The sequence below is a fragment of the Oncorhynchus kisutch genome, linkage group LG2 (genome assembly GCF_002021735.2).
Source record: "Oncorhynchus kisutch isolate 150728-3 linkage group LG2, Okis_V2, whole genome shotgun sequence".
Lineage (NCBI taxonomy): Eukaryota > Metazoa > Chordata > Actinopteri > Salmoniformes > Salmonidae > Oncorhynchus > Oncorhynchus kisutch.
The window spans coordinates 60055287-60127375 of NC_034175.2; the positions used below are offsets into that span (position 1 = coordinate 60055287).

Consider the following 72089-nt stretch of genomic DNA (forward strand, 5'->3'; position numbering starts at 1 on the left):
GACTTCAATTGGGTTATTGGTCTGTGGAGAGACCAGCGCGGCAGAGAGAGGAGATGTCTTTGAACTTAATTAAACACTAATATGAAGCAGTCAGCAACTCTCCCTTTGTTCTGGAAGGGCTTTGAGAAGAGGTGGGTGGAAATCTTCTCCTCTGTGAATCCTGGTGTCCTGCGTGGGGTGGGGGGTGGGGGGGGGGGGTAGCAGAGGTGTTATTAGTGAGTGAGACGAGGATTAAACCGTATGTTTTGGTGGTATGTGTGAGTGTGTGCATGTATGCCCAAGCTGGTGTTGGCTACCCTGTCCAGCTAGAGGGCTGGCCACTGACAGAGGGATTACCCTGAGCTCAGAGCCCAAGCCTGCCTGCTGACAGATGACTGGGGCCTCAGAGTCAAGACACACCCTGGGGACACACACTCTGCACCCTCATCTGACCTCTAGGTATGAGTGTGTCTGTGTGTGCATCGTGTATGTGTGTTTGTTTGGATCAGCGATCGTAGTGAGCGGGCAATAATCCAACAGGCTGGCAGCCAGTCTAACTGTACAGGGGGATAAATATTAGCTACTCAGCTCTGAAATAGGGCAAGAGTGAATATACTAGCTTTATTGTTCCCTCTATGTGCAATCTGCCTACATTAACCATTGCTGACAGTAGAGCTACTAGAGCAGGGCTCTCCAGCCCTATACCTGGAGAGCTAGCCTCCTGTCGGTTTTCACTTCAACCCCTGTTGTAACTAACATGATTAATCTTATAAACCAGCTAATTATTAGAAGAAGGTGCGCTAGATTAGGGTTGGAGCGAAAACCTACAGGACGGTAGCTCTCCAACAACAGGGTTGGAGAGAGAGTGTGAATCTATAACATAAGACAGATGAAGAACAACTATGGCCGGGTTTCTCGATTTGATCGGTCTTATGGATACATTGTTACTAGAGTGCTTTAATACAAAGTGGCTCATATGAGTCTCACTAGCTCATGAAAATATCTGTTAACTTTACCTAATATTAAACTAATACGTTGATATTCACAGATAATTACTATATTGTATTTATCAGTGTCGAGATGGTGATAAAAGACTATAGAGCGTGTTAATTCATGGTTGATTGACAGTTTGACCCTCTTTCTGGGTGGTCTGAGGGATTCTTTGACAGGCGGTCCTGACCCTTCTTTCAGACAAATAAAACATCTTTAAAGGGAATAGCCGTGCCCACATCAAGCTTAAATTTCTCATCTCCAAATTCTGTCCTGTCATGTTAGACACAGATTCCACGTTCCCCTTTAAAAGAGACACTCTTCCCCTTTAAAGATTCAACCTTTTCTCCCTTTTGGGGTATTTTGACACATTTTGATATGGTTCATGCTGCACTCATTACAGACCCAGGGACTGACTTGGGGTTCTGGATGTTGTTTTTTTTTCCACCCACAAGACTTAACAGGCATTTTTGGAATAGCTTCTGATTCCGCCTGATTATTCAATGTTTCCTAGACTTTGGAGCTAGTTTTGATACCTTGAGTCAATGGTAGGTCAAAGAGAGACATGCCCACTGCAAAAGAGCATCCATGTGGTCTCACTCTTCCCTACAGGATGTTTGGGTTGGACATCCTCTTTGTGTGTTAATTGACTGTGTGGCTAGGGGTAGACTCAGATAAGTGGCTGTGTGCTGGTTTTAATTGGCTGGTCTACTGTGTCGACTCAGAGTAGACCAACTGAAATGGCTTTGGATCCTTGCACATATCAAAGACTGGAACACCAATTATCTCTCCAGTCCTCCTATGCTGCTAAAATAAACTGATATGGGTAGTTATCTTCTCCTTAGTCCATGTTCCACACATCTACAGATAAATAAGATGCCTTATAACTTAAAACATCAATTGTCCAAATGAAGGCAAGGCAAGAACTACGTACATGTACTGTATATAGAAACAATCCACTATTCAGTCTGACTCATTCATGCAGCTCAAAATGAAACTTTAAGGTCAGCAAAGTGTACTGTGTTTGTGAGTTTGTACAGTACAATATTTATGCTGTGGGTACAGGTATTTGGGATTCTTTAATGTTTTTAAACATTATTTAACTAGGCAAGTCAGTTAAGAACAAATTCTAATTTAGAATGACGGCCTACACCGGCCAAACCCAGACAACGCTGGGCCAATTGTGCGCCGCCCTACGGGACTCGCAGTCACAGCCGTGATACAGTCTGGATTCAAACCAGAGTGTCTGTAGTGACGTCTGTAGCGCTGATATGCAGTGCCTTAGACCACTACGCTACTCAGGAGCCCACATAAAGTAACTCTACATAAACCTATATGTCATCGATGCTATGGATTTGGGTTATGCTCCTGTATGTATTGGTTTCTGTGTTCCTGGCGGGCAGCGTTTAATAGATCCAGTAAGGCCTTTATAAGACATGAAATTGGCTGTCTGTCTGGGGGATTGTGGGCCCTCCGTCCAGTCTTGTATGTGATCACTCCCATGGAGACTGTAGGTACTTCATCACAATGGCAGACTTTACTCTCCACTCCCCAGCAAAACATCCCCCAAATTTGTTGCAGCGTTTTTAGAGCTTAGATTGGTTATTTGTGTAAAAATTCTGTCATTTCTAGCACAGGAAGTTGTTTGCTTTATTTTCTACATAGTTCTAAGTAGAAAATACATATTTTGTTGTGACCATTTACTTTTAAATTAGTATAATTTCTGAGAAATATGTGCCCTCCAAATGTTTGCTTTAATGATGCTCTTTGCAATGCATGCTCTGTGTATTTAGGCCACTTCATGGTCTGTAGCATAACACGCTCTACTATATACTTGTATCCAGTTGACTAAGATATTGTGCTCAGTAGCTACTTTGTGAAAGTGTTTGTATTAGTTTCCACAGGCTGTCGTCATTGCTTGTGTGTAATCCAGATTTATGTCACAGTATATTTAGATAATAACATAGATTAAACCTTCGACAACAAATCTCCCTCCATGTCATTTCGTCCGTCAGTCCTGCTGCTTTCAAACATACTCCATAAATCCTCAGGCAGAGTGCCGTTGTTCAAGTGTTTTTGGAACAAATCTGACCAGAGCGAGTCTAATAGATTTGTATTTATTTTCAGTGTTTAATTGGACAAGTGAACAGCATTCGAGCAGGGACCAATAGTGTCATTATTGTTCTAGAGAATAAACACTGAGAGGTCCTGCATGGACTATAAAACCTTAGGATAAACATGGCTCTCAAAGGAAAGTATTGAATGTCTGTTTATGGGTAGTAATATGAAGTGCAGGGCTCAAAAATGACTAATTACATCAGCTGCGTGGATTTCTGGGGAAAGCTCTTAAAAGAGGAAAGTAAGCAGTTTGTGTGTTGGTGTGTGTTTGTCTGTGTGTGTGTTGCTTCATAAGGGCCCAGGAAGGGTTGACCCCAGTGTGGGGCAGGGGGGAGAAATGGTTTCCTCTCTCCTGATCTCTCCAAACTCGCGTTATTAAAACATGTTCCTCTCTTCTGCGCAGATGAGTGGAGGCGTGCTGCTGACCCACTCAACATGTGTGACTGACTGACGCTGTGGAGGGAGCACCTCCACTTTCAGCTCCTGGGGCTGCAATACAACAGCCACCATGACTCTTGATGGAACACACTGCTGGAATGGATAACGAGGAAATTAGAATGTTTTTATAAAATGTTTCTATCTACTTTTTCTAATGTTGAAAGTTGAGATGAGAATGGAGGGTTAGCCTAGAAATAATGACATGAAAATAAAAATCATGGTTTATCCTCACGACTGCTGTAGCTTTATGAATGTGGTGGGAGGTATAGCAGAAATATGCAGGGAATACTAACCATATTCACATAAATAATGCCACAGTGAATTTAAAATTCAAATATGAAGAAAATAAAAACGCAAGAAGGAAAGAAAAGAAGAAGAAGGTTAGACAGACAGAGTTGAAAGGCAGATGCAGATAAAGGGAGCGTTCACAAGGTAAGTACTCCAGAGAGAGATGGTCAGCACTGGGAATGACTGAGTGTTCTGTCACCTCATCACTCAGACCCTGACTGGAAGACCACCAATCTCTAGCCGTCTCTTGCCCCATTCTCATAGAAGCCAGGTTACGACTCAGGGTCTTCTCAGACCGATCCGCCATATCTTACTCAGGTAGTTACAGGCTTATTTACTCCGAGTGGTGCAGTGGTCTAAGACACTGCATCTCAGTGCAAGAGGCGTCATTGCAGTACCTGCTTTGAATCCAGGCTGCATCCCATCTGGCTGTGATTGGGAGTCCCATAGGAAGGTGCATAATTGGCCCAGCGTTGTCTAGGTTTGGCCGGGGTAGGCCATCATTGTAAATAAGAATTTGTTCTGAACTGATTTGCCTAGTCAAATAAAGGTTACATTTAAACGTTTTAAAAAATAGAGTGCTGAAGGCAGATTTAACACATGGCCCACTGAAAGAATGACTGGTGGACTGACTCACTGACTAATTGTTAACTTCCTGTTTATTTGTTCACGTTCTCAAGTTTCAATCCGTTCGGGAAGTTGAACATAATTTGTTTGGAAAGTCCTCTAGTTCAGCAAGAATGACTTGTGGACCGGTTCACTCACTGACTAACTAACTGACTCACTGACTAATTGTTAATTTACTGTTTACTGTCTACTTTTAGCAGGTGTTTCTCATCCCTCATCTGAACAACTTCTCAGACTTCTTTGCAATTGTTTGTGGTTGCTAGGCAAAAGCCTCCCAAAAGAGCCAAATAAATACCACAATGAAACTGTAATACAAGAAGTAATATTAATCTATGTGAAAGATATAGGTCATGAACTGTTTGAACTTGGAAATGATAGACAATGGATTATTTGCAGTGTCACCTCCATGCTGTGGTATGCCACTAATGTGATGGCGATTCTGTATTGATGGGCAGTTGGGATCAGTGGTCTGTCAGTGTCGGACGGTTTCCATTTGCATCCACAGCCACAAAGTCAGATTCCACAGCCACAAAGTCAAAAATGGCAACAAAAAAAAGAGCTTTTTCGTCTTAATTTAATGTTAGGGTTAGGCATAAGGTTAGCAGTGTGGTTAAGGTTAGGGTTAAAAAAGAATGTAAGAAGATACATTGTAGAAATGGTTGGGTTTATGACTTTGAGGGTATAGAAGCTAGTGACAACCGTGTTGGACCCAGTCCTAACCTTAACCATTATGAGCTAAACAACAGAACAGGTGCTAGGGCTGTAATCTACTGACACAGGCTTGGATAGGGGGCTTTGGATTCACATGGACTCCGCAGGTGACTACTGCCAAGAGTTTTGGGAAAGGTAAGACTGCAACCCAGTGGTCATGTTCAGTAGTGTACTGTCTAAGCCCCTTCTTTTTCTCTCTATCTCTTCAATCCTTCAGTGGGTCACAGCTGACTGTTTTGGAAAACACTCATATTCTCTATACAGATTCTTAAGACTTGTGTAGATATAGGAGAGGTCCTCTGCATGAATGCAGCAAATACAATGGATACATATCTTTTCTAGAGAGTTTTTCCTATCCACCATGCTTCTGCATCTGCATTGCTTGCTGTTTGGGGTTTTAGTCTGGGTTTCTGTATAAGCACTTTGTGACATCTGCTAATGTAAAAATGGATTTATAAATACATTTGATTGATTTGATTATAACACTGTCTGTATAGTCTTGAAACAGGGCACATGAGATTCATGTCAATCCATTGAAATCTATCCAGTTACACCCACATATAACTGCTACGGATAAGCGCCTATTCTACAATTCTCTCAGTTTATTCATCTGAAGAGCCAAGAGTCAGTATGAGAAAGTAGTGGGTCATTTTTCTGGATCACAGCTATGGAACCAACCATTGAGCCCCATTTTTCCTCCCAGGTACACTGGCCTGTTGTATGAAAAAGCCCTAAAGCTGAAATTAATAATAAACTTGGGGTCCTTGTGTAGCTGTAGCCACAATACATATGAGTGAGATGGAGGGAGGAAACCTCAAACATTTTACTCACACTCTGTGTGCCATTGCTGTTATGAGTGTTCTGTAACAGTGCAGAATATAACAGGTTGACAAAAACATCAGGAAAAACATTTCTCACTTTTAGATATTGTTTGAGGCAGAGAACGAGATTACACATGTAAAACTGGAAAAGTGTGCTATATTGAATAAGACAAGGTTAAAGGGCAACTGCACTTCCTGATTTGGACTTGTTTTAGATTTGGTTCTTTAAGAAATGCTAGCGGCCATGACTGAATTCAAACGCAAGTTGATTTCGGTGTCATGGTTTAATGTGTTCGCAAGTGGGAAGAGTTAGCCAAATTGTTTCACCAATTAGCTTCACTGGCTGGTCTGCAAATGTGGCAAAATGTATTTCACTTTGGATAGCCTAGCTCAGGGGCTAGTTAGGGGCCGTCAATAAATTACACCGTTTAAATGAGATAATATTTACATATGGCACACCTTTTAAATTTCTCATTAAATTCCCCAAAATGTATTTCTACAATTTATAGTTCGTTGAAATTGAAATTTTGAATTATAGGAATTTGAACATATTGTCCCATTTACATTGTGTAATTTACCAATGGTCCCTAACTAACCCCATAGGGATAACCAAAGTTAACAAAAATGTACCATAGGCATTACGATTGGGTCCCATGAAGTTGTGTTCCAAACTGAGGATTACTTGTGTGTTGCCAGCTGTGGGCAGGATTGAAACATACTCAACATTCATTTATGTTGTGATACAGTCATGAACCCAAGCCTCACAAAACGATGCCACGTAAACAGTTTTCTAAATGAGAAGTTCGTTTTTAGGGGCAGCTGCTTTTTAAATTGAGTTCATAGTTTTACTGAAAGGTAACTTAAATGTTGGGGGTAATATTCAGGTCAAACTTTGTTTGCTACATAGGCTATCTGAAAATGTTTCACACTGTTTTGAAAATAAATGATGCATTCTAATACAATTTTGAGTTGAGATTAGTCTGTAATCCATTGCTGGTGTGTTGTAACATTGTGTGTGTGTTTCAGTTTTTTTTTGAAGAATTTTTAATTTAGGTAGATGTGACATTTATAGCTTAAAGAGCCAAATTCAGCCTCATAAAGAGTTTCTGGCCCTTTTCACAGCCTTATAAATACAGAGTTAATTAGATTTTTGTCTGCTACAAGATTAAAAAGCGAACAGGGGGAAAAGGTGTTTTAAGGTGTCCGTTTCATTAATTCACAGCGCCCTGCGGTCAGGATATAAACACACTTGTGGAACATTACGTGTTTGATGTGGGTGAAACATTGCCAATGTTAAGTGATTAAAGTTCAGGGTTGTGGAAAAAATGAAAGCAGCCATATTTCAGCAAAATATGGTACTGAAAACTGAAATGAGAGAGATGTGGATCCTATACTTTACTCTTGTGTGAATTATGTTGTCAACATACATAAGGTATAGTCACCATAAATTCAGCCTGGGTTACAAGAGCAGTAAAGTCAAGCTGAATCTGCCTCCCACTGATGGCAGTATGGAATAACTGTGGTGAGAGGAGAGGGCAACCTGGTCTCAGAGCATTTCATATTATTCTGCACGTAAATCTGAGACGCTCCATTTAGTATATGTTATGTTTCGTATGGTATGTATTCATTTGTGAATGTCCATCACCCATTCATATGACATGTTATGAATTTGCAAAACACAAAATATGTTAGGAACTACTCTACTTTTGTTTTTGCATTAAGTAATCATCGGTCTTATCTAACTGTACCAAACGTATCATTGTAATTTGAGTGTGCTGGATTTATACTATGTTACATCTAGTCTATGAGACCAGGCTGGAGAGGTAGGAGGGGCTCCCCTGTAGCTGACTGAATCTGGTTCTGTATTGTGAGCTCTTTGGGAGTGGCAGTCTTGGTGGTCTGAGAGACTGGTGGTCTGTGACAAATCGGACACCGCTCTTTATCCCCCTGAAGCCCACTTCGGTTTGGCCCTGATCCAGCCCTGAATCACTCCCCTAAGCTGTGATACAGGAAAACCCAGAGAAACAGGCCTAAATCATACCTGTCAAACCCCCATGTGACAGGAAACTAAGACCGGCCAGGGAGGGAAAAGTCCAACATGAATTGTATCTATTTAAGATGGAGTTTTATGTGTTTTATACGAGACTGTGGTTGCATAGGGATCTGCTGTGTATACATACACTACTTCCTTTTGACTTGAGTTAGGGCACAGTGGATTTATTAATTCACAGGCGTTCTGTAAAACCTGAGGAAGCGAGGCTTGACATGAGTGACTCAGACACAGTTTATTTAGGAAATGAAGCATGTCATTGAACAACAGTGTTATGTCCTATCAGGATCCTATAACAGTTGAAATATAAAACTAACAGTGTAAATCTCTGCTAAAGGCCTTGCCTGCAGTAGCCTACTAGTCATGATGTGGGGTAGATATCAGAAGAAGCTGGTGCGAGGAGCTATAGAAGGACGGACTCATTGTCATGGCTGGAATGGAATAAACGGAACAGTATCAAACAAACATATGGAAATTACATGTTTGACTCCGTTCCATTAATTCCATTCCAGCAGTTACAATGAACCCGTCCTCCTATAGGTCATCCTACCAGCCTCTAGAGAGAGAGTGATTCAGGCGATGATGAGTAGAGCTCTCTTCTCTCTCTTGCTTCTCATCGAGGCGGCGTCGACAAAGAACATGATGTCCTCTTTCCTCTCGACCTCCACCTAGGGAAACTGGAGACCAGCACTGTTGAACCCCAGAACATCCAGTAGCAGAAGGCGAGAAACAGTTTGATAAGACTTGTGGATCATCGGCCTTTAGAGTAAATGTTTCTATAATCTTTGATTGGACTTACCCTGAACTCTCAGACTTTAAAGAGGGTGTTGCTTCTTAGCTGATCTATGACGGTTGGCAGCATCTGGTTACTGGAGATTTGGCCAAAGTGGACCCTGGAGAGATAAGGACCAACCAGCACAGTGAGGACAGACACAGACAGACATGAGGCTCATCTACTCGCAAGTACCACAGAGACATCAGACACACACACCTGTGTGAGGTTATTTGCATATTGTTGTGTCTGATGTAAACCTCTTATCTCCACAACAAAAACTTTTCAGGAAATTGAACAAATTACCATATTCTCCCCATTAACAAACATACAATTATGAAACTTCAGAAGCTATTGTGAATACATTGTCTTGGTCTTAGTCATGAAATGTTCAGAGTTCATAGCTTTTTATATATATATATATATATCCATAAAAGAAAAATAGGAAAATTAGCAAAAATCGAGTTACAAGGTTTTCATCAGAAATTATGTGAGAGAAATGCACAAACAACTGACTGACAAACACTTATGATTAGTGTAATGTTGTTTGTTAGCATGTCCATCGTCTCGAGACGTCATCCTTTCAAATATAGTGTCGTTGACTCGACTAGTGGAAGTCTGGAAAACTATAGTATTGGATTGTGCGTTTCAATGGAAGCGCCGGCTGTTAACGTTCGCATTTTATTGGCCGTAAGTAGAAATGTAATTTTCCTCCAGGAGAAGCATTTCCTTGTTTTTCCCATTTTGTTTTTCCTTGTTTTGTCCATGCCTCTTTTCCTACTGTGTGTCGGACAATGTTTTAGCAGCTTATGCAGCATTATCTTATGATACCTAACTTGTTTGAAGTCAGAATTATTTTTCGGAAACACCACCTCTGTTTGGAGCTCCACCCATGCAAAATAGCAACACATAACTAGTTTGAATCTAGACTCCATCCCTTTATATAATCATCCTAAAGGGAGAACTTCCCCAGGTTATCGCACTACTTGAGAAGCCTGTGTTGGAGGCTAGCATACCTGAGCAGAAAGAAGCGGCACACTAGCTCGACCTCCAGGCCATCCTGGACATAGCTGTTGAAGAGAGACAGCAGGTTTGGGACGTAGGGGAACGGCAGGACCAGCAGAGACACCTCCGGCTCACTGGAATGGGCCTTCTTCATCACGTGCCATGACATAGTGAGACGGCTGCAAGGAAGGCAGAAGAGGATATAGTTACAATGGTTACATGATCGATTTGTGAGGAACGGAGCTAGTACCCTGGGCTATGCACGTATCATAATTTCAGGTGGGATTAAAAATTTACAGAAACGTTTCCAAAGGCCACAAAGATAAGATTGACTTTAGTTGGAGGCAACTGTTTGCCGGCTGACTGGCAGGCTGATGCTCCTACATTTTCCTTATCTCTGATCTGTACAGCTCCAGAGCCTCCATGACAAGCTCAGCCTGAAGAGAGACACATATACTGTATACACACACACACACACCATTACAGATTACACACATACAACCTCTCCATCTCTGCAGTCTAGTTACTTGACGTGGAGACGCTGTCATGACTGTCCTGTGAGGATCACAATGGGACAGATCAGCTTGGAAATGGCTGAAAATAACAGACCTTCTCTCACCTGCAGAGTGGAAGAGGGATCTGGTGTGGGGGTTTTGACACCTCCACACCCTGTCGTAAATTTAAGGAGAAGACTTTCTTTATTCCCCTCCAGTATGAACAAAGGAATCTGTTTCACAGACTTTTCCCGACAAAACTCTAACTCGGTCAAACGTGAATACTGGAACAATATTTGTAACATAATGTGGCGTGGGGAGTGGTCAGTGGGGAGCTATGGAAAACTAATGTGATATTGCTTTTCGTTTTGTGATGTCATTAAAAACTGTATGGACGAAATACTGTAACGTGGAAAGTATATCCCCTTTATCTGTCAAGTTTCCATCCAATACGTGCATGTAGTATGAAAAATGTTTAAAGTATTGTTGTTAAGATAAGAATGTGATTTTAGGAGGTATAAGAGAATCTATCTCCTATAAACTGTGGATACGTATGTAGCCATGCCCCAAGTGAGGTCGGAGAGCGTGTCAGACAGACGGAGCTGTCCCCTTCGAGCCTTGTTAACAAAATTAACATTAGACCAGGGAACGTGAGGCGGGTAGCTACACGTTTGAAATGGTTGGTACTTTGAACCTCAACACGAGGTGAAGAAATAAACTCACCTTCCTTTAGGCCAGAGAAACAGCAAGCTGCAGCTCATGTTCATTGTGGGTCAAATCTTGACTATCAACACGAGGAGGAAGAGGAAAACAAACCCTCTCAGACAATCACTGGTACAGCTGATTAGCTGTCCCGAGTAAAATATCTTGAACTCTTCAAACCATCCTACTACCCTTGACAAAACATTGTAGTACGCTACTCTCATCACCTGACTGGAACCATCGGCACAGCTGGCTTATCTTCAAATAAGCAGCTTCAGGATCGAATGGAACAGAGTGAACTCTGTAGTTCTGTTCAGGACTACAAGCCGGACAAAGACATCCACACGTAAATACATTCATGATTTCTTATTCCAAACGGGTGGCGGTTCGTGTGAAAACTATATGATTCATGTGAGAAAAGTCCTGAAATGTATCGACGATAAGTGTCTTTTTCTCTCTTTCTCCATGTTGTTGGATAAAAAGCCATATTGTGAAAGTCCGCTAGGGACCTTTGTCTCATGTAGTAAGTGTGTATGTTTCTTCTGTGTTATTTTTTAGGTAGCTAGTAAATAAATAATTAAACCAATTTGTGTAGCACTGAATCATTAGCAAGGCTGTTTTTTTTGCAGATGCTTGAGTTTACGACTGTTCAGAATGATGATATGAGGTAATGATTAATAAGAGCTCCAGCTGTTTATTGATGTAATAGATATATACCTTATAGAGTTTAATTCCGGAGATGGTAACTCTTAAAACAACCTCTTCTGTGGTGCCCCAAATCCTAATTAGTTAATTGTTACATGATTAATTTAAATTGGGTAACAATTAAACATAGTTAGATGATTAAATAAATAACAATAATCAGATTAATGAAAGTAAAGTCATGACACAGCTTTGACTGTCTCTATGTTCTTCTTCGCCACTTCTACTGCTTTTGGTCTCTCCAGGAACCTGTGAGACACACGAGACGTCAGTGAGAGAGAAACAACACAGAGAAAACACACCTTTATACTTCCACTGTTTGAAATAAATAATAATAAATTAAGTCCCTCCGATGGGAAAGGGCGCATTTAGGTCACATAATTGCTTGCCAATCATCAATATTCAACACATTTTTAATAATGGAACTCGAGGCCTCATCTCCATATGGGAAATGTAACAGCATGGGAGTGAATGTCACCTCTAGAGTCTGGATGTGCTCAAACTTTACTGCATCCCATTGTTGTATCTTCTTTTCCTTCCCCGCTGTGAAGAACATATGGTTTTGGGAACAAACTGAAGGTACATGATGCTGAGAAATGAAAGAAGGAGAAGGAAAGCAGATGAGAAATGACAAAACGGCGACATGAAAGAGCAGGTGGGGTGATGTCATCAGTCAGAGGTGGCTAACTAGGACAGTGTTTCTGAAACTGGAGATTAAATTAAATATTTTACTGGAAATGGGGAGAGTGAAGTCAATGTATATTAAATGATATAATTTGAGACCGTTGGTAAAGCATCCACATTAAGCCATTTACACTGTCCATATGTCTGACGGCTTAGGACGATGTGTTCTGGCAGTATATTATATATTCATATTAACATTAGGTTATACATTTTCTGTACCTGTCATCGTGGGCAAACATAGATCGGTGACAGTCCCCAAAATTAAGACCCCAGATCTTGACGTTTCTGTCTGCAGAACTGGTTGCTATCATGGCACTGTCCTGACAGGCGGAGAAGAAGTAACATTCAGAGTCAAGATAGATTAGACACACATAACACACAGCAACTTTAACCATGCACATTCTATATTCATCTACCGTCACACATTACATTAGTTTTTAGTTTAGATTGGTTTGCCAGATTGAGTACTGGTACGCACATGAGAGATGTCCAGGCAGAACACAGGGAGCTTGTGTCCATACAGAGAGAAGAAGAACTTGAGTGTGTCAGTGTAGAAGACCTTGACGGTACAGTGCAGCAGGGAGAATATTTCACACATGCAACACATCCTCATCCAGCTGCAGTGTACGCATGCGTTTCATTGTCAGCCTCCTGCAACACACACACACACAAACTCCATAGAAGCTCACCTGAATAACACCACGCAGCCTGGGATCACTAGTACCTGCCTGGACAACAGAACTTCTTTGCCTCTAGTATAAAACAGCATTACTGTGTTATTGACAGTATGTGAAACAGAAGGAATACATCTTGGTTTACTTCTGTGCAGCCTCTCCATCCTTAATCAGCTGAAACTCTGACATCACTATCCCCCTCTGAGGAAATAACATAATCACAGTCAAATAAACAGTCAGAGCAAATGGGAATGATTGTATTGTATGGGGGCAATCCCACGATAAAGGAGTGATGCTGAGACTTAAAAATGTATGTCAAACAAAGTGCAGATGCAAAGTTTGGTAATGTCATTTTGTTACCAAACGTTGCATCTGCATACTGTTCTTCAAGTAAATGTGCTTTTTAAAAAAAAAAAATGTGGAAATTGTTCAAAGTAATCATTGTGCATAGAGTTGTATGGTTTGTTTAACTTTTAAAACATTGGTTTTTGTTTGACATACTGTAGATTTTAAAGTGAGTCTCAGCATCACTCTGTAAACGTGGACTTGTCCATGGGCTTTTATCTACAGATAAGGGAAACTTTGGAGTTGTAATGGAGATTGGCACTTTAGAAGATGAGATCCATGAACGCTCTACATGTATTGTGGATGATGTTGAACATGGACAGGTAGATCCTGACAGACAGACAGTACCTGATCAGGAGACGGACAGATGGTCCACAGAGCTCCGTTATGGGCATCGACAGTCTCCAGGAGGGTTCCTGATGCCAAGTCAAATATCTGAATCTTACCACTCTGACAGGAGAGGAGAGAGACAGACTTGGTTAGCCCATAGACATTACATCATTGTATCTGTCCCACTATGGCGTCTGTGAGAGCATGGGCAGCGCCAACATGGCAAAAGTCCTCAATGGCACTGCTCATAATAAAACAGGCATGGGGACTAGAGTCCTCTCTCGGTAAGCCTGAGTTCCACACAATAGTCCAATACTGGATAATACACATCTGCAGAAGTTTGGTGTATGTTAGTGTGTGCATGCATGTGTGTTACCTTGGTTCCTAGGATGATCTGCCTTTCTCCAGGGACGAACAGGGAGCAGAGGGCATACTCATACACCATGGTGCGAATCACCTGCAGGGTAGACCTGTCACAGAGAGGAATTTCCTGTTACGACAGAATTAAGAAAACTTCTTATAATATGTGTCTAGGTGTCATAATATATGTAAACTTTTAAAGATGCTGGAAAGCCTAAAGCTTTAATTAACTAGATTTAACTTATACAGTGAAACCCCATGGTCAGGTCAATCCTAGCGCTGTGTGACCTGATGTTTCCACCTGTTCCAGACTTTGACAGTGTCCCCGGAGAGGCGGAAGGGGCAGCAATGTTGTCTGTCTGAGCTGAAGGCCAATGTGCGGGCACCCGGGTCCCCCAGGGCGAGCCTGGAGGTCTTAGTGCCCGTGGGGTTCTTATCAGACGTCTTGAGGCTGTAAGTCTCCACTGTGTTGTTCTGGAGCAGCATGGCTACCTTCAACTCCCCACCCGCAAACAGCAGGCAGTCCACCCATCTAGGATATAGAGTGACACAAAATGTTGGTTGGTTGATTGAGTGTGTGAGAGTATGCATGCATGCATGCGTGTGTGTGTGTGTGTGTGTGTGTGTGTGTACCTAATCTTGGCAGAGGCCTTGATGTTGGTCAGTCTCACAATCTCATAAGTCAGTTTCCTCACCACCACAGGCTCTGGGGCGTCCTCCTCCTCTGCACCCTGCACATCCCTACACGAGGGGGCAGCAGCACCTCATCTTTATATTTCACAAATGTAATCATCATAACTGTATATATAAACATTTGAAGTATTTAGTTTGATTGGAATTAGATTCCACACATGTTTGACGAATGTCCCAACTTGAACTACATCTGCAGACTGGTTTTTGCCATGGCTGTAGTGACAGTGTGATCTCTACTCTGTCTGCGACTTACCTGGCCTTCTTCTTGGCTCTCTTCAGCTTCTTGGCCATCACCCTCTCCACCTCGTCCTGGCAGCACACTGAACACCTCCAGCACCGCGTCAGAGCCCTGATGAAAGAGAGGGATGGGGAAAAGTAGGAAAGATCAGAGAAGGGAAAAATACACATCATGTTAGCGATCCGAGAAATGTATGACAATAAACCAAACACCGAACATGTGAAACCATACTTTCTGCACTGTTGTTCAAATAAATCGTCTATTTAGTATAGTATCGCTTATGTCTTAAGCGTCCGAAATAATGCCATAGATTCGGTTTTAGAAAAATGGTAATCCTGAAAGCAAAACATGGAAGCATTATGTAAACCTGCTGGTGTTCCAACTGGCCCTACTAAAGTCAACGAGCCACGGAGTTTTGATGAAAACAGTAAAGAGAAAACATGTATATTTGATAATCATACGTTGCTGTTTATTGTTGACCAGCATATGTCCACTGTGATCCACTGTCCAATGTGCACTGGGAACCGAGAATGAAGCTCCAATGAATTCACCGTTTTTTAGCAGAATTTTGTGAAAGCTCTGAAGCATTCAGGAAGCTTAACCCTAACCTTAAGTAAAGACCAAAAAGCTTATTTTTGTTTTCATTAATTTTTACGATATAACCATATATTTTTTTGGGGGGGGGCTATGGTAACTAGTGGAAACCCGTTTTCTGGGCACACGAGGAAGACCCTACTAATCAAACACATATGTAGTCGAACACAAACTATAAACTGATTTTTTTAAATGTTTAAATACAGAAACACATAAACACAAATAAGCAGAAAATACGTATATTTTAAATATGTTGTTATGATTATTGTACTTATAATCTTGTTAAATTGCAATTGAATTATCGATCAGTCACAGTAACTAGTTTTTGTATTTATTACATTAGTCTGTTTTATGGGGTTGCTTCTTGTGTTGTTGTTTATTTTATTACAAAATATCTCTGCTCTATGCCATATATTTGACCGTATATCTAAATGCATACATTTACCTGCAATATAGAAAATGCTCTCGAGGATTTACTTACCGGTAGCTGCAATTCTAATAGGTCCTCTGAATGCTGTACTATGCGTTTTACACAAATGTTGGGATTTATTGTACATCCCTGGGCATTATTCCGGAAGGGATTGTTATGCGTGTTTGGGTTCTTTGTAGTGAATCAGCTGATCAGGTACACACCTAACTATAGTAAACGTGACTGTGCGATGGGAATTGGCTTGATCAAATCAAGTTTTGCCATGTTTGTGATCATAACAAAATCATGAAGACTCCCTGCATTCGATGCTTTTTGTAATTCAGTCCTGCTCGGAGTAGACAACATATTCGTGGACGAAGGAAAACGGGTAGGTGTAAATGTTTCTTCTGATTACCTAACGTTAGCTAGATAAATACATATTTGATTTCCTTCCCTTTTTCGACATGCTACTATTTGCTGCCGTGCTAGCAGGTTATTTGCGAATCAAAGTAAAATGAAAGCAAACGCTGCACTGGTAATGTATGTGATGGTCAGCTGAGCTCGAACTCCATGGTTGGTGATGACGACACATTTGATGTTCTCATTTGATGTTTTCCCCATAAATAGGGCCTATTTAACCGTTCAAATGGTAATAACATAATATGAGTAATGGCACAAGCTAAAACACTAGGAAATGTTTGACCATGCTTCAGTAAACACAAATGTATACTTTTTTTTTCAAGTTATGAAAATTAGCTAGTATATATTTTATCTTCATTCTGCATTTCATCGAGTCCTTATGGTCCATTCAAATTCCCTGTCTGTTTAGGTGCACTAATGTAACAGTAATGAGTCGGACCTAGTCAGACCTTGCTTGCCATATTCACCCAATTTGATCTAACTGCCACTTAACCTCCTAAAAATGCAATCAGAATATTCCAAACATAATAAAATGTCTACTGACAAATTTGGCTTCTGCTATTTAGGTGATAGGCTTTATTTGGCAGGTTGTAGACTAGAAGTTACAGAAGTCCTGAAATTGGTTAAGTTATTACTGTCTAGAACTACACTAAACAAAAATGTAAATGCAACACGTAACGTGTTGGTTCCATGAGCTGAAATAAAAGATCCAGCAACTTAGCACAGCCATTGAAGAGGAGTGGGACAACATTCCACAGGCCACAATCAACAGCCTGATAAAGCACGGCATGAGGCAAATGGTGATCACATCAGATACTGACTGGTTTTCTGATACACACCTAGGGTTGCAAAGGGTCAGAAGCTTTCCAGTAAATTAAGTTACGTCCCTGGAATTTGGGGAATTTAGCTTAAATTCATTTTAAAAAAGTTAGCTTATAACAGTTAACCTTTTTTTGTGGGATACATGTAAGGCAATTCTAGGGCTTGTGGCATATTTTGGTTAACTATCCCCAATTCAATAGAATTGCAACCCTCTACATGTGCATTCTTCCATCACATGTACAACTGATTCTGAAGATCTTGCACTCTAATGAGATGCTATTGAGCCCACACTACAAGAGCACAGTCACAAGGGACAACAGACACACCGGTCTCTACATTTTCAGAAGAGCTGAAGGCAGTCATCAATGCCCTTGGACCACAGACGGTATTTGCACTGGTGACAGACAATGCTGCTAACATGAAGTCTGCTTGGTCTAAAGTGGAGGGGTCCTACACTCGCATCACACCCATTTGCTGTGCTGCTCATGCATTGAATCTGCTCCTCAAGGCCATCATGGCACTGAACAATTGGTTGGATACACTCTACAAAAGAGCCAAGGAAATTGTTAGGTATGTGAAGGGTCATCAAGTTATAGCAGCAATCTACGTCACCAAGCAAAGTGAGAAGAATAAGAGCACTACATTGAAGCTACCCAGCAACAACTGTTGGGGTGGTGATGTCATCATGTTTGACAGTCTCCTGGAGGGGAAGGAGTCTCTCCAAGAAATGGCCATATCACAGTCTGTCGATATGGATAGCCCCATCAAGAGGATCTTCCTGGATGATGTATTTTGGAAGAGAGTGATAAGCAGCCTGAAACCCCTGAAACCTATAGCAGTAGCCATTGCATGGATTGGGGGAGACAATGCCATCCTATCTGATGTTCAGACTCTGCTTGCAGATGTAAGAGAAGACATTCGTACTGCCCTGCCCACTTCACTGTTGCTCCAAGCAGTTCTGAAATGCATCAAAAAGCGTGAAGACTTCTGCCTGAAGCCCATACATGCCGCAGCGTACATGTTGGACCCCAAGTATGCTGGCAAGAGCATCCTGTCTGGTGCAGAGAACAACAAGGCCTATGGTGTCATCACTACCGTGTCTCGCCACCTTGGCCTGGATGAGGGCAAGGTTATTGTCAGTCTGGCCAAGTACACTTCCAAGCAAGGACTTTGGGATGGAGATAAAATATGACAGTCGTGCCAACATATCTTATCAGCCACCTGGTGGAAGGGACTTTGTGGATCTGAGAATATTTCCCCTGTTGCCTACATCATCCTCCAAATCCCACCAACATCAGCCGCCTCAGAGCGCAACTGGTCCTTGTTTGGGAACACACACACCAAAGCACACAACAGGCTGACCAATACAAGGGTTGACAAATTGGTGGCAAACCGGGCAAATTTGAGGTTTTTAGAGCCTGACAACAAGCCATCCTTAACAAGGTTGGAAAGTGACAGTGAAGATGAGGCCTTAGTCTGATGTTCAAGAGGTGGACATTGAAGAGGTCCAGGGAGAAGACATGGAAGCCTGAGAGGAAGACAACCAATTTCAATTTGAAACTAAATCGTTTTATTTATTTATTTTGGAAGGATTTAATCATTTGCAATTTTGTCTACTTATAAGGTTGAACGGTTTATGTTTCTGTCTCCATATGATATGGTAAATATATCCAATGCAAAAAACATTTACATTTAAATGGTATTAATATTAATTCTGATATATTCCTATGGAAAGTTTCCACCTCTGAATGTTCCCCAAAATGTGCAACCCTATCCACTCCCCTACTTCTGTGACCAACAGACGCATAACTGTATTCCAAGTCATGTGAAATCCATAGATTAGAGCCTGATGAATTTATTGAAATAAACTGATTTCCTTATGAACTGTAACTCAGTAAAATCTTTGAAAATGTTGCATTTTATTTTTGTTCAGTGTAATTTTAATCTGTCCGAACAAAGCCTTTCTTGGATTGTGTTAAAATCCTTTTGCTCTACAAAATGGGTTGTTATTTCTACTTTTAACCTACTGAATGATGAACACTGAAACCACCAGACCATTTGTAAACACCAATGTATTCACCACTTGTGACTGTCTGCTGGTCCTTGTCATAACTCCTTGCTGTCCCCAGTCCACCTGGCCATGCTGCTGCTCCAGTTTCAACTTCCACCTGACTGTGCTGCTGCTCCAGTTTCAACTGTTCTGCCTTATTATTATTCGACCATGCTGGTCATTTATGAACATTTGAACATCTTGGCCATGTTCTGTTATAATCTCCACCCGGCACAGCCAGAAGAGGACTGGCCACCCCACATAGCCTGGTTCCTCTCTAGGTTTCTTCCTAGGTATTGGCCTTTCTAGGGAGTTTTTCCTAGCCACCGTGCTTCTACACCTGCATTGCTTGCTGTTTGGGGTTTTAGGCTGGGTTTCTGTACAGCACTTTGAGATATCAGCTGATGTACGAAGGGCTATATAAATAAATTTGATTTGATTTGATAACTGCTCCTATTTGGCTCCTGGACAGTGGACACTGATATATGCACTTTGTCTTTCTCTGGCTTTGTTTACAGTGGGGAGCATTGAGGTGTAGGCCAGCGAAGTGCAGGAATGGATCCTCTGGGAGCACGCTCTCAGTTTGTGGAGGTACAGACTCTGTCCACCTGGGAGCGGCAGCCAGACCTTGAGGGAGAAGAGACAGAGAAGGAGTATACCGACAGCCTGGTCAGCCAGGAGGCCTTCCCCTCCCCTTTTCCCTACAGAGAGGACATCAACAGGAAGATAGTGCTCTAGTGAGTATGCACACTGACTGGACCTCTATCTCTAATACCACTTCCCTATCATTTGGTCTCTCTTTTGCTCTCTCGCATTCTCTCTTTTTTTCTTTATCTCGGGGGTCTCTCATTTTCTCATATGTTCATAATCGTCAAACTCTTATCAAATGCCTTTGTTGACAGCAATAAGGTCTCTCAAGTTGAATCCCTGGCTTCTTGTGCTTTGTGATTCTGTTATTGCTCCATGCACCACTCTCTCTCTCTCTCTCTCTTTCCACATGAGCATTCTAGACCCTACCTCATAGATCCTCTTTGTGGAGCGAGGCTGAGCACATGATGTGTCCAGAAGTTCCACTAGTAGGAGTCTCTCAGTAAGACCTTTGTACCCAGGTGGCCTCAAGCCCTCTTCACATTCCTGCTGTTGTTAAAGGAACAGACTGGACTAAGGCCTTTTTACACAGGTCTGAGGAAAATCACTTTTCTGTTCCTGATTTGTCCGCATTTTCAGGACTTGACACAGTGTCTTGATTGACTTGCACTCCCTTTGCACAAGGATCAACAACGATCACCCCAAGTGCAGGGGTTAAAGTTCTCCGTCACTGCGCTGGATTTTCATCATATGGATTTTTTGTGAAGATTTTTTTTTGTTAGGATCTATGTATTTTTTTCAATTGAGAAGGACTGGGATTGGTCAAACTCTGTTTAATACATGTACAAAATGATCCTTTTTCCCTAAAGGTATGATGGTCATTACTTTTTTTTTACATGAAAGGGGTGCTTAACTTGGCCCCGCAGACAATCGATCTGAGCTCAACTTAAGTTTCATTCATGGGGTTTATTTTTGCTTTAACCCCTCCAGGTGTGTACAACAAGGCTTGTTCACAGCCAACCCTTTTGAGGTCGTACTGCTGTGATTATGCCGATGTAGTGAGGAATAAATCATTATGACCTGTCCATTGGCTGTTTGCAAGCGCCAGCGTTTAAGTGAAGTGAAACATCACTGTAAACCTGATCGTGCGTCTTCTTTTCTGTTTCAGTAGCTCGGCTGTCTGTTGATCTGCACTCCAGTGTCAAGGTTGTCATAGGCTTATTTCTCAGTGACTGAAGACTAAGGATGTCATGACTCAGTACCAACTTAACTGCTTGAGTAGTTCCCCTTTTAGAGTTTGACAAAGCAGGGCTATTTTACAAGGAGCACGTGTGCACCTAAGTTGAAAAATGTAAGCGCACACAAAGCAATTTAGGAGCAAAGTGACAAATATTTGAGGTGTTATAGCTAGAATCCTTCATTTTTCTAGGCACACCGGTGCTCCTAAATACAAATTCCAGGTCGCACAGTAAAATATTTAGGCGCATAAGCGAGTAAAATGGTCGCACTGTAGAGCCCTGCAAAACCCTGTGGGCAGGATCTTAACTCAGTAAACACACCTGTAGTCAAACTTAAACTGTTGTGTAAATCGTCCATGGATGTCAAAGGGAGATACGCAAGCTCCAACCTCATACTGTACGACCAATACAGAGTTAAAATATCTAACCCTCTTTCTTTCTGCTGTCTCCTCTCAAGTAATGGCGACGTGGCCCTGCTGAACTGCACAGCGATTGTCAACACGAGTAATGAGACTCTGACGGACAAAAACCCCATCTCTGAGAGCATCCTCTTACACGCTGGGCCTGAGCTTCGAGATGAGCTGCTCAAACTGAACGGTAGGGGGCACCACTGAGTTTTCAGGTCAAGGACGACGTACAAAACAAGAGAAAATATTTTGACATGGATGAGGTACTATATCAACTTGATCAATCAGAATGCTTATTTTCGTTGTCCAACTTCTATTGGTTTGTGTCTACTGAAAATGACCTTGTGTTATGCTGTCAAAATTAATGTAATGTGTTAACATCATGTGAGCACTGGAGACAAACACATTACTGCCAGCTTTTTATACCACTTGCTAATATTCAAACGGGGGGGAAAAGTGTTAGATTGGGTCTTGTTGCTGTGTGTGTTGCTATGCAAATCCCTTTCAAGGCTGTGTTCATGGTGAAGAATGTTATATTTGTGTGTTCTGTGTGGGATATACTCTTGTATTACCTGTATGTGTGTATTCATGTGTATGTGTTTATCCACAGGATGTCGGACAGGCGAGGCGAAAATGACCAAAGGCTTTAACCTGGCGGCACGCTTTATTATCCACACGGTGGGCCCCAAGTACAAAGCCAAGTACAGGACGGCTGCTGAGAGCTCACTGTACAGCTGCTATAGGAACGTAATGCAGCTCGCCAAGTAAGACATTAACTCATCATTAGTTGACATGAAGTTGACTGTATTGCATAAGTACAACACATTGTTCTATGTGTTCCACCTCGTGTTCATTTGGCATTCCGCTAGGTGTGACTGGGACAGCAGGCCTGCTGATTACATCACAGCTTGTTCACACACACACACGTGTTTACTCCCCACATAACACGTCTGTGTGGAGCGCCAGGTGCTCCCTTACTGCCCATTAACCTCATGTTTTTTGTAAAAACAATTTACTGTGTTTGTGGTGTGTACTGTACTGTCAATTGAATGGGGTTTGTGGTGTGTACTGTTAGTATGTGGAGTTGTGTGAGAGCTGATGTTTGTGTCTTTGCAGAGAGCAGGCCATGGCATCTGTGGCCTTCTGTGTGGTAAGCACAACTAAGAGAGGATACGCACTAGAGGACGCCACACACATCGCCTTCAGTAAGACACGCACACATTCACTAATAATGATCTCTCATACAGTAGCGTACCCTACACCATGTCACATCATATTAAGTAGCTCATATGTGGCTTTGAACTATTATTTATTTGTTAGAAATTTTGCAGGATGAAATCTCTTGAGATGCAACATCTTGTTTTCAAGAATATCCCAATGAAATAAACTAAAACAAACAAACAATACTTAGAAAAAATAATAATATGGCAACTACTAACAATAACAATTAACTAATAATATTTTATTAAACTTATATTAACAGCAAATTAAAAGTTGTAGATCTACAAATACAACTACTGCTACAAATATCAATTCAACATGCAACATCAATATGCAATTATACTAATTTTTTCATGGGGTGGAGAGAAAAATATACTGGGTACATATATTTATTTTTGTCTTTCGGAAATTGGCTGCCAGTTTCCCATCCCTGACATGTGTGTATATATGCATGCATGCATACAAATACCGACCCCCAAAAAATCCGCAACATGTAAAGTGTGGGTCCCATATTTCATGAGCTGAAGTAAAAGATCCCATAAATGTTCCATATGCACAAAAAGTTTTTCTCTCAAATGTTGTGCACAAATGTGTTTAAATACCTGTTAGCGAGCATTTCTCCTTTGCCAAAATACTCCGTCCATCTGATAGGTGTGGCATATCAAGAATCTGATTAAACAGCATGATCATCACACAGGTGCACGTTGTGCTGGGGACAATAAAAAGGCCACTCTAAAATGTGCAGTTTTGTCACACAACACAATGCAACAGCTGTCTCACGTTTTGAGGGTGTGTGCAATTGGCATGCTGACTGCAGGAATGTCCACCAGAGCTGTTGCCAGAGAATTTAATGTTCATTTCTCTACCATAAGCTGCCTACAGCATCGTTTTTAAGAGAATTTGGCATTATGTCCAACCGGCTCACATCCGCAGACCACATGTAACCACGCCAGCCCAGGACCTCCACATCCGGCTTCTTTACCTGTGGGATCATCTGATACCAGCCTCCCGGACAGCTAATGAAACTGAGGCGTATTTCTGTTTATTTAAATGGACTGGTTTCCTTATATGAACTTGTTGAAAAAATTGTTGCATGTTGCGTTTTACATTTTTGGTGTGTGTGTGTGTGTGTGTGTGTGTGTGTATACACACACAAATCTCCACATGGTGATGTTTTTGTTAGTTAAAAACAGTTTGTTCTTCGCATTTAAAAAAGGGCTTTCTTATATTAATTCAGTAATTATTAATGTACTGATTTCTATAGGTAAATTATTCTAGTCAGTTTGTATCTGAAAGATCTTATGCCAATCTCATGAAGTACCCTTAGCATTTGTAAATGCTGCCGTTGTCGAAAGCAGTACTGTGAGTCTTGTATCGTTAGGTGTTCCTTAATATATAAACAGGGACATTTTTTAAGTTGATAGATTTCAAAATAAATTGGTACCAATGCAGTTGTCTTCTGTTTGAATAAGTGATTCATACATTGTTTAATGATGTGTCTTATAATTGCATCCAATAATGAATCGGCAAAGATATGTTATAAATTAAATCTAATTCGCAAAGTAAGGTCTTGGTTGTGTTTTGGTAGATGATGTCACCATAGTCTATGATAGGATGCAGCATTCCGGTTACTAAGGTCTTTTAAATGGATATATTAATACAATTAATAGATCTGTATAGTAAACAAAGCTTATAGTTAACTGTTTTTCTAATATAATCAATATGCTTTCCAAAAGATTCAGAATCAATACTTAATCCCAGATATTTCAAACAATCAACACTTTCCAGCCTTGCAACTATTCATACTGGCATGATGTTTCATAACTCATCCATGACCCCTGACCTATGTGAAACATATGACTGTGTCTCTGGAGTGTGTAACTGTTGTTTTTTTGCAGGAACGGTCCGCAGGTTTCTCGAGAACCATGGAAAGAGCATAGAGATGGTGGTGTTCGCTGTGACGGATATGGAAGAGGTGTGTTCTTATATTCTTCTCTGCACATACCTTCAATGTTTTACACATTCCTAGGTTTATGTGCACATAAATGTACTGGCTTATTCTTAGGGCAACCAACATTTTCTGTAGTGTAACTGAACTCAAGGTAATGTTTGGAGCTGTGTTTCGAAGGCCATGTTTCCATGGTTTATTGTGATTATTCACTAATTTGTTATTCATAGAGAACGTAAAATATTTCAAAGATGTCATGAGTGTTCCAGTATGAGGTAATTATTCATGTCAAAAGAAGGCAGACACAACAGACCAACTATTTTATTGATAAGGAGTACGTGTATTATTTTTATATCAGTCTGGGGATTTGTGTTAGACTGCTTGTGTTGTCTATTTTATGGCATCATTTATTTATGTTTGTATATCATTTGTTTTTGTATATGTGTCTTAGCCTACATACAGAAAGCTGCTTCCTCTCTACTACCCTCGTTCTGAGGAAGAGGAGCGCGCCAGCCTGCCCCTAATCCCTGCCGACATTGGCAACTCGGAGGGGGAGCCTGTCGTCCCAGAGAGACAGATCCGCATCACTGAGAAACCAGGCAGTCTGGAAGGTAAGACTACATTTACCACAACCCACTAGGTGCGACTCATCTCCTAGCTGCAAAACTGAACATGGTTTCAATGTTTATCATAGTACGTAGTATCAACTTCCATTCCATGTACAATATCAGTCAAAAGTTTGGACTCACCTACTTATTCAAGGGTTTTTCTTTATTTTACTATTTTCTACATTGTAGAATAATAGTGAAGACATCAAAACTATGAAATAACACATTTGGAATCATGTAGTTACCAAAAAAGTGTTGTTTCTGAGCACTTGCTTTTCCTTCACTCTGCGGTCCACCTCATCCCAAACGATCTCAATTGGGTTGAGATCGGGTGATTGTGGAGTCCAGGTCATCTGATGCAGCACTCCATCACTCTCCTTCTTTGTCACATAGCCCTTATACAGCCTGGATGTGTGTTGGGTCATTGTCCTGTTGAAAAACAAATGATAGTCCCACTAAGCGCAAACCATATGGGAGGCGTATCGCTGCAGAATGCTGTGGTCGACATGCTGGTAAAGTGTACCTTGAATTCTAAATGTATCACCGACAGTGTCACCAGCAAAGCACTCCCACACAATCACAACTCCTCCATGCTTCACGGTGGGAACCACACAAGTGGAGATCATCTGTTCACCTACTCTGCGTCTCACAAAGACATGACAATTGGAACATAAAATCTAAAATTTGGACTCATCAGACCAAAGGACAGATTTCCACCGGTGTAATGTCTATTGCTCGTGTTTCTTGGCCCAAGCAAGTCTCAAATTCTTAATGGTGTCCTTTAGTATTGGTTTCTTTGAAGGAATTTGACCATGAAGGCCTGATTCACGCAGCCTCTGAACAGTTGATATTGAGATGTGTCTGTTACTTGAACTCTGAAACATTTTATTTGGGGCTGGTAACTCTAAGGAACTTATCCTCTGCAGCAGAGGATAACTCGGTCTTCCTTTCCTATGGCGGTCCTGATGAGACCCAGTTCCATCATAGTGCTTGATGATTTTTGCGACAGCACTTGAACAAACATTCAAAGTTCTTGACATTTTCTGGATTGACTGACCTTCATGTCTTAACGTAATGATGGGCTGTCGTTTCTCTTTGCTTGTTGGAGCTGTTCTTGACATAATATGGACTTAGCCCTATTTGGTAAAAGACCATCTTCTGTATACTACCCACTAACTTGTCACAACACAACTGATTGGCTCAAATGTCTCCCAGTCAGATTTGGTTTGGTTTAAATAATGGTTTAAATCATTTCAATTTGGTTTAAATAATGCAAAAACAAAGTGTTGGAGAAGAAAGTAAAAGAGCTTTTTTACATGGCATATAATGCAAACGTTTAAGTTCCTTGCTCAGAACATGAGAACTGGTGGTTCCTTTTAACATGAGTCTTCAATATTCCCAGGTAAGAAGTTTTAGGTTGAGGTTATTATAGGAATTATAGGACTATTTCTCCCTATACCATTTGTATTTCATATACCTTTGACAATTGGATGTTCTTATAGGCACTTTAGTATTGCCAGTGTAACAGTATAGCTTCCGTCCCTCTCCTCGCCCCTACCTGGGCTCGAACCAGGAACACATCGACAACATCCACCCTTGAAGCATCATAACCCATCGCTCCACAAAAGCCGCGGCCCTTGCAGAGCAAGGGGAACAACTACTCCGTCTCAGAGCGAGTGACGTTTGAAACGCTATTAGCGCACACTCCGCTAACTAGCTAGCACCCCGCTAACTAGCTAGCCATTTCACATCGGTTACACCAGCCTAATCTCGGGAGTTGATATGCTTGACGTCATAAACAGCTCAATGCTTAAGCACAGCGAAGACCTGCTGGCAAATGCACGAAAGTGCTGTTTGAATGAATGCTTACGAGCCTGCTGCTGCCTACCACCGCTCAGTCAAACTGCTCTATCAAATCATAGACTTAATTATAACATAACACACAGAAATATGAGCCTTTGGTCATTAATTTGGTTGAATCCGGAAACTATCTTTTCGAAAACAGAACGTTTATTCTTTCAGTGAAATACGGAACCGTTCTGTATTTTATCTAACGGGTGGCATCCCTAAGTCTAAATATTGCTGTTACATTTTACAACCTTCAATGTTATGTCATAATTATGTACAATTCTGGCAAATTAATTACGATCTTTGTTAGGAATAAATAGACTTCACACAGTTCGCAATGAGCCAGGCGGCCCAAACTGCTGCATATACCCGACTGCTTGCACGGAACGCAAGAGAAGTGACACAATTTCCCTAGTTATAAGAAATTCATGTTAGCAGGCAATACTAACTAAATATGCAGGTTTAAAAATATATACTTGTGTATTGATTTTAAAGAAAGGTATTTATGGTTAGGTACACATTGGTGTAACGATAGTGCTTTTACCGCGAATGCGCTTGTTAAATCATCACCCGTTTGGCGAAGTAGGCTGTGATTCGATGAGAAATTAATTAACAGGCACCGCATCAATTATATGCAACGCAGGACATGCTAGATAACTACACATGGTTGACGATATTACTAGTTTAACTAGTGATTATGTTAAGATTGATTGATTGTTTTTTATAAGATAAGTTTAATGCTAGCTAGCAACTTACCTTGGCTTCTTGCTGCCCTCACGTAACAGGTAGTCAGCCTGCCCCTGAACAAGGCAGTTAACCCACCGTTCCTAGGCCGTCATTGAAAATAAGAATGTGTTCTTAAGCTTTATTTTGGTGTATTGCACTTGTGATTTTATGAAAGTTAAATATTTCTAATAATTTAATTTGAATTTCACGCTCTGCAATTTCACCGGATGTTGTCGAGTGGAACGTCTAGCCGTAACAGGTTTTAACTGACATGCCTAGTTAAATAAAGGTGTAAAAAAATATATATATTTTAAAGCGGCCACAAAATACAGATTTTTTCCAATTGATATGAAAACTTGAAATCGGCCCTAATTAATCTGCCATTCCGATTTTGGCCGACCTCTACTGGAGAGACCTGAAAATAGCTGTGCAGCAACGCTCCCCATCCAATCTGACAGAGCTTGAGAGTATCTGCAGAGAAGAATGGGAGAAACTCCACAAATACAGGTGTTTATAAATTTAGCAAAACATTTTTTAAACTGTTTTTTGCTTTGTCACTATGGGGTATTGTGTGTAGATTGATGAGGCGGGGAAAACAATACATTTTAGAATAAGGCTGGACATAACATAACAAAAGGCACTGTATGTCTTCAATAAAGGAATCCAAGATGGCCTCCCTCTTGTTTTTTGGGGTGTTGAATATGTTTCTCTTTCAGTAAGGGTGTTTTTTTTGTTTTGTTTATGTGTTTGTGTACTGAACTATAGTGCTGAACTGGTGCTGAGCTAAATGTTTGTTAGTTTCAAGATTGTGTGTGTACCTCTTTTTTTGATGACTGTTGTCCATATGGGGCTCCAGACCCAGAGGTGTTGATCCAAGACAAACAGGCTGTGTGTGGCTCAGGCCCAATGACAAACACTGGAATCAACACACACATATTCTGCCTAATCCAGTGAGGCCATGGATGAGCTGCTTCTCTTGCCTTGGGCTGGATGGCTCAGGACTGGGAGGACAGCCCAAGGTCTAGATACTAGACAATTGAAATAAACACACCGGAGAGACCGGCCCGGTTTCACAAGCAGTGAACATGTGAAGTGTGATGTTTCATGCTTATTTTGTGTGTTTGTGTGGCTTTTCACAGCAGTGCTTTGAAAGATTATATTTGTTGATACAACATTGAGGGAGAGTATTTATGTATTTTAGAGTTGGAAGTAGTTTCATAGAATGATGTGTCTGTGTGTACTGGGTAGATGACTGTGAGGAGGAGACTCTGGACTCAGACCTGGGCCAGGTGGGGAATCATGCGTTTGCCCGGATGGAGGGAGATGTGGACAAACAGCGCAAACTCATCCTGCAGGGCCAGCTGTCTGACGCAACCATCCACAAACAGCACCAGAGAAAGTGAGTCTAACACAACTTGTAAACAGATGGGCAGTATTTCTGTTACATGTATTTGAAATACGTATTTTAATTACTTCTGAGTGTTTTGTATGTTGTATTTCACTGAGCTGAACTACACTCCAATGTATTATGTAACAAGATGGTTTCGAAAGCTGTAATTGGTATTTTCGAAATACAATTCTATAGCATTTATTTTATAGCGGTTCACAATTGTATGGCCCCCTTTCTCCCTACATTGGTAACAAAAGTCTGATGGCACTGGTGTAATACAAGTGTCTGCTAAATTAACTAAATGTATATGTAAAAATGAACAATTGCCAAGTATGCTGAGTAGAATTCTAATGAGCTACCCCCGAAACAAGGCCAATGGCAATACCCAGTGTGCTTTGCAGTTGTTCATTTTCACATTTACATTTTGGTCATTTGGCAGACACTCTTCTCCAGAGTGACAGTGCATTCAGCGAAGGTAGACTAACGACAACGTTTCAGTCATAGCACGTAAGATGTTTCTGTAACCGTAACTGAGAACGTTGTTTCTGTTCAGACAGCTACTTGCAAATGTATTTTTTGTATTTTAAAATACAAAACACATGTATTTTAATTAAATACAATACTTTTATTTTGATACATTGGTCTTTAGGGTATGCATCCTATACCCTAGTTTTACCAACATTTTACAGTACACCCTTAGCCAGTACAATACTGAGTGTTGACATAATGTGTTATAACCTCTCCTTTTGTTGCAGTTATAACCGTTGGTTATGTCGAGCCAGGGCAGAGGACTTGTCTGACATAGCAGCACTGAAAGCCTTATATCAAACTGGTGAGTTGGGAGAGTGAGTTTGTGTGTGGTATTCTCTGTGTTTGATCTCTAGTTTGTTGGATGGAAATCTTTTTACCAGCTCATCAAGGAGGAGATGATCCGTTTTCAAATTTTTCCTTATCAGGATTACAAATGGCCTCCGTGGTCATGGCAGGATGTCTTACTTTCACTCCCTCTCCTTTTTATATTTATTTTATTTAACCTTTATTTAACTAGGCAAGTCAGTTAAGAACACATTCTTATTTACAATGACGGCCTACCCTGGCCAAACCCAAACCCTGATGACACTGGGCCAATTGTGCGTCGCTGTATGGCACTCCCAATCCCGGCCGGTTGTGATACAGCCTGGGATCGAACCAGGGTCTGTAGTGACGCCTCTAGCACTGAGATTTTTTTTTTACCATTATTTTACCAGGTAAGTTGACTGAGAACACGTTCTCATTTACAGCAACGACCTGGGGAATAGTTACAGGGGAGAGGAGGGGGATGAATGAGCCAATTGTAAGCTGGGGATGATTAAGTGACCGTGATGGTATGAGGGACAACTTGGGAATTTAGCCAGGACACCGGGGTTAACACCCCTACTCTTACGATAAGTGCTATGGGATCTTTAATGACCTCAGTCAGGACACCCGTTTAAAGTCCCATCCGAAAGACGGCACCCTACACAGGGAAGTGTCCCCAAGGGCATTGGGATATTTTTTAGACCAGAGGAAAGAGTGCCACCTACTGGCCCTCCAACACCACATCCAGCAGCTTCTGGTCTCCCATCCAGGGACTGACCAGGACCAACCCTATGCATTTCCTTAGCCCACTGCACCACTCAGGATCTCCTGCTCTCCCTCGTTCTCTTACTGTCTCTTGCCTCATTCTCTCTGTTCCCACGCTTTAATTTGGTTTCATTTAGTTCTTTGGTTCATTCATTTGTATTTATTTTTCAGCGATGGCGATTTATAAAGAGGGGCTCATAACACCCTCCTGTTTCAGTGAGTGTAATTGTTCCATGTATCCTCTAGGAGGCAGTGTAGTAACACTGGCAGGCCACTGGTCTGTGTGTGTGTGTTCCCACAGGTGTTGACATGTGTGGCAGGACGGTGATGGTTCTTGTTGGCAGAAATATTCCTGTGACCCTCATCGACATGGAAAAGGTACCAGGCCTCATTCGCAGGCAAGATCATGAACGTTACAGTTTTAGTGGTGCAATAGAATACAGATGAATGTTGTTGCTCTGTGTGAAAGCCTTGACCGCTCCACCACGTGTGTCTCCACTGCAGGCCCTGCTGTACTTCATCCATGTCATGGACCACATCACAGTGAAGGAGTATGCAATGGTTTACTTCCACACTCTGACCGGAGAACACAACCATCTGGACTCTGAATTCCTTAAGAAGCTCTACGAGATTGTAGATGCCAAGTAAGACACGTACACCATGCGTTTTATTGATTTAGTGAGGCGAGAGAGAGCTAGATTAACTGAAGGCTATAGAGACAATTAGACTGTTTGTTACCAGATACGATGTGCGAATCAAATCTGAACGCGTGAGATGAAACTGGTCTTCAGCAAGTCCTTTCCATGAATGAGGTTTTACCATGAAATTGTTATGGGCTCTATGAGCTGTCAGTTGTAGTTTGTTCTTTAGAGAGTACAGTTGGCTCATCCTCCAGTAAGACCGGAGTTTTGTTTCATTGACCAGTGCTGGTTTATCACCTTTTTGTATAGCATTCAAGTTTATTGTTCACACTGCCAAGGAGCTCGGAGAAGGTTCCCAGAAAGCGTTGGCAGTAATGGCAGTGAGGCGCCCAAAACCTGAGACGCTAACATTACGAAAGCATTAGCATTTCCTGCCAGCGCTACAACCTTCACTGAACAAACAGCCTGTTGCAGACAACAATCAGCCATGAGTGAACTTTATGTGCAATTGAAGAAAACGGCATCAGGTTCTGTGTGACTTAAAATAAATGTCCCTTCCTCTGTGTCAAGACTAAGAAAAGCACCATACACTGAGCAGTACCAATGTCAACACTATACAACCCTGACCTTATGTGCCTCCTATTTGAGTCAACCATGAAACAATTTTTCTTTTCTACTCGCACCATCGCACTGGACTGGAGCTGAAAACTACATACTGCCAATGAATACTAGATGGCTTCTCACCCTCAACACTATAGCCGTAGATAAGGCAGCACCACTCACACCCACAGTATCTCCTCAGCAGTGGGCAGTTTCACCCAGTCATTCTGAGAAATCTAGAGGGAGATATAGACTGTCAGCCTCTGGACATACCACATAACTTATTTTGTGACAACGGAGATTCCAGTCTTTGAAGCTAGTTTTTGTCGTCAATGAAAAATCTGTTGGGGGTTTTATCTAGTGTTCCTATGATCTAACGGAAAGTCATCTCACTTATTAGTAGATCAACCGAGTTTATCAAATCAAATGTATTTATATAGCCCTTCGTACATCAGCTTATATCTCAAAGTGCTGTACAGAAACTCAGCCTAAAACCCCAAACAGCAAGCAATGCAGGTGTAGAAGCACAGTGGCTAGGAAAAACTCCCTAGACAGGCCAAAACCTAGGAAGAAACCTAGAGAGGAACCAGGCTATGTGGGGTGGCCAGTCCTCTTCTGGCTGTGCCGGGTGGAGATTATAACAGAACATGGCCAAGATGTTCAAATGTTCATAAATGACCAGCATGGTCAAATAATAATAATCACAGGCAGAACAGTTGAAACTGGAGCAGCAGCACAGCCAGGTGGACTGGGGACAGCAAGGAGTCATCATGTCAGGTAGTCCTGAGGCATGGTCCTAGGGCTCAGGTCCTCCGAGAGAGAGAAGGAAAGAGAGAATTAGAGAGAGCATAATTAAATTCACACAGGACACCAGATAGGACAGGAGAAGAACTCCAGATATAACAAACTGACCCTAGCCCCCCGACACAAACTACTGCAGCATAAATACTGGAGGCTGAGACAGGAGGGGTCAGGAGACACTGTGGCCCCATCCGATGACACCCCCGGACAGGGCCAAACAGGAAGGATTATAACCCCACCTACTTTGCCAAAGCACAGCCCCCACACCACTAGAGTGATATCTTCAACCACCAACTTACCATCCTGAGACAAGGCCGAGTATAGCCCACAAAGATCTCCGCCACGGCACAACCCAATTGGGGGTGCCAACCCAGACAGGAAGATCACATCAGTGACTCAACCCACTCAAGTGACGCACCCCTCCTGGGGATGTTTACACCAATAATAACATGTTTGTTAGCTCTTGGCACCGCTGACTTCTTTTCCCAAGCATTGTGATGAGCAAGCTGTGATCCCCATGAGAGAAACCTTGTGATCCCCATGAGAGAAGCCTTGTGATCCCCATGAGAGAAGCCTTGTGATCCCCATGAGAGAAGCCTTGTGATCCCCATGAGAGAAGCCTTGTGATCCCCATGAGAGAAGCCTTGTGATCCCCATGAGAGAAACCTTGTGATCCCCATGAGAGAATCCCTGCGGCCCCATGAGAGAATCCCTGCGGCTCCTGTAAGAGAATGCTCTAGACCAGGGTTTCCCAAACTTTGTCCTGGGGCCCCCCCTGGGTGCAAGTTTTGGTTTTGTCCTATCACTACACAGCTGATTGAAATAATCAAAGCTTGATGATGAGTTGGTCATTTGAATCAGCTGTGTAGTGTTAGGGCAAAAAACTAAATGTGCACCCAGGGGGGGACCCCAGGACCGGGTTTGGGAAACCCTGGTCTAGACCAATAAAAAGGACAGACTACAATAGGAACTCTGTTTTGGTCATCTCTTTAGAGTTGGCTTTTGGACTTAGCAGAGATCTGTTTTCGAAATGACTATTCTTTCCCTAGGCCTAGACCCAAGAAGAGAACCTCAAGAACCTGTCTGGCAGGGGGATGAGGGAGTGAGAGGCTGTTCCACTATGGGGACAGATGGGTCAAACAAGGCCATAGTCTACCTTCCTGTGGTGTCTTCTAGGTCTCTCAGAACACTGAGGAAACTGGGTAAATGGTTATTTGCTTGGGGCGGGTTTCTGCCCTATAAGCCCGTACTGGCTGTGGGGGGTTACTGTGAACACTGTACTTCCAAAATATGGGTATGTTCCACATTATATGAAATGGGACTAAAACCATGTAATTACATGGTACTTTACATAGGCAGGTTTAGTGTATTGATATTGCAAGTACATCGGTAGTCCATGGCGTGGGAAAGGGTAGAGGGTTGTGTGTATGTGTTTCTGTGCTCTTGGATGGCCTTGCAGCATTTTTTTGGGGGGGGGGGGGGACAGTACCATATGCCTTGGTCTGGGAGAACTGCTTCATTTGGAACAGTTTCATCGACGTTTGTCTGTTTTGTAAAAATGCACTCTTTTCTTTCCGGACATATTTACATTTTTTATGTTGCTGTTTTTTTTCTCTCAATAAGCACAAATATAAGTATGTTAGAATAATAATGACAACTATGTAACATGCTAGCCAATAGTGATGTGTCAGTGAATTAATTCTGTAGTTCCGGGCAGCCTCTGAGAATAACATCAATTTTTACGCTAATTCGGTGAGTGAGTTTATAAGGAAGCGCTTTGGATATGTTGTACCCACTGTGACAATTAAAACCTACCTTAACCAGAAACAGTGGATAGATGGCGGCATTCGCGCAAAACTGAAAGCACGTACCACTGCGTTTAACCATGGAAAGATGGCTGAATATAAACAGTGTAGTTATTCCCTCCACAAGGCAATCGAACAAGCAAAATGTCAGTATAAGGACAAAGTGGAGTCGCAATTCAAGGGCTCAGACACGAGATGTAGGTGGCAGGGTCTACAGACAATGTTTTATGTTATTTTTATTTAACCAGGTAGGCAAGTTGAGAACAAGTTCTCATTTACAATTGCGACCTGGCCAAGATAAAGCAAAGCAGTTCGACAGATACAACGACACAGAGTTACACATGGAGTAAGACAAACATACAGTCAATAATACAGTATAAACAAGTCTATATTCACAAGTTCTATCTTGTCTGAAAATGTTGTAGTGTGGGATGAAAATTTCAGAATTTTTGTTGGTCTTCCTAAGCCAGGATTCAGACACAGCTAGAACATCCGGGTTGGCAGAGTGTGCTAAAGCAGTGAATAAAACAAACTTAGGGAGGAGGCTTCTAATGTTAACATGCATGAAACCAAGGCTATTACGGTTACAGAGGTCATCAAAAGAGAGCGCCTGGGGAATAGGAGTGGAGCTAGGCACTGCAGGGCCTGGATTCACCTCTACATCGCCAGAGGAACAGAGGAGGAGTAGGATAAGGGTACGGCTAAAAGCAATAAGAATTGGTCGTCTAGAACGTCTGGAACAGAGAGTAAAAAGAGGTTTCTGGGGGCGATAAAATAGCTTCAAGGTATAATGTACAGACAAAGGTATGGTAGGATGTGAATACAGTGGAGGTAAACCTAGGTATTGAGTGATGATGAGAGAGATATTGTCTCTAGAAACATTGAAACCAGGAGATGTCATCGCATGTGTGGGTGGTGGAACTAATAGGTTGGATAAGGTATAGTGAGCAGGACTAGATGCTCTACAGTGAAATAAGCCAATAAACACTAACCAGAACAGCAATGGACAAGGCATATTGACTTTCAGTAAAGGCATGCTTAGTCGAGTGATCAAAAGGTTCCAGTGAGTAGTGAGGTTGGTTGGGGTCACGGCGATTTAGACAGCTAGCCGGGCCATCGGTAGCAAGCTAGCATAGGATGGAGGTCCGTTATTAGCCACCTCGTGCGTTTCCGTCGGTAGGATTAGTGGGGTTCCGTGTGGTAGAGGGGATGAATTCAATTCGCAAAAAAAACCAATAGATATAGTTATAGAGGCCCAAGAAAAAAAGAAAAAATTAATTGTCCGATAGGTCTATTCAGATAGCAGCCGATAAGACAGCTAACGGTTAGCGGACCGCAGATAGGCGTTCAGGTAACGCCGCGACGGAGGAGCCAGCCAGATAACTCCCTCAGGTAGATAACGTCGGTAGTCCAGTTGTGAAGGCCCGGTGGGGCTCTGCGTTGGCAGTAAAACGGGTCCGGATAGGTGATTGTAGCCCAGGAGTGACTGATGGAACTCTTCAGCTGGCTAGCTCCCGAATATTTGATGTTTGCTCCGGAATCGATGAAAGCCGATAGTCACACAGATAGCAGCTAGCTAGCTGCGAGATCCAGAGTTAGCGGTTGAAATCCGGGGACATGGAGAGAAAAATAGGTCAGGTATGTTCCGGTCCGAGCCGCGCCGTACAAAACTGGCGATAGATTTTTGAGCTAAAGGATAGCTGATGACCACGAACCGTGGTTAGCTGAATACTAACGATTAGCCAGTAAAGAAGCTAACTAGCTTCTGATTAGCTTCAGGCTAGCTTCTGGATTAGCTTCTGGCTAGCTTCTGGTTAGATTCTGGTTAGATTCTATGGAGGATTACAGATTTGAGGTAAATAATACTTTCTTTAAAAAAAATATATAAATTGGTGAGGTGGGTTGCAGGAGAGTGTTTTGAAGATGAGTTTATGGAAAATAAAAAATATATATGCGAAGAAAGTTGTAAATATATACGGGACAAGACGAGGACAAAAGATGTCTGAACTGCTATGCCATCTTGGAGCGATGGCATAGCAGTGAAGGACTACAAAAAGAAACCCAGCCACGTTACGGACACCGACGTCTTGCTTCCAGTCAAACTAAACACCTTCTTTGCCCGCTTTGAGGATAATACAGTGCCACCAACGCGGCCTGCTAGCAAGGACTGCGGACCATCCCTCTCCGTGGCCGACTTAAGTATGACGTGTTAACCCTCGCAAGGCTGCCGGCCCAGACGGCATTCCTAGCTGCGTCCTCGGGGGCATGCGCAGACCAGCTGGCTGGTGTGTTTACGGACAAATTCAATCTCTCCCTATCCCAGTCTGCTGTCCCCACATGCTTCAAGATGGCCACCATTGTTCCTGTACCCAAGAAGGCATAGCTAACTGAACTAAATGACTATCGCCCCGTAGCACTCACTTCTGTCACCATGAAGTGCTTTGAGAGACTAATCAAGGATCATATCACCTCCACCTTACCTGCCACCCGATGTTCATCGACTACAGGTCAGCATTCAACACCATAGTACCCTCCAAGCTCATTAAGCTTGAGGCCCTGGGTCTCAACCCCGCCCTGTGCAATTGGGTCCTGAACTTTCTGACTGGTGGCCCCCAGGTGGTGAAGGTCGGAAACATCACCTCCACTTCGCTGATCCTCAACACTGGGGCCCCACAAGGGTGCATGTTCAGCCCCCTCCTGTACTCCCTGTTCACCCATGACTGCATGGTCATGCACACCTCCAACTCAATCATCAAGTTTGCAGGTGACACAACAGTAGTGGGCTTGATTACCAACAACGACGACGAGACGGCCTACGGGGAGGAGGTGAGGGCACTCGGAGTGTGGTGTCAGGAAAACAACCTCTCGCTCCTCAATGTCAACAAAACAAAGGAGATGATCGTGTACTTCAGGAAACAGCAGAGGGAGCACCCCCCTGTCTACATCGACGGGACAGTAGTGGAGAAGGTTCCTCGGCGTACACATCACTGACAAACTGAAATGGTCCACCCACACACAATGTGATGAAGAAGGCACAATAGCGCCTCTTCAATCGCAGGAGGCTAAAGAAATTTGGCTTGTCACCGAAAACACTCACAAACTTTTACAGAACCACAATCGAGAGCATCCTGTCGGGCTGTATCACCGTCTGGTACAGCAACTACCCCGCCCACAACCGTAAGGCTCTTCAGAGGGTTGTGAGGTCTTTACAACGCATCACCGTGGGCAAACTACCTGCCCTCCAGGACACCTACAGCAGTCAATGTCACAGGAAGGCCAAAAAGATCGAGGACAACAACCACCCGAGCCACTGCCTGTTCACCACGCTACCATCCAGAATTAGAGGTCAATACATGTGCATCAAAGCTGGGACCGAGAGACTGGAAAAACAGCTTCTGTCTCAAGACCATCAGACTGTTAAACAGCCATCACTAACACCGAGGGGCTGCTGCCTATATACAGACTTGAAATCATTGGCCACTATTGGCCATTATTGAATGGATCATGAGTCACTTTAATAATGCCACTTGAGTAATGCAAGATATGTAAACATTATTAATCTCATATGTATATACTATATTCTATTGCATCTTGCCTATGCCCATCGGTCGTCGCTCATCCATATATGTTCATATTCTTACTCCATCCCTTTACTTAGATATTATTTCACTGTCGGAACTAGACGCACAAGCATTTTGCTACACTCGCATTAACGTCTGCTAACCATGTCTATGTGAAAATAAAATTGGATTTGATGTAGTTGATGTTTTTTGCTTTGTTTTATATTCTAGGTTTAAGAAGAACTTGAGGGCTTTCTACTTTGTACACCCCTCGTTTCGCTCCAAGGTAAAGTACAGTACCTCTCTTTTTCTGCTTCCCCAAACTCTGTATGTTGTATATTGTATACTACTGTGTGTAAAAGGCATTGCTGTAAAATTATTTCCAGTGCATTCGGAAAGTATTCAGACCCCTTGACTTTTTCCACATTTTGTTACGTTACAACCTTATTCTAAAATATATTAAATCATTTTTTTCCCTCATCAATCTACACACAATGCCCCATAATGACAAAGCAAAATAGGTTTTTAGACATTTTTGCTAATGTATAACAAGTCTAATTGAAATATCACATTTGCTTAAGTATTCAGACCCTATATTCAGTCATTTGTTGAAGCACTGTTGGCAGTGATTACAGCCTCAAGTCTTTTTGGGTGTGACGCTACAAGCTTGGCACACCTGTATTTGGGGAGTTTCTCCCATTCCTCTCTGCTGATCCTCTCAAGCTCTGCCAGGTTAGATGGGGTGAGTCACTGCACAGTTATTTTCAGGTCTCCAGGGATGTTCGATCTGGTTCAAGTCCGGGCTTTGGCTGGGCCACTCAAGGACATTCAGAGACTTGTCCCGAAGTAACTCCTGCGTTGTCTTGGCTGTATGCTTAGGGTTGTTGTCCTGTTGGGAGGTGAACCTTTGCCCCAGGCTGAGGTCCTGAGCACTCTGGAGCAGGTTTTCATCATGGATCTCTCTGTACTTTGCTTTTTTCATCTATCCCTCGACCCTGACTAGTCTCCCAATCCCTGTTGCTGAAAACATCCCCACAGCTTGATGCTGCAACCACTGTGCTTCATCGTAGGGATGGTCCCAGGTTTCTTCCAGATGTGACGCTTGGCATTAAGGCCAAAGAGTTCAATCTATGTTTCATCAGACCAGAGAATCTTGCTTCTCATGGTCTGAGAGTCCTTTAGGTGCCTTTTGGCAAAGTCCAAGTGGGCTGTCATGTGCCTTACTGAGGAGTGGCTTCCGTCTTGCCACTCTACCATAAAGGCCTGATTGGTGGAGTGCTGCAGAGATGGTTGTCCTTCTGGAAGGTTCTCTCATCTTCACAAAGGAACTCTAGAACTCTGTCAGAGTGACCATCGGGTTCATGGTCACCTCCCTGACCAAGGCCCTTCTCCTCCAATTTCTCAGTTTGGCCAGGCGGCCAGCTCTTGGAAGAGTCTTGGTGGTTCCAAACTTCTTCCATTTAAGAATGAGGGAAGTCACGGTGTTCTTGGGGACCTTCAATGCTGCAGAAATGTTTTGGTACTCTTCCCCAGATCTGTGCCTCGACACGATCCTGTCTCGGAGCTCTACAGACAATTCCTTCGACCTCAGTGCATGTCAGAGCAAAGACTAAGCCATGTCAACTGTGGAACCTTATATAGACAGGTGGGTGCCTTTTCAAATCATGTCCAATCAATTGAAGTTACAGGTAGATTCCAGTCAACTTGTAGAAACATCTCAAAGATGATCAATGGAAACAGGACGCACCTGAGCTCAGTTTCGAGTCTCATAGCAAAGGGTCTGAATACTTATGTAAATAAGGTATTTATGTTTTTCATTTTTAATACATTTGCTAAGATTTCTAAACAAGTTTTTGCTTTTGTCATTATGGGTTATTGATAAGAATAAGGCTGTAATGTAGCAAAATGTGGAAAAAGTCAAGGGGTTTGAATACTTTCTGAATGCACTGTATACTACAGTGTCTACAAGGCATTGTTGGGATATGTACATATACTAGGGTTGGGGTCAATTTCATTTCAATTCAGGAAATACACTGAAATTCCAATTCTCTTCAATCACTTTAAATAATTTGGTTTACTTTCTGAATTGACTGGAATTTAAATGAAATTGACCCCAACCCCAGTATATACTGTACAAATACCTTGTACATACAGTATATGTATTCAGTGTATATACAATGCAACAATCTCTTTGGCTGCTTTGACACCACTGTGTTTTTAAAGCTCTGTCTAGTTCACAACCTATTCTGACCTAGAACTGCAGGACTCCACACACACGGGTGCCCACAGCCCTTTAGGTGGGACAAGGCTCACAGTGTAGCAATATTATAACTGGTGCATTTTAAGGATCCATGATCTTAGAGGAGTTGTGTGTATGACTGATGGGGCTAGGTTTTGTGGTAAATGGGTTTAAATGGTTTGGAATGGGAAGCAGAGCTACCAAAGAGCGGAGTGGAAGTTTATTGGCGATATTCAATCAAACCAAATAAGTGGATTTTAGGGAGATGTAAATTAGTTTCAATAAACTACCACAGGAATGTTTCAGCCAAAACGCATCCATGCTTGGTAAACAAACCAGTATTAGCCTTTAGGGCAGGTTTCCCAATCCCGACACAGGACAAACAAAGACCACACACACACTGTTGTTGCTATTTCCAGTATTACCAGTGTTTCCTGAATCTTATCATGTTAATTTCTCTGTGTCAGGTGTCCACCTGGTTCTTCACAAGATTCACTGTGTCAGGGATGAAAGAGAAAGTCCATCATGTAGAGACCCTCCAGCAGCTCTTCACCTGTATTCTGCCTGAACAGATAGACATCCCCCCCTTCATCCTGGAGTACGACGCACGGGTGAGGGCCTACAAACACCACTCTGTCTCTGTCTACTTTACTAGCCTTATTGACATACATCTGCAGGGCTCCACACACTCACTCTCTCTCACACAAACACACACACACACACACACACACACACACACACACACACACACACACACGTGGAAGCATTCAGAATTGTGGGTACGATGCATTCGGGAAAGTATTCAGACCCCTTCACTTTTTCCACATTTTGTTACGTTACAGCCTTATTCTAAAATGAATTAATAACATTTTGGGCCTCATCAATCTACACACAATACCCCATAATGACAAAGCGAAAATAGGTTTTTAGAAATCTTTGCAAATGTATAAAAAAAAACACAACTTATTTATATAAGTATTCAGACACTCCGTTATGAGACTCGTTTCTACAACTTGATTGGATAGTTGATAGTGCATGTCAGAGCAAAAACCAAGCCATGAGGTCGAAGGAATTGTCCATTGGCACAGATCAGGGGAAGGGTACCAAAACATTTCTGCAGCTTTGAAGGTCCCCAAGAACACCGTGGCTGCCATCATTCTTAAATGGAAAAAGTTTGGAACCACCAAGACTGTAAGGTAACAAAATGTTTAAAAAGTGAATGGGTCTGAATACCTTCCGAATGCACTGTATATTCCCACGTTGTATCAGATCCTAAGTGCTGCACTTGTGTGTTACGATTTAAAATGTCATTTATCTTCTTCAGACTATTTTTGTCAGGTTCAAAAGACCCAATTGTCTGCAAAAAGAAACAGCAAACCGTTCTGCAAATATTTTTGAGTAAACCCAAGACCTGTAAAGAACTTAATGGTGATGGCAGTTTGGTCAATTTGTTGTAATGGGTGTGATCCATCACTGGAAATTTAAACGGGAATTGTTATTTAGTTGAATGTTAATTTAATGATTTATCCTGGGTTATTCCAAGGTTACTGGTCACAGAATCATGAAAATGTCATTAAATGGTTTCTAAATGTAGGTTTTTGTTTCTTAAAAAAGCAGTGAGGGTGGTTGATAAGCGATAGGAAGTTACTTTGGGCCTGCTCACTAAAAATAGTCCCTGAAAAAACATGAGGTGGGAAACACGGCTCTTTGGGAATTACCATGGGGAACACTACAGTTGGTTAATTCTACTGCAGGAGTGAGAGGTAGAGCAACCAACAGTGAGACAATGAAGTACAGCACTATGAAAAATGACCAAAAGGTCATGACTCTATGAGGAGGACCTCTCTCATACCTTATCTAATGCCAAAGTTTTAATGCATAAAGTGGGTTCTCGTAAACAGCACATTGTAAGGACTGTGATGTTGTAGTAGTTTATCTTGCTTAGGGGCATTCCACTGTGTTCTATGGTTATATCCTTGACCTGAGTAATATGTATGCTATCATCTGGGCTGTTTACAATAGCTTGTAAACGGCATGCCCTTCGATAATATATTGTACTGTGTTTAAAATGAAGCCCTTACAACGACACTAAGTAGCTTGTTTATTTTGTCTTTCTCGCTACGTGGATATTGTTGTACCCATTGTTTTCCAGATGTTTTATTGAGACACAACACCCACTCTGACCTGTATCCATATAGGATGGATGTAAACACTTGACATTCCTGTTAGTATATTTACACAGGTCTGTCTGTTCTACTCAATTTGTCATCCAGAGTTATCAACCTTAATCAGATGCAAAGCAGAACTGAAAAGGAATGAGAGCAACACAATGGCTCTTATTTGATCTTGTGTTGACATAAGCCAGAGAGAGGGGAAACGATGCAATCATTCCTTTTTTTTGTATTTTTTGGTTGTTGTTTAATTTGTAAGCTAGAGTGCTTGATTATGCTGATCTTTCTCTTGTCCTTGTTTTGCCTGGGTCGGTTGGGTTCGATTGTCCTTGTTTTGCCTGGGTCGGTTGGGTTCGATTGTCCTTGTTTTGCCTGGGTCGGTTGGGTTCGATTGTCCTTGTTTTGCCTGGGTCTGTGTTGGCTTATACACTGCTCAAAAAATAAAGGGAACACTTAAACAACACAATGTAACTCCAAGTCAATCACACTTCTGTGAAATCAAACTGTCCACTTAGGAAGCAACACTGATTTACAATAAATGTCACATGCTGTTGTGCAAATGGAATAGACAACAGGTGGAAATTCTAGGCAATTAGCAAGACATCCCCAATAAGGGAGTGGTTCTGCAGGTGGTGACCACCGACCTCTTCTCAGTTCCTATGCTTCCTGGCTGATGTTTTGGTCCCACACAAGTGGCTCAGGTAGTGCAGCTCATCCAGGATGGAACATCAATGCGAGCTGTGGGAAGAAGGCTTACTGTGTGTCAGCGTAGTGTCCAGAGCATGGAGGCGCTACCAGGAGACAGGCCAGTACATCAGGAGATGTGGAGGAGGCAGTAGGAGGGGAACAACCCAGCAGCAGGACCGCTACCTCTGCCTTTGTGCAAGGAGGAGCAGGAGGAGCACTGCCAGAGCCCTGCAAAATGACCTCCAGCAGGCCACAAATGTGCATGTCTGCTCAAACGGTCAGAAACAGACTCCATGAGGGTGGTATGAGGGCCTGACATCCACAGGTGGGGATTCTGCTTACAGTCCAACACCGTGCAGGACGTTTGGCATTTGCCAGAGAACACCAAGATTGGCAAATTCGCCACTGGCGCCCTGTGCTCTTCACAGATGAAAGCAGGTTCACACTGAGCACATGTGACCGAGTCTGGAGAAGCCGTGGAGAACGTTCTGCTGCCTGCAACATCCTCCAGCATGACCGGTTTGGCGGTGGGTCAGTCATGGTGTGGGGTCCTAAAACCCCTTGTGGGACCATATGCTGGTGCGGTTGGCCCTGGGTTCCTCCTAATGCAAGACAATGCTAGACCTCATGTGGCTGGAGTGTGTCAGTAGTTCCTGCAAGAGGAAGGCATTGATGCTATGGACTGGCCCGCCCGTTCCCCAGACCTGAATCCAATTGAGCACATCTGGTACATCATGTCTCGCTCCATCCACCACAGACTGTCCAGGAGTAGGCGGATGCTTTAGTCCAGGTCTGGGAGGAGATCCCTCAGGAGACCTTCCGCCACCTCATCAGGAGCATGCCCAGGCGTTGTAGGGAGGTCATACAGGCACGTGGAGGCCACACACACTACTGAGCCTCATTTTGACTTGTTTTAAGGACATTACATCAATGTTGGATCAGCCTGTAGTGTGGTTTTCCACTTTAATTTTGAGTGTGACTCCAAATCCAGACCTCCATGGGTGGATAAATTTAATTTCCATTGATCATTTTTGTGATTTTGTTGTCAGCACATTCAACTATGTAAAGAAAAAAGTATTTAATAAGAATATTTCATTCATTCAGATCTAGGATGTGTTATTTTAGTGTTCCCTTAATTTTTTTGAGCAGTGTATTTAGTAGGGAATGTCTTTGAAGTGGAGGCCCCATTATGGATCTGACTGTATTAGTTGAGTTGATGTTGCACTTCTTCTGGCTCTTAATGCTAACTATGGTAACTACCTCAGTCTCAACACCCTGACCTTGACTACCTGAAATGTTGTCCCCTCACTCACCTTGCCGATGAGTGCATCAGTATCTGCGTTCAACTGCAGAGCAGCTGGCATTATCCCTTCAAATGATCCAAGCGTTGGTCCCATTAGGATTTAGCCACAAGGCTGTGGACAGAGTATTATTATTATTATTATTATTATTATTATTATTATTATTGTTGTGCACCAGCCTGTTTACCACTTTCTAAGGGAGAAAAACAGGAACAATGAGATGTCTACCGTTACAATAATGTACCAGAAAAACACTGCCATTAAATTACTTTATATCAGTGCAGGCTGGGGATGACCTAAAAATAGTGAAACATTAAAGTTATCCTTTTTAGATAACTATACTGTTTTATACAAAACAAAACACCTGGTCTTTCCATAACATAGACTGACTAAGTGAATCCAGGTGAAAGCTATGTAAGGGATAGTCAACCAGGGGATATGCGTTCTATGGAAAAAAATGTGGAAGGTGTGTTCCAAGACACGCTAGAGTTGCATTATTTTCCAGAGAATGCATAGAGCCCCGAGTTGATTATCCCTTTTATACCATGGCTATAAATTAACACATTTGCCACTAGAAATGTGTTCAGCGTCCACTGGAGTATCTAGCAAGTTTACTAGATGGCTACAGTAGTGGTAAATAAACAGACCAACTAGTTTAGCTAACCAAACCATCAGTCCTAGCTTGCCATTATGAAAATGGAATTCAACAATGCCAAAAATATTTTCAATTAGACTTTTGCTTTCAAAAGCAGCTACAACGTAGAACATGTAAGAATGAACTATAGCAATTGGATTCTACCACGCAAATATATTGTGCGTTATAGGGAATTATACAATGGGTGGATCTAATCCTGAATGCAGCCAGTGTCTATTCCACAAGTTGCCACCAGTTAAATCTTTGATATTAAAATGGCTATTTACTCTTTCCCATCTGACTGCGCTGTCTCATCAAACCAGCCAATTTATAAAAAGCATCTAAATGTTATCTAACATTTCTTTTAGACTAACCTTTAGTTTTCAATAGCGGAGATTTGTAGTAACTTTGTCTCTGACATTTGCAACATTGTTTCAACATTGAAATTCGATCTCCAGCTGTCCCATACTAATGAATGTGTCGGGACGAGACAGAGGTGTCAGAATTGTAGGTGCCAGAATTGCAACGCTGCTGGGTTTTTCACGCTCAACAGTTTCCTGTGTGTATCAAGAATGGTCCACTACCCAAAGGACACCCAGTCAACTTGACACAACTGTGGGAAGTGTTGGAGTCAACATGGGCCAGCATCCCTGTGGAATGCTTTCGACACCTAGTAGAGTCCATGCCCTGACAAATTGTGGGTGTTCTGAGGGCAAGGGAGGGGTGGGGGGGTTATACTCGGTGTATATTCACATCACCAAATAACTGATTAAAACACACTGTTTTGAAAAGGTTTACAGTAGCCTTAACAGCACCCTCTAAGGTAGCACCATGGTGTAGCCGGAGGATTGCTATTTTCCTTCCAACATATCAGAGCTCATGCAGTATGAACTAACGTCATGTCCATCCAATCAAAATATCAGAGAATGAATCTAGTACTGAAAGCAAAAATTACAGCTAGCTAGCACTGCAGTGCATAAAGTGTGGTGAGTAGTTGACTGAGGGAGAAAGACAATAGTTGAACAGTTTAACAATTCAGGTGAAGCAACAGAGGGAGAGCTAGCAATATTTTGTTGTATATTTTTGTCTTCTTAGTTTACATTTCACATACTTAGCTAATGCAGCTAATTTAGCCTACTCAACAACCTGACTCGGAGAGGAATGTTTTTTTATGGTAGCTAGCTGGCTAAGGCTATCCAACACCGCAACTCTTCCAAGTCAAGGTTCGCTTTCAGTTTTATTTATTTATTGCCACCATGGCCCGACTGTGTAACTGCTTGCTGTACACTGTACTGTGTGATTGTACACATGGATTGGATAGTGGGTTTACTAATGTGTTAATTCCAGTTTGTTGACTTTAATGATAATATGGTGACAACTATGTAGGCTGTGTAGCAATTAACGTTTATGGTATGAAGGTTTTGCTTGGAGAGGTTTTTGTGCCTGGTTACAGGCAGCTGTTCTGTTGTGTACTGAAGTCCACAAGCGATGAGAGGAGGAGAATGCATAGACGCGAGAAGGAATTATACAATGAGCAGAGTGATGAATGCTGTATGTGGCTGCTATGAAAGTGAACTGTGAGTGATCAGGGGTTTATTCATTCTGCTGATTCTGTTGGAAAATGTTTCTTAAATGGAAGCAAATGAAACGAGGAGGGACCTACCTGAATTTGTCCCAAAAAACGATTGTTTTGTTTGGACTAATGATTACACACCAGATCATATAGATGCAGGCAAGAGTGTGCAAGGCGGTAGGGTAACCTAGTGGTTAGAGCGTTGGACTAGTAACCGGAAGGTTGCAAGTTCAAACCCCCGAGCTGACAAGGTACAAATCTGTCGTTCTGCCCCTGAACAGGCAGTAAACCCACTGTTCCTAGGCCGTCATTGAAAATAAATAAGAATTTGTTCTTAACTGACTTGCCTAGTTAAATAAAGGTAAAATAAATAAAAAATAAATTGAATGTTTGTCATCTTGATTACTCCAATTTTTCTCGATCTGTGCACCTACATTATAAACTTTCATTTGTAGACTAGGTTGTAGCAACCTCATGATGGGTATAGGGCAAATTCAAGTATCATGCTGTAGCCTAAACCTATTGACGTTACTTTGAGATGGGTGAATGGAATATGAATGACAGTTATCCAATATGCTGTAATAGAAATAAGGCCATGCTCATAAAAAAATGAATCCTCCCTAATGTTGAACGGCACCAACCGCCACTGGAAGGGTTGTTTACGCCATAGTCATTTCTATCCAGAGACATTTAGTTGGAATGTGCCAGTTGTATATTTTTTCAGGTTTGTGTTCTACTCAAAACTCCATTTGTCACTGGAGTTATCTAACTAAATCAGAGGCAAACCAGGCCTACAAATGGATGAGAGAATTATACTATGGCTCTTTAATATCTTTCCTTATGCTTTCATTGCCTTTTTTGGTAACATCTTTGGATTTTGCAGTCAAAATGCTTTCGGCCGACTACTGCACACACACAGTGCTGTGTGTAACCTGATAGAAAAACGTCTAACCTCATAATGACAATACCCTGTTCTGTATGTGTTGTCCCTGTGTATTTTAGGTGAATGGGGCTTACCGCCCCGCCCACTCCTCCAGCCTATGAATGGACCAATCAGAACTCTGACTGAGATCAAAGGCCAAGGACTATTTTAGACTCACTTTATCTACAGTCACATAACTGGCTCCACTTCCTGGTTCTGACCAGCAGGAACTGTGGTTTAGCTCCTTTACCAGATTATAAGACACCCAGGGCCTCAGTGGGCCTAGGTGGACTTTAGAGTTGATTTTGCTCTGCCTGGGACCTCACAAGGACAGTATGATGGACGTTGACACTCTCTGAGAAGCCTGGATACTAATGAACCTAGGATTATGTTTTTTATTAGCAGTGCGATACAATCAGATGACAGACAGATTGACGGACAGACGAATGGGTCTCTCTGTGACGGAGCCTGTGTGAACTCGCCAACCTATCCCAGGACACACTGGTGGCCTGTCTTAAAATCCTGCCTGTGTGTGTGAGAACGCGGAGAGACATCACTCATGTTTCAAATGTTTTATTTTTACACAACTTCACCAAATGGTAGGTGGAAGGTTATGTGTTCACAAGCTGCTTAATTGTGAAGTTGTTTTTAGGTGTCCCAGAACCTAGTGTCCACACTATCCCTTTCCATCTACTCTGTTTCTTATTTACGCACACAGTTGAAATCAGTTATCAACTTTATGGAAACTAGAATGTGCCTCACATGAAACACAATGATACCGTAAACATAATTATACTACATTCAAACCTACTGCTTTTTTTCTGAATACCAAATAAACTTTGTGTTAGCCATGCAGTCAGATTCTTCATATGTATGTTAACTTGATTTCTCCTTTGTTATCTACTCTGTTTATATTGTGCTATTATTTCAATGTATACCAGCTTTGCTCTTCTGTCATTGAACGCACACGCTTTCCTCAGACATGTTAGTGAATAAAAGACTGTATTGAGAGCCACACATTGTATAGGCTATACAGTAGTTCATGGTTGAGTATCAGCTGAAGTTAGTCTTGTTTTAGTGGTCCATAGAGAAAGGATGTAGTCATCTGAGATTTGAGCTGCGTCTTGATACATTCTGTCTCAATACATTCTTTGCCAAGATGTAGAGTTTTTAATTTTCAGGTAAAGATGTGAAAATAAACAGTCGTACCATTGTGATTTCTGCTGTCCTTGTTGCATGTTTTTCTGTGAGGGGGTGGTGCGCTTTGGGAAATACACCCATACATTTTGTGCACTTTGATTGAACTGTTGTTGAGCCAGTTCCTTCTGATATAAAGCCAAGGGTCAGTTATGCCCCCCATGTCTCACCCTAACCTGTCAGCACAATAACTTCTCATTAATCACAACAAGGGTCAGTTATGCCCCCCATGTCTCACCCTAACCTGTCAGCACAATAACTTCTCATTAATCACAACAAGGGTCAGTTATGCCCCCCATGTCTCACCCTAACCTGTCAGCACAATAACTTCTCATTAATCACAACAAGGGTCAGTTATGCCCCCCATGTCTCACCCTAACCTGTCAGCACAATAACTTCTCATTAATCACAACAAGGGTCAGTTATGCCCCCCATGTCTCACCCTAACCTGTCAGCACAATAACTTCTCATTAATCACAACAAGGGTCAGTTATGCCCCCCATGTCTCACCCTAACCTGTCAGCACAATAACTTCTCATTAATCACAACAAGGGTCAGTTATGCCCCCCATGTCTCACCCTAACCTGTCAGCACAATAACTTCTCATTAATCACAACAAGGGTCAGTTATGCCCCCCATGTCTCACCCTAACCTGTCAGCACAATAACTTCTCATTAATCACAACAAGGAACATTAAAAATACTTTGTCAAGATTTGTGTTCAGTGTAGGATTGTTGGGTCTAGTAATTCAGTTTGAGAATATGTATGAACATACTATACTTCAATATATGACTAACAGTTATTCAAGTCCATGCTGGAAAATAAGTTATATCAAACTGTGTTATGGAAATCTTCTGTGCTGGGGCCCCACAATCCTGTAAGAACGGGATAAATGGAGAGAGAAGGCGATATATAAGCAGTGGTGGGATAAACAGCAGGTGTTTCACACAGAATCACTTTTTCTATCTCTGTCAAATCAAATCAAATGTATTTATATAGCCCTTCGTACATCAGCTGATATCTCAAAGTGCTGTACAGAAACCCAGCCTAAAACCCCAAACAGCAAGCAATGCAGGTGTAGAAGCACATATGTTTGTCTTCCACAGAAGAGAGCGGTCTCTTCCAGGAAGCTGTGACGTGGTCTCACTCTGATTTAAAACCTGTCCTCTCACCCTGTCCTTCTACCTGCCCTCTCCATAACCCTCGATCCATCCTTCACCACATCCCTCCTTTATCATGTATCTTTTTATCCATTTAATAATCAAAGCCAAATGTATAGCTTTGGATGGAGTCGAAGATGGAGAGAGGGAGGAAGGGAGGGATGGGATGATGAGAGGGGGTAAATCCATCATCCACAGACCTCCCTCTGTGATCGAGGGATTAGTTGGCTACAATGGTGTGGTGGACACAGACACACACACCTGGCCATCTTTCGCTCTGCTCTCCACAGTGGAGTGGGTTAGTGAGAGGTCAGGCAGCAGGATCTACAGTGTTACCCCTACAGGGATTAAGAGACAGACATGCTCTTTTAGTTTCTGATCACAGAAAGTGTGTTCTGTTTATGGATTTCAGTTGAACTGATTTTTGCCATACTGGAGGATGAAGAAGGCTAAGGTCCGAAGCACATCCTTTAGAGTGCTGCCCACTCCATTCTCTATGTAGCTGTTGATGACCACTGAGTAAAGGTCTTCAGACCCAATGGACGCTCTGTTATGTGGATGCAATCAGGATTGTCAATGATCACCATGTGCCTGAGTCCATTACATCTTACGATCTTTGATGTTGGATTTATACAGACTCCACTGAATAGACCAAACATGACTTCACAATGACCCCATATACACAATGTCCATATCAGTAATTACTTAGTTATACACGCTCAGGAGAATAGCCTTTGAACAGATCACCATCAAACCACAATTCTGTAGTACACAGAGTGGATGGGACCTACAAGTGACCTTGGCCTTGATTGTAAAGCATGTAGTCAAAGACTCGCCATTGCACATTTCTGTCCATGAGCGCAGCCAAGAATTACTCCTCTGAAATATTTGCACTGTTTCATGTTGGAGACACACACAAACACTGACTAATGTTACTTTAACGACCCATTCATCAAAGATTGTCTGCTATAGAAAGAAAGAGAGCCAGAAAGAGAGAGGAGAAATACCCAGTACAGAATCAACCCTTTTTGAATGGAATCTCATGGAATTGGTTTCTGGGAGCAACACAGCAAATGCCTACATAATGAATTCAATCTCCTAAAATAATTAGGCAACCGTATTGGTCAAGTCAACCAGTATTTAAAAGAAATGACGTATGGCTGTGAGCTTATCTTTTAAAGCAGTACCAGGTTACTTTCAGAAGAACTTTGTCGTAGAGTAAAACAGAGAACACCGTAGGTAGTTGGCTACTGACGTTTTAGAAGACTGTCTCCTTGTCTGACAAACAGAGCTGTAGCTCTGACACTTTCCACCGCAGGTGCAAAAGGCTGACAAAGGCAGATACAGTGGACATGCTAAAGAAAACTGGAAAAACAGCAGATATGTCTAGCTTAAACTGATTCATTTGGATGGGTATTTTATTATTATGTTACGGGTGCGAATATGCTCTTAAGGATTTAACACACACAGTCAGTACAGGGTAAAGGACAGAAGAATATGAGGGTTGTCACAGTACCAAGAATTAAGCCTGCGTTATCTCACATCCATCCATTAGGCCTGTTCTTTATTCTAGCATCACTCCATGGCTCTGGTTGATGCTGGAGAAATATGTTTGTCTGAGGCAGAGAAATAACATATTTCTTATTTGCCTGGAAGAGCATCAAACGTGTTGATAGGAGCCTGTTTCAAACTCCTGTCCAAGAGGTAATGGGAACAGGATGTTGGAGAATGAACAGTATGGTGGGCCACGCTCATATCCAACATCACATGCCCTCGCAGAGGGATATCGATAGACACACACGCAGAGTCAAAAGTTTGGACACACCTACTCATTCAAGGGTTTTTCTTTATTTTTTTATATTTTCTACATTGTAGAATAATAGTGAAGACATTAAAACTATCGTAATGGCTCCTCTTTCACCCCAGCTGCCAAACTAACCCTGATTAAGATGACCATCCTACCCATGCTAGATTACAGAGACATAATTTATAGATCAGCAGGTAAGGGTACTCTCGAGCGGCCAGATGTTCTTTACCGTTTGGCCATCAGATTTGCCACCAATGCTCCTTATAGGACACATCATTGCACTCTATACTCCTCTGTAAACTGGTCATCTCTGGTTGATGCTTATTTATAAAACCCTCTTAGGCCGCACTCCCACCTATCTGAGATATCTACGGCAGCCCTCATCCTCCACATACAACACCCAATCTGCCAGTCACATTATGTTAAAGGTCCCCAAATCTCACACATCCCTGGGTTGCTCGTCTTTTCATTTCGCTGCAGCTAGTGACTGAAACGAGCTACAACAAACACTCAAATCTGACAGTTTTATCTCAATCTCTTCATTCAAAGACTCAGTCATGGATACTCTTACTGACAGTTGTGGCTGCTTTGCTTGATGTATTGTTGTCTCTACCTTGCCCTTTGTGCTGTTGTCTGTGCCCAATAATGTTTGTACCATGTTTTGTGCTGCTGCCATGTGTTGCTACCATGTTGTTGTCATGTTGTGTTGCTACCATGCTGTGTTGTCATGTGTTGTTAACTTAGCACTGTCTTTATGTAGTGTTGTGTTGTCTCTCTTGTCGTTATGTGTGTTTTGTCCTATATATTTTTATTTTATTTTAATCCCAGCCCCCGTCCCTGCAGGAGGTATTTTGCCTTTTGGTAGACAGTCATTATAAATAAGAATTTGTTCTTAACTGACTTGCCGAGTTAAATAAAAATAAATAAATAATATATTTTAGATTCATCGAAGTAGCCACTCTTTGCCTTGATGACAGCTTTGCACACTCTTGGCATTCTCTCAACCAGCTTCACCTGAAATGCTTTTCCAACAGTTACCACATATGCTGAGCACTTGTTACTGCTGCTTTTCCTTCACTCTGTGGTCCAATTCATCCCAAACCATCTCAATAGGGTTGAGGTCGGGTGATTGTGGAAGCCAGGTCATCTGATGCAGCACTCCATCACGCTCCTTCTTGGGTCATTGTCCTGTTGAAAAACAAACGATAACCCCACACAAACCAGGTGAGAGAGCAGAATTCTGTGGTAGCCATGCTGGTTAAGCATGGCTTAAATTCTAAATAAATCACCAGCAAAGCAGCCCCACACCTCCTACAGGCTTCACGGTGGGAACCACACATGCGGAGATCATCCGCTCACCTACTCTGCGTCCCACAAAGACACGGCGGTTGGAACCAAAAATCTCAAATTTGGACTCATCAGACCAAAATACAGATTTCCACCGGTCTAATGTCCATTGCTCGTGTTTCTTGGAACAAGCCAGTCTTCTTCTTATTGGTGTCCTTTTAGTAGTGGGTTATTTGCAGCAATTCGACCATGAAGGTCTGATTCTGAACAGTTGATGGTTGAGATGTTTCTGTTACTTGGAACTCTGTGAAGCATTTATTTGGGCTGCAATCTGAGGTGCAGTTAATTTGCCAATTTGTAAGGCTGGTAACTTTAATGAACATATCCTCTGCAGCAGAGGTAACTCTGGGTCTTCCTTTCCTGTGGCGGTCCTCATGAGAGCCAGTTTCATCATAGTGCTTCATGGTTTTTGCGACTGCACTTGATGAAACTCAACATTTTCCGTATTGACTGACCTTCATGTCTTAACGTAATGGACTGATGTTTCTCGTTGCTTATTTGAGCTGTTATTGCCATTATATGGACTTAGCCGTATTTTGGAAAAATACCATCTTCTGTATATCCCCCCTACCTTGTCACAACACAACTGATTGGCTCAAACTCATTAAGGAAAGAAAGAAATTCCACAAATTAACTTTTAGGTGACTACCTCATGAAGCTGGTTGAGAGAATGCCAAGAGTGTGGAAAGCTGTCATCAAGGCAAAGTGTGGCTACTTTGAAGAATCTCAAATATATTTGGATTTGTTTAACACTTTTTTTGGTTACTACATGATTCCATATGTTATTTCATAATTTATTCTACAATGTAGGAAATAGGAAAAATAAAGAAAAACCCTTGAGTGAGTAGGTGTGTCCAAACTTTTGACTGGTACTGAATGTAAAAGTAATTGTTAGGAATACACAGATCATATGCATTTTCTATACTCACATACACTGAGTACACAAACTAATAGGAACACTTGCTCTTTCCATGACATAGACTTACCAGTTGAATCCAAGTGAAAGCTATGATCCCTTATTGATGTCACTTGTTAAATCCACTTCAATCAGTGTAGATGAAAGGGAGGAGACAGGTTAAAGAAGGATTTTTAAGACATTTGATACATGCATGTGTGCCAAAATGTAAGTGCCTATGAACAGTTTACGGTACTGTAGTAGGTGTCAGGCGCACCTGTTTGAGTGTGTCAAGAACTGCAACTCTGCTGGGTTTTTCACTCTCAACAGTTTCCTGTGTGTATCAAAAATGGTCCACCACCCAAAGGACATCCAGCCAACTTGACACAACTGTGAGAATCATTGGAGTCAACATGGGCTAGCATCCCTGTGGAACGCTTTCAACACCTTGTGGAGTCCATGCCCCGATGAATTGAGGCTGTTCTGAATGCAAAAGGGGGTAAAACTCACTATTAAGAAGGTGTTACTAATGTTTTGTACACTCTGTGTATATATGGAAGAGTGGGTGGGGCTAAGTGAGGAGGTCATATGGTGAAATAAGAATAGGAGTGCTTCTGAGAAATTACTCCACCGGAAACATGCAGAGGTCATGCAATCCGCTCTCTTTTTTCTCTCTCTTTCTCACTTGCTCTCTCTGTTTCGACCACAGTGGCATCTGTCTTCTGTGACCTCCCTCCACCCATCACCTGTTTCTCAGGACCTTGAGTAGGTCTCCTCTTATAAATGGCACTCCTTGCTTCAGGGCTGTTGTTGCTGTGGGGAAATGGGTGATGTTTGCGCAGCTTGCCCATTTCCTAAACGGGAGGAACAGTTTGCTCAAGCTGCTAGAGTTCTCAGAAGTTAGTGACACAGGACACGACAGATCTGCGGAGTCAGGAGGATGCTTTAGGGTGTTGCACAGTCACTCTGACTCAGGACTCATTAAGATAAAAGGGGTAACACTTTTATTCTTCCCCCTTTCACACGCTAGATCAGTGTTTTACGCTGCTCCATGCAGAGCAGAATTACATTGCCCCAAGGACTACTTTTGTAGCAGAGGCTGTGTTAACCTGAATCTATTCCCCCTTTTCTGAACTTGTCCTGACTTTGAGCCTACTACGTAGACAGGCCAGGAGTGATGTTTGCATCAAGCACAACACACACACAATCCGTCATGTCATCGCCCCCTATAAAACAGATGTGATTGGTGCTAACTGGATTTGTATCTGAGGTCTCTGGGCCATAGGTAACTAATTAGCTCTGTGGCTGATTAAAGATGTTACTCACATACTGTATACACCCAATTAATACTCAGACAATTTGATCAAAGATGATAAGTACAGCAGAGAAGGGAGAGATACTGTAGCTTTTAGGATAAATTACATTGTGTGTGTACATGCTTGTGTGTATGAGAGAATGTCTATAGCAGAGGACACTCAGGTTCATTGTGGCCCTGTCCTGATGGGGTCTCTATCACCCCCTTCCTCACTCTCTAAGCATTCTGCTGCTGCTGCCTTTTCATTGTCTCTCCCTGCATATTTCTATCTGCAGTATTCCAGAAATCATGCATTGTTTGGCCTGGCCATACACTGGCCTGTTTATTTTTTTGTGTGTTTCTAATGGCGATTGTCCATTGGGCTGCCCAGGGACCTGGGACGCATTGTGTGCCTGAATATCCACCCTCCCCCTCCAGTCCCCTGGCAACCTCTCTCTACGTGGCCACTGACGCGCACAGGAAACGAGAGATTTACCACCTAGTCGAGGAAGCCTTTAGAGCACGACAGGCATGCTTTTATACTGACACCGCCAGAGTAAAGCGTGCTTTAGAATTCAGAGATAATATAGAGGCTTTTTAAAGATATTACAGATTGAGCCAGTCCACCACAGGGCTGTCAAGACTATTTGTTCATGTTTAGATAGCAGGGATGTCACAATGCCGTCAGCATGTTGATAGGTATTCATCATATGCAAGTGGAGTCTGATTTACACTTGAACAACTCTACTTATGGGAGATGGTTATTTGATCAATTCACTAGTCAGAGAGGAAGAGTTTGATTTATACAGCATGACAGTGCCTCGGTTTACGGCAATGAGATGGAAAAAGTGGTTCAGATGTTGTGCAGGGGACACACAGCTGCATTATTTAAGTTACACCATGAGTAATTCACAGCAGATAAATCATATTTTTCTGAATGGCAGCGCAGTGTGATTCAGTGTCTACGCTTGAAGTTTCCAGCGAGAGTGGAAAATTAGTCTGTGAACAGCATTACATACAGATGGATACTTTGAACAAACACTTTAGCCTGTTCAACTCCAACCTCACAAAAAGGTAGTGTGTGATTGATCAGGTTCACACTTCAGGGTATGAAAGCACTAGAATACCATTGCAGCTGAAAGAGATTCTGCTTTCTCTGTTGAGTGACTACTGAGGTCTAGTTAGCCCCTAAGTAGGCCCAGATGCTTTGAAGTAATCGAATACAGCATGTTGGGAAAACAAATGTCAATATTTTCAAATGGGTGGAACCTCAAATTTTCTAAACAAAGTTGGGAATAAGGACAAAGCCTGTATGTAGTTCATAACCATTTCCTTATTGTGCTCAAGACAGATTTTTATTCATAATGGCAGGGAGCATGCAGGAGTAGTGCAGCAAGTGTTAACAAAGCTAAGGTGACTGTCAGTGAAAGTAGTGGGAGGCAATAATTAAGCTACTTGGTCAACCTCAAGCTTTAGTCCTATAATGACAAAGGATGCATTCAAATTGATTTAGTATGTTGAGAACTAATCTTGGCTATTGCCTTTGTGCACACTACAAAGCCAAAGGCACACACAATGTCCCCATTGATATTAACTCAGTGCAAATGTTTTGAAACCTTTGCATTGTGTGCTTTTAAAATGGTAATGAACAAAATAGTAACATTACTAGGACAACAGATGTGGGGTTCAAACTTTATTTTTATTTTTTCCCCTCTTCAAACATTTGATCCAAAAAGGAAAACTAGTGAGGTAAAAGTGCTGAGAAATTAATGATAATCAACGTCCTCACCATTGCAGTCAGTCAAAGCCGACAGAGAACGCAAGACCTCATACACACAGCAAGAATTTCATCTTTCACTTAAACCACATCCATGTATAAACAACGCATCTGCAGCAAATTCCAAAACTCAATGCAAAAATAGTGAAGTGAGTCAAAGGCCTCAGTCATGTTCCAAAAAAGTTATGACTTGCTCTTTGGAAAAGGACACAAACCATAACAGTCAGGCAGGGTAAGGGACAGGTAGGGAAAGATATGCTTTACACCCATTCAATATCAGTAGGTCTTCACCCCTGGTTGTGTAGCGCTAATGGGCTGCTGGTTCTGGCTCAAAGCTTAATTGATTCATCACTTTGCATGGCCGGTAAACATATCTGGGAATGACGGAGCGTCTCTCCATTAGAGATGGCGTCTCACCTGAATAAAGCGAGACAAGGGAACTTTCCACCTGAATGATGAAGTTAATCAATGCCGTGAAAACCCACAAAAAAACCAGAACCAAGGTTGAAGACCACCTGCTCCAAATGCCACACGCTTTTAAAAATGGTCTCAGCACAAAGACAAAGACACAGATCTTCTCTAATATACACCAGAGGGAGTCATACCAAATATAGGAATCTGGTGGCCAAGATGGGGGCACAATACAAAACAGGTTCAGAAAGTTCACCCCCCACCCCCCAAAAAGTATAGAAACAGCCCTTCAACACATTTTACCTCCCTGAGAACCAGCTCACCTCCCACATCCAGATTCCTTCAGAGCGTAAGTTCAGGTACACGCTCCACTAGCTGGGTTGAGTAAGTCAAGGCCTCTAAAGTGCTTCCATAGAGTGGGGTGTGCAAGTCGTTTGACCTCAGTTATCATGCATTACCTGTCAGTATTGCTTTGGATAAATGAAGGGGGAAAAATGCACACAGCATGACAAAGAAATACTGGAATGACTAGACAGCTAAGTTACAGCTGTTTTGGGGTTGGGTTTAGGAAGAAAAATAAACTTCACATAAAAAATAAAAAGGCTATATCCGTAATTCAATGCCAGTGTCTAAACCCATAAATTACAATTTATACCCAATGCAAATGACAAACCTTTTTGCCCACCCACCCAAAAAAAGCACAAAATAAAACTGAGCCAATTCCCTCTTCTACCCCTCTCCCAAATACAAATCCTGCCAAAATTTGAAGGCACTTCAGTTGCTGGTTCAGACTTTGGCCTACATTGAATGTGCCCCCACACTGAATGTGCCCACATGGTGGCTAAATCTAAGCTAAGGCTAACCCACGTTAAAAGCAGTGTCTACGTTTTGGGCTGCTGAGCCAGCTCAACGTGCCCTGAGCCAGGGGTATGATCAGCTCTAGAGAAGACCATGCTGGCTGACCACCCCCCCAAAATCACCCCCCCCCCCCTCATGCCTGTGAACAGGGCAGAACCACATCCTACCCCTTTTCTGGATGCACACATTAGGTTTGCAGAAGTTATTCCCTGGGTTTGGTTAAACAGAAACACTTAGAGAACAGTTGGCTTACTGGACTGGAAATTAAAATGGAGAGGTCAGTCGAAAGGGAGTTGGTAGGGGTGGGGGGCAATTTCTAAATGGGGTTTAAAGTTTGAAGGGGGACTGGGATGCCCGTCATAGATCTGAGTACAACTTCTGCCATATAAATCAAAAAGCGTGAGGTCTAAATTGAGAACGGAATTCCAGACATTTACATTTTGTTGAATGTGCTAGGCAAGCAGCCATGTTCCCCTGTCCTCCCATGACCAGAAAACTGTTCACACCTGCCCCCAGCAAACCCTTAAAGGGTGGTGGAGAGTGGAGCGGAAAGTGAGTAAGCCCTCACACATGTGAAGGGGCAGTGACACACACAACCCCCTTCCTTACCCTCCCACAATAATTATAAACTGCTGTTAAAGCTATTGGGTTGCCTGCACCAGACTGGGATCCCATTTCAGCCATTGCGAAGCCCGCAAGGGGCTCCAGACCCTGCCAAGTGGGGCTCCTTTTAAGGAACGGGACAGTAGTTCCCTGCCTCTCAGATTAGATTCCAGGAAGAGGGGAAGGCCCTGTCCTGCCCTCTGAATGAGCCTACAGTATAGAACCCACCAGGTGGACCATGAACACTGACAATTTGGAAGAAGTTTAAAAGAAAATAGTAACGCCACACAACATACATTAGCCCAGCTCAGTGGGCAAATAAAGGCCCAACAGTCACTGTATGGGGGTGCTTGTCAATACTCATTCATGGCGTCCTCCCCTAGTCTCCTTTCAAGCATTAACGCAAACAGGCAAAAGGTTTGGATAGGCTTTCTACAGTTCTATTTGACCTGTTGCATGGAGGAGAGGACACAAGGAGAGGAAGCCACTTTACACCCTACATAGTACACTCAAATCCAGTCTTGACTGAATAAAGTCCTTAAAGAAAAGAAAAAAAGAAAGGGCTGAACAGATTTAGGAGGCTGTCACCAACATTCACAGTGGAAAATACAATTACCAAGTCTACACGGCACAGGCACTCTGGCCGCTAGAGAACACTGCTGTGCTAGTAATATGACTTTCCCCAATTTACACCTTTGATTTAAAACTAAATGAGCAGTTCCTTGGCCTCCCTTTTACCTTGGATGCCTTCTAAAGGAAATGAATATGAAGTCATCTCACTAATAGAAAATCCCCAAACACTGATGAGCAACCCACTACTGCGCAACAGGAAGCTAAACATCCATGTCAGCTCAGGAATCATTTCACATTTTTAGTCACTACACAATTAACATTCTGCACCCCCAGTCTTCTCGCATTTCTTAAATACACAACCCAAACACACAATTCCCCCCCCCCTTTCTATTAAGATGGACCAAATATACTTATCAGGGGAAGACAGACAGTAAGGCACCAAGGACCATTCATTATTGAATCAGGACCTTAATTCAAAACTCAGAATAGGGGAAAAAAAGGGGGGAACAAAAACATTGCAATATGAAAAAAAGGCTAAATAACATGAATCCAAACACTTAGATATCACTTTGGAGCAATTTATCTTGACACCTCTGCAGATAAGTAATGAGAAAGGAGAAGGGAGTCCAAAAAAAAAAAAAAACCACTTGTCCATTTAAATAGATCCTTTATGACCAGAGGGAAATCCCAGTTATGGCCCAATTTGTGTTTATGGGGAGCCTATTTATCTTTTTTTTCTTCTTCCCCCCCCCCCCCCCCCCCCCCCCCCTCAAAGCAGCAGTCTTCTCTTGTGTGCGTGTGTCTTTCAGTTACATGGCAGCCATGTTGGAATGTTCTGGTTACAAGAGGCCACGTAGTAGTTGCTAAAGTTGTGGTCTCGGACGTAGGGCGCCGGCTGGTAGTAGCAAGTGACGCTAGAGGCGTCGGGAATGGCGTTCTGCTCAGCCAGGACCCTGAAGGCCGTCAGTGAGATGAGGTTGAGGGTCTGCCGCCTCTCGTGGCCCATGAGACACACCGTGCTCTCGTTGACCACACGCCGCAGGATCATGAGGTAGTCATACTTGCTCTTCTCCTCGCCCACAAAGTGACTCTGCAGGTAGGCCTCCAGCTTGCGCTGCTGCTCGCCAATGTCAGGGAAGTCGATGAAGAAGCGGGAGCACATGTAGCGCTCCAGGCCCTTGAACTCCTCCACCGAGGTGGGCCGGAAGTCCCTTACCAGCAGGTTGCAGTACTTGAGCAGGCCCCCACCACGGATCTCCTCTGGCCGCTTGGTGGCAATCAGCTTGTTCATGAGGTGATCCAGAGACGCGCCAAAGTCCCCGTACACGCTCTCGCCCACCACGGTGGGGTGGAAGTGGCGAGACATGGGGTTCCCTGGCGAAAAGTCATAGTAGGTGAGCAGTGAGTCTAGCACGATCTGGAATGAGTCCACACTGAACTCAAACTGCCGGCGGATAGAGTCCACAAATTTGAGCTCCACATTGCGTCCGTTGTTGTTGGAGAGGGAGATGAGGCTCCAGCGGTCCTGCTCATTATACACCTTGACTAACTTCTGAACATAGGCCTCCTTCAGAGTCATGGGGGTGATCTTCTCCTTGTTCACCCCCTCAGGGAGGAAGTCCAGCAGGGTGCCTAGCACCACATCTTTGACCAGCTGGAACCCTGACTCCTGGGGCAGGTCCACCCTGAAAATGACATCCAGGTCCTTGTAGCTCCAGCCAATGTCCTGCACCAGCACGTGGCTGGCTGTAGAGCCGTTCAGACGGACGTCTTTCACTTTAATCCCCCTTAGCTGCAGCCTGGTGCGCACCATCTGCACAATGTCCTTCAGCCGCACCTCCAGAGTGGGGAAGTTCCCTCGGCCATGGACAGGCACCACCTCTGTCAGGACCTCATTAAGACGGCTCACCTGGTCCCAGCTCAGCACGCTGTGGGACACACTCTCACTAGTGCTCATAGTGGACTCTGCCTTGTTAGCCATCTTCTAAGTGTATTTAAATGAACTAGGACAGAAAAGGTGAAGAAAAGCCACAATTAGTTTGAAATACAAAAAAAATTCTAGTAGTTTCTGAACCCACGGAACATGCATTTGTCTGGGATGAGATGCCAAAACAGAATGCACTGGAATTCCTGCCTTTGTGAGATGACTTGGGCATGATATATCACTGATGTAGGCTAGCTATAATAGACAATTACGGTTACGTCAAATCATGATAGCCATTCATGACACACTTGATTACAAATAGCAGTATTGAAATGCAGAATGACCACGAGACATGTTAAATAATAATTGGGCAACTCACGTTATTCTACTAAATAATACCTCCCTGTACTTCTAGAACAGTCAGACAACATGCTTTCATTCGAGAACTAGCTATCCAAGTAGCAGAGAAATGAAAAAGTTGCTCCTGAGAGCAATATTTTAGATGTCGCGAACATCGTGCTAAAACTACTCAATAATAAAACACTTAAATACTTGGTTAAATGTTAGAACTAAACGTAACAATGTACATTTAATTTCGGGGGTGGTGGGATTATTTCTAATACATCTGCGAAGTATTTACATTTGGGGAAAGAATGAATCCATGAATAACGGCAACAATTGTGCATTACAAATTGACTGCCTAGTTAATTTTACAATACGCGCCAGTGTAGTTGAATCTGAAAACCGACAGAACAGGCTCGTGCTACATACGAGCCAGCCAGATACTATACCTGGCAGACATGTAACTAACAGAAATTATCTAGTAAAATCACTTCAAGCAACAGCAAACTGTTAAAAAAGAAGAGTTACATACACAAGATAGGCAGCTACAGCATGTAACATTTATAAACTAAACATGTAATAAGTTAACTGCTCGCGAGCCTAAAATGTATATCTCACAAACAGGCACGTCAAACAGTTTGGTTTGCAAGGATATAACGTTACATGACCAAGGATGTAGCTAGCAAAAGGGAGCACACAAGCACTGAATTAGCTAATATGAAAAATATACATACGGTTATAATTATCTTCTCAAGGCATTCAAATTGCACAAGAATAAGATGTTAACTGAGCATTCGTGCGGACACTTCAATTAATCCCCTCGTGTGTCAAACTAACATTTCAGCTCTTGTAGCTACGCATTAACTAAAGAAACGCCTTCTTATAAACGGAAGATCAATTGGCTGAACAGCCGTCGACAATGTCGTACTACAATGTACCTTATCTAGTCACAGAAACCTAGCTAGCTTCAGATGAATCAATACAAATTAGAATACAAAATATTTACCAATAATCGTGCTTCAAATACCACAGCATTGGCAGCCTTGGATTTTTAAAACAACTAACTAGGTAGGCTTCCTATTTGATGATATTAATACGCTGAGCGAAGCCCTTGATTGGTCAGGGAGGTTTTTGTGTTGCCAGGTTACCAGTAGCGTCTTTTACGTTCATTCGATATCTTGGTTGAACAACTTTACACTTTGATTTACCAAATTTAACATACATTTTATAGCTACATTTGCTGCACTCCACTCTCCTGAACAAAACGAAGTTCTTCCTTTTTGAACTGTTATGTTATTTAAGGAAATAGTTAGTAGGGCATTGATTTGCCATTTTTGAAAACCATCAAACCTGGTTGCTTTGGTAGTCTAGCTATTTGAAAAGTAGTCTGTTTTTTTTTAAAGTGGAAAATCTCCATGGAAAGGAAAACAGCCCTGGATATAAATTAAGCATTGATTTAGCATTGAATTAAGCATCCAGCCATTCATATCATGCAGACACTTCCTTTATCCATGTATAGATGATCAAATGCACTTTAGATATTCAGCTACAATACATGTCGTGCATGAAACATCAAGTTAATTTTAGAGTCATTTTAAGAACATTTTCTACAACAACAAAAAACAATGGATGTGCTGGCATCTGTATACTTAGCCTAGCTTTATGCACATGTATACACTTTATGTCTTCAGCTATTTCATTTCGATTCTTGTTACACATGATGAGTTATGTAGATGAATGCCCTTTGCAAAATTGACATGTCCCATGACTATTAAGTGACTATTAGAACGTAGTGGTAAAGGTGTGACATTAATGGGCTTTCAAAGATTGCTTGTAGCCTACTGTATAATCTACCCCTGAATGCTATAGGTCACCTATTTATTTATTTTTACCTTTATTTAACTTTTATTTAACTAGGCAAGTCTGTTAAGAACAAATTCTTATTACAATGACGGCCTCCTCCGGCCAAACCCTAACCCGGACGACGCTGGGCCAATTGTGCGCTGACCGATAGAACTCCCAATCACAACTGGTTGTAATACAGCCTGGAAACAAACCAGGGTTTGTAGTGATGCCTCTAGCACTGAGATGCAGTGCCTTAAACTGCTGCGTCACTTCGGGAGCATTGAAACACATGCAGATACTGTATCTTTCACAAATCAAACAGACTATTTCATAACTGAGACAAACTACAAAAATCTGGACAATATATGTATTTTGAACACAGCATATATCATTTTTTTCATGGAAGAGTTTCATGGAAGAGTTTTTCATGGAAGATTTGTGAATAAAGGGCAGACTCAACTTTAAGCCACAAAGAATAGCCTGTTGTGTTTTGCAGTAACGTGACCTCAAGCTGCAGCTAGATAAACTTGACCACGAAAAACCATCTGGGTCAGATGGTTTAGACCCTTTCTTCTTTAAGGTTGCTGCCCCTATCATCGCCAAGCCTATCTCTGATTTTCTTTGACCTGTCTCTCCTCTCTGGGGAGGTTCCCATTGCTTGGAAGGCAGCCACAGTCCGTCCTTTATTTAATGGGGGAGATCAAGCTGATCCTAACTGTTATAGGCCTATTTCTATTTTGCTCTGTTTAAGTATTGGAAAAACTTGTCAAAAAACAACTGATTGGCTTTCTTGATGTCTCTGGGACGCAATCTAGTTTCCGCACAGGTTATGGATGTGTCACTGCAATCTTAAAGGTCCTAAATGATATCACCATTGCCCTTGTGTAACAGTATAACTTTAGACCGTCCCCTCGCCCATACCCGGGCGCGAACCAGGGATCCTCTGCACACATCAACAACAGTCACCCACGAAGCATCGTTACCCATCGCTCCACAAAAGCCGCGGCCCTTGCAGAGCAAGGGGAACTACTACTTCAAGGTCTCAGAGCAAGTGACGTCACCGATTGAAACGCTATTTAGCGCGCACCGCTAACTAAGCTAGCCGTTTCACATCCGTTACACTCACCCCCCTTTTGACCTTCCTCCTTTTCCGCAGCAACCAGTGATCCAGGTCACGGCACCAATGTAACAGTATAACTTTAGACCGTCCCCTCGCCCATACCCGGGCGCGAACCAGGGACCCTCTGCACACATCAACAACAGTCCAAATGCAGATGATAGTCTTATACTCAGCTGGCCCCTCCACAGATTGTGTTAAATGCTCTATAACAAAGCTTTCTTAGTGTCCAACAAGCTCTCTTCCCTTATTCTGGTTCTGAACACCTCCAAAACGAAGGTCATGTGATTTGGTAAGAACAATACCCCTCTCCTCAAAGGTGTGATTACTACCTCTGAGGGTTTAGAGCTTGAGGTAGTCACCTCATACAAGTACTTGGGAGTATGTCTTGACGGCACACTGTCCTTCTCTCAACACATATAAAAGCTGCGGGCTAAAGTTACATGTAGACTTAGTTTTCTCTATCGTAATCACTCCTCTTTCACCCCAGCTGCCAAACAAATCCTGATTCAGATGACCATCCTACCCATGCTAGATTATGGATACGTAATTTATAGATCGGCAGGCAAGAGTGCTTTCGAGAGGCTAGATGTTCTTTACAATTCGGAGATCAGATTTGCCACTAATGCTCCTTATAGGACACATCAATGTACTCTATACTCCTCTGTAAACTGCTCATCTCTGTGTACCCGTCACAAGACCCACTGGTTGATGCTTATTGATCAAACCCTCTTAGGCCTCATTCCCCCCTATCTGAGATATCTACTGCACCCGTCATCTTTCACATACAACACCTGTTCTGCCAGTCACATTCTGTTAAAGGTCCCCAAAGCACACACATCCTTTGGTGGCTTGTCTTTTCAGTTCGCTGCAGCTAGCGACTGGAACGAACACTCAAACTGGACAGTTTTATCTTAATCTCTTCATTCCAAGACTCAATCATGGACACTCTTACTGACAGTTGTGGTTGCTTTGTGTGATGTATTGTTGTCTCTACCTTCTTGCCCTTTGTGCAGTTGTCTGTGCCCAATAATGTTTGTACCCTGTTTTGTGCTGCTACCATGTTGTGTTGCTACTGTCACACTCGCTATCCTCAAACTCCCTGTCATAAATCAACCAAGGCGCAGCGTGCATGTAGTTCCACATCTTTTAATAAAAGTGAAAACGAAATAACCCCCAAAAAACGAAATAACCCCCCCCCCCCCAAAAAAACAGGTAAACAGCAAAGACCGTGACCCAACCGAGGTGCCCACAAGCACACACAGAAAAATAATTACCCACAAAACACAGGTGGGAAAAGGTTACCTAAGTGTGGTTCTCAATCAGAGACAACGATTGACAGCTGCCTCTGATTGAGAACCATTCCAGGCCAAACACATAGAAATAGAAAACATAGAAAAAACATAGAATGCCCACCCCAACTCACACCCTGACCAAACCAAAATAGAGACATAAAAAAGGAACTAAGGTCAGGACGTGACAGCTACCATGTTGTTGTCATGTTGTGGTGCTACCATGCTGTGTTGTCATGTGTTGCTGCCATGTTGCTGTTGTTGTTTTAGGTCTCTCTTCATGTAGTGTTGTGTTGTCTATCTTGTCGTGATGTGAGTTTTGTCCTATATTTTTATTCAATTTATTATAAAATTTTTTTTTTTTTTTTTTAAATCCCAGCCTTTTGGTAGGCTATCATTGTAAATAAGAATTTGTTCTTAACTGAATTTCGTAGTTAAATAAAGGTTAAATAATTTTTAAAAAAAATTAAAAAGCTATCGGCCCTTCTGGGTCAATAAAAAGACCTCTGAGAAAAGCTTTGTGATGGAGCCTGCTTCAGGGGAGGTTCCAACTCAATAAACTCTTCTCATGATGCACTTTCCATATAACTTCTCATTTTGATACATCATGATGTGTAACAGGGGGAAGGGAAATTCTAATCTGTCTGACAAGATAGAGGAGTGACTCACGACAGAGCAGAACAAAAGAAAGCTATTACACACAGTCAAAGACAGTCAGATGTGGCACAGCAGCTGAACAAGAAAATGCAAGAAAAAAAAGACAGATTTACTCGATCATTTCACTTCCCTTTTTGGAGTTAGCTCCAACCTCTGCCACCATAACCATTCTTCTCCTGGCAACCAACCTAGTAGATACTCTGATATAAATGTCACCAGTTTTAGTTCCAGTTTCAGTTGAACTAGCAGTGAACTATGTTCATCGACTACAGCTCGACTACAGCTCAGCATTTAACACCATAGTACCCTCCAAACTCGTCATTAAGCTCGAGACCCTGGGTCTCGACCCCGCCCTGTGCAACTGGGTCCTGGACTTCCTGACGGGCCGCCCCCCCAGGTGGTGAGGGTAGGTAACAATATTTCCACCCCGCTGATCCTCAACACTGGGGCCCCACAAGGGTGCGTTCTCAGCCCTCTCCTGTACTCCCTGTTCACCCATGACTGCATGGCCATGCACGCCTCCAACTCAATCATCAAGTTTGCAGACGACACTACAGTGGTAAGCTTGATTACCAACAACGACGAGACGGCCTACAGGAAGGAGATGAGGGTCCTCAGAGTGTGGTGTCAGGAAAATAACCTCACACTCAATGTCAACAAAAACAAAAGAGATGATCGTGGACTTCAGGAAACAGCAGAGGGAGCACCCCCCTATACACATCGACGGGACAGTAGTGGAGGAGGTGGAAAGTTTTAAGATCCTCAGTGTACACATCATGGACAAACTGAAATGGTCCACCCACACATACAGCGTGGTGAAGAAGGCGCAGCAGCGCCTCTTTAACCTCAGGAAGCTGAAGAAATTTGGCTTGTCACCAAAAGCACTCAAACTTCTACAGATGCACAATCGAGAGCATCCTGTCGGGCTGTATCACCGCCTGGTACGGCAATTGCTCCGCCCACAACCGTAAGGCTCTCCAGAGGGTAGTGAGGTCTGCACAACGCATCACCGGGGGAAAACTACCTGCCCTTCAGGACACCTACACCACCCAATGTCACAGGAAGGCCAAAAAGATCATCAAGGACAACAACCACCCGAGCCACTGCCTGTTCACCCCGCTATCATCCAGAAGGCGAGGTCAGTACAGGTGCATCAAAGCAGGGACCGAGAGACTGAAAAACAGCTTCTATCTCAAGGCCATCAGACTGTTAAACAGCCTTCACTAACATTGAGTGGCTGCTGCCAACATACTGACTCATCTCTAGCCACTTTAATAATGAAAGATTTGATGTAATAAATGTATCACTAGTCACTTTAAACAATGACACTTTATATGATGTTTACATACCCTACATTACTCATCTCATATGTATATACTGTACTCTATACCATCTATTGCATCTTGCCTATGCCGTTCGGCCATCACTCATTCATATATTTTTATGTACATATTCTTATTAATTCCTTTACACTTGTGTATATAAGGTAGTTATGAAATTGTTAGGTTAGATTACTTGTTAGATATTACTGCATGGTCGGAACTAGAAGCACAAGCATTTCGCTACACTTGCATTAACATCTACTAACCATGTGTATGTGACAAATAACATTTGATTTGATTTGATTTTTTATATGACCCCAAATAACCTGTGCAATGGGCTGACCAGGTATGGCAGGTCATTTAATGTTCCTCATGTTCTGTGTGGGAGGGATTCACTAATGTCTACGGTATGACTACAGTACATTTCAATAACGCATGGGATACACAGCCACAGACACTCCGAAAAACGTGGCAACGCAAAGTAACTAATAACATATGCTACTGTCTCTTCCTCTGTTTTCCTCTCGTCTTCTTTCCCTTTGATTTCAATTGTTGCCCACAATGAAAATGTATTCTACTCTCCAGTAGGCCTACATCCACACATTTTTCTGTGAAGGTGCTGGCAATGCTCAGTGGTTTCTTAAAGTGGAGTGTGCATTTTCACTTTGTGTAGGAGCTTGAGGGTGAGGTAAATAAGTGTGTGTGTTGTTCACCACAGCTAAAGGAGGTTTGTGTTGCCTTTCTCTCTGGAGTTTCACAGCAATTTTGCACCTGGTTCTTTCGCTCTCTCTTGGGACTACACACACATGCACACACACACTAGTCCTCTAGTGACTCATAAGTGGCAGAATTGTGTTTAAACTGACTCTCCAACCTCTTCTAGCATCGCATCAACTGTGGAAATACAATGCCTCACTGTATATGCTGGTAAGAGGGGGAGAAGTGAGAAGACCAACCATTAATGTACCTCCACTGCTTTTGTCCTGATTTAGCCTATATATATATATAATCAGATGTTAGGCATATTTACTCTTTAACCATGATCATTATGGGAAAAAAACACTCAATCAGGCTAACAAAAGCCTTCTTTTTTACCACTTCAGTCAATCATAGGTTGACCTTTCTTTGGCCTCAGCAGAACAGGAACAATGCATTTGTGTGGAGTGAGTAGGTGGGCAAGTGTGGCAGGAGTGTGTGTGTAGTAGGATGATTGTGTGTTTGGTCTAAGTGTATTTATGGCATGAGGAGTGTGTGTAGCAGTTTGTAGCGAGAGGATTGTGTGCATAGCAAGACGTGCGTGTGTGTGTGGGGCAGGAGTAAGTGTACTGTATGTGTGTGTTGTGCAGAGGGTTGCTGTTGATCCTGTAGAGCTCACTGTGTGGAGAGGTAGAAACACTGCCAGGCGCTGCTATTGGGCCCTGTGCCAAGTGGATGTGACTCACTGTCCATGCCACGGATGGGTAGTTAGGGGCCATTAACAGATTACAGTTTTTTCCAACTGCTTACACAAGTTTTCAAAACTGTCTCCTTTTTTTTCAAAACTACAGACAATTCCCAAAACTGCACACACAAAATGCAAAATGCCTCACATCTCCTTCAAAATGTAACACTGCATTCAAAATGCCATAAACACATTTCAGAATAAAGCATTTGCATCAAATGGCAAACACTGCTTTCATAATACTACATTTTTGGATATACCATGTAAACACGGTTGTTCTAAATCTAAAGCTCTTTGGTCTTTCATAGGCTTATATCTACATTTCAATACAATGTTCTACAGTGAAAGTAATCGGCTGAGAGGGGTAACAAGTACACTGTAAACACCATTGCAATGTAGAAACAGAAAATATTTATTAGGCCAAACATTACTGTTGTATACAGTAGCATACAAAAAAAACATAAACATATGTAAACCAAAAGTATATTCTTTAGAATACAGTAAGGAACACAATTGTGTGTGTGGCGTCCCAAGGGGGCAGTACAGGAATTGGTAGGGGGGGGGGGGGCAGTCACCAGTGCTAAGCTACGCTTCATCTCTTCTCCGGCCTGAGTCTGGCCATGATACTTCGTCCACATCACAAGATAGGTTCTCTTGCCAAACATCGAGGGAAGAATCTCCTAGCATGGCGTATCCAACCTTGGACAGAGGCAACCTCTATGTCCCCACATAGACCATATTTATAATTGCAGTCTCTTGTACATCTGTAAACAAGCATCCTCGTCCTCCATGATGTCTTTGCCTTTCCACTCTGTACAGAATTCAAACACAGTATGTGTTCAGCATAGGAACTGTACAAAAAAATGTAGTACAGCATGATAACCAACCTTATTCATTCAATGCAGTGCAGTAAATGGATGGCTTAGAGTTACAAATGTTTATGCAATACTATGAAGTCATACGTATTTTACAGTACATTACTGTAATGCTAAAATAGTCATTAGATAGTTGCATACCTGTTCTCATTTCTGAAGGTTCGAATTATGGACGCCACTGTAAATCGACTCAAATTGGGCTCTTAGTCCAGTCTCTCTCATGGTCAAACCGTGGTTGATCACATGATCAACAAATTTTGCCCTAATCTCATTAGAGATGCCTCTCCTTCCTTCTCTTCTTCGCCCTCGTCCTCTTCCTCTCCCTCCTACTCCTCTTACTCTCTGTCCATTGTTGGCATCCATTGTTCAAAACAGGTCATCTGACCTTTGACCTATTTATAGACCTATACTACAGTAAAGCAGTGATTGGTTAGTGATCAGTTAAGCTATTAGTGTTTGCACATGTGAGGAGTGTTTGTGTGACCTGGTGAATAAGTGTAGCATTTTGATTGGTTGTGTTTGGAAAAGGAAAGCAAGTCACTTCCTGTTAGATTTTTGTGTGTGTAAGGATCTGGGTGTAGCTGGTGCAGAGGAGTCAGGCGCAGAACAGCAGAAATGAGTAACAAAAGGAACTTTACTCAAAAATTGTAAATACATGAAGTAACACCAAGCCCACAAACATCGGACTGAACTTACAATAGACAAACACGCTCAAAAACCATGGGGAAAACAGAGGGTTAAATAATGAACCTGTAATTGGGGAATTGAAACCAGGTGTGTAAAACAAGGAAAAAACAAATGGAAAATGAAAAGTGGATCGGCGATGGCTAGAAGGCCGGTGACGTCGACCGCCGAACGCCGCTCGAACAAGGAGAGGGACCGACTTCGGCGGAAGTCATGACAGCGTGACTCATGCAGTGTTATATTGATAACCCAGCACTTCCTCTTACATCATCATCAGCCCCCAGGGCTTATTGATTTTCAGTAGCATGCAAACAATGAAATACAAAACATCTTCAGGAAGCCGCCTGGAGAGGATTCTACCGCAGACACACAAGCGTGAAGCAGTGAGCCACTTCCTCAGGACTCCAATCTGCATAATGGAGAAAGCCCTGGGCTACGTTACAGACTTAAAGAAGTGCCTGGTGGTTAGGGGGCTAAGGATTCATTATGGGTCTAAGTTGGAGAGGGCATGACATTTTCTAATGGAACATATAGAACAGTGTGATCCCTTTGTGACATTCCACACTGACTAGGTCAGAGACAACATCAAATCTAAATACAATTTTATTGGTCACAAACACATGGTTAGCAGATGTTAATGCGAATGTAGTGAAATGCTTGTGCTTCAAGTTCCGACAGTGCAGTAAAATCAAACAAGTAATCTGACAATTGCACAGCAACTACCTAATAGACAGAAATCTAAATAAAGGGATGGAGTAATATAAAATATATGGATGAGTGATGACCGAGCAGCATAGGAAAGATGCAATAGATGGTATAGAATACAGTATATGCATATGAGA

At 42.4% G+C, this 72089-nt stretch overlaps 2 protein-coding genes and 1 pseudogene across 4 annotated transcripts; 1 reads left to right on the forward strand and 2 right to left on the reverse strand.

Moving 5' to 3' along the window:
• Positions 1–8238: 8238 nt before the first annotated feature.
• Positions 8239–16182, reverse strand: LOC109904754 (WD repeat-containing protein 3-like; annotated as a pseudogene).
• LOC109869335 (ganglioside-induced differentiation-associated protein 2) lies at positions 16180–49043 on the forward strand. 2 transcript variants are annotated; one of them, XM_020459426.2, is made up of 14 exons: positions 16180–16412; positions 19835–20053; positions 21600–21739; positions 22160–22313; positions 22666–22754; positions 24669–24745; positions 25170–25329; positions 29149–29299; positions 30046–30122; positions 31194–31270; positions 31397–31536; positions 38531–38585; positions 41006–41149; positions 48229–49043. In XM_020459426.2, exons 2-14 carry the CDS (start codon positions 19872–19874, stop codon positions 48247–48249), a joined length of 1467 nt encoding a protein of 488 aa, XP_020315015.1. In that variant the 5' UTR covers positions 16180–16412; positions 19835–19871; the 3' UTR covers positions 48250–49043. The 2 variants fall into 2 exon arrangements, with proteins under 2 accessions (XP_020315015.1, XP_020315007.1); XM_020459418.2 differs by having other exon boundaries at positions 16181–16412; positions 47907–49043.
• Positions 49044–57206: 8163 nt separating this feature from the next.
• On the reverse strand, positions 57207–63127 carry tent5c (terminal nucleotidyltransferase 5C). Of its 2 annotated transcripts, none has more exons than XM_020459452.2 (2): positions 63021–63127; positions 57207–61751 (listed from the first exon to the last, which is right to left on the reverse strand). In XM_020459452.2, exon 2 carries the CDS (start codon positions 61727–61729, stop codon positions 60554–60556), a length of 1176 nt encoding a protein of 391 aa, XP_020315041.1. In that variant the 5' UTR covers positions 61730–61751; positions 63021–63127; the 3' UTR covers positions 57207–60553. The 2 variants fall into 2 exon arrangements, with proteins under 2 accessions (XP_020315041.1, XP_020315033.1); XM_020459444.2 differs by lacking the exon at positions 63021–63127 and adding an exon at positions 62749–62879.
• Between the last annotated feature and the right edge of the window lie 8962 nt (positions 63128–72089).

Coding starts and splice junctions, on each gene's coding strand:
- LOC109869335 (XM_020459418.2), top strand. CDS start 19,872: ATGGATCCTCTGGGAGCACGCTCTCAGTTTGTGGAGGTACAGACTCTG. Junction 21,740..22,159: donor TGAGCTGCTCAAACTGAACG/GTAGGGGGCACC, acceptor GTTTATCCACAG/GATGTCGGACAGGCGAGGCG. Junction 41,150..47,906: donor TCCTGGAGTACGACGCACGG/GTGAGGGCCTAC, acceptor TGTGTATTTTAG/GTGAATGGGGCTTACCGCCC.
- tent5c (XM_020459452.2), bottom strand. CDS start 61,729: ATGGCTAACAAGGCAGAGTCCACTATGAGCACTAGTGAGAGTGTGTCC.